The following is a 72,089-nucleotide window of genomic DNA, read 5'->3' on the forward strand; positions in this document are numbered from 1 at the left end:
TGAAATATATTAATATATTATAAATAATATAAACTATAATCATAAATGTATTTATAATAATAATAATCATCATCATCATCACCGTGTGTGTGTGTGTGTGTGTGTGTGTGTGTGTGTGAACAACTATATTATTAATAATGATAATAATAATAATAACAACAACAACACATGTATTATTATTACTAGGGCTGTCAAATCAATTAATTGCAAAAAGTTTGTTTACATAATACATTTGTCTATACTGTATATATTAATATGTATATATAAATACACACACATGCATACATTTAAGAAATATATGTAATATATATTTATATTTATGTATAATATAAATCATACATAAATATGAATTATATATATATATATATATATATATATATATAATATATATGCAAATAAATGCAAAGAAAATCATATATGAAAATAAACATCATATATACAAAATATATGATATATAATTATCACATTGTCACACACACATATATATTAAATTGTATTAATACACACACATATATATTAAATTGTATTAATTGTTGACACAACAATCAAACACAAGCTCCTAATCTGTCTTCCCATTTCAAACAGCACAGGAAATCTGAGCTGTGTTGTGCGTTTAAAGTTGTGTAATTAACAGTGTTTTAAAACAAGATAACAGAAAAACAGAACCACCAAACTGTCTGCATCAGCAGGCGTTGTTCTAAGTCGTCTGATATTGACACTGGCACACTAATTCTGTATCATGTGTCCCTAATCAAAAAAACTCATGAATTCAGTGCAGCAACAGGCTGAAGTGATAAATTACTTGCTCTGCAGTGAACAGCGCAGCGATAATGAGAGGAGACGGTCAGCATGCGCAGATGTGTGTGAAGCCGTGATCTGAAGGATTTGGCAGGACTCCTCTGAGCATGGCCAGAATGAGTCGGGGGACAGGGGCCTGGCCAAGTGTAGCTATGTCTCATGAAACCACAGAGCCGCAGGGAAATGAATAAATAAATATTCCCTCCAACCATGCTGCCTGTTCCCATGTTCTGGCAGGGCAGGAAAAGCCAGGAGTCCAGTTGCTGCATGAACATTAGTAAGACGAACAGCAGCAGACCTGCGCCTTTCCTCTCCACGCAGGCCTCGTCTCTACACGGCACCCTGCGACCCAGCCCAACCTGACCGGCAGCTCTGCACAACTCCAAACACGCTCAATTATTCAGACTCCGAAAATGAGACCAGACTAACAAAGTGGGGGATTTTAATCTTGATGCATTGTGACATACTTAAACGCTATTGCTGTCACCAGATAAATAAGTATTCTATGAGACATTAATCTGTCATTATAGCAGCTTTGCTTTTGGCCGAGCCGTGCATTCCAGCACATAAAAAAAAAAAAAAGCCATCCGAACGAGGAAAGACGCCACCTCTAAATTCCCAGCATTCTCTAACAAGGTGGAGAATAACAGCGTGCATTCTGGGAAATAGCATTTTCTTCTTTTTTTTTATTATTATTTATTATTTTTTTTTTAATTATGCTTACTCACCAGATTTATTGTATGATGTATATTAGCACAGAATTAAAAAACTTCATCTTCAACTCGGTTACAAGAGTCACTTCAGGAGCATTTCATTATTTGATTTTATAATGTCAGATACACACAGAAACTCAAAAGATCTTCACTACACCCCACCAAAATAAAAGTTTGGTTTAACATGAAGAAATTATAACAGAAATATATTACTATTGTATAGTAGAATGTATTTCATAAAGTAGTAGTAGTAGTGGTAGTGGTAATAATAATAATAAAATTTAATTGAAAAATTTTAACAGTTTATCATAATTAAAGAATATCACACTTTTAATTGAAACAGTAAATCTCTGTTGTACAGCACTTGCCAAAAAAATAAATAAATAACTGTTCAAATTTAATATGATTATATTTAAATGATTAATTTAATTTTAAAAGTTGCATCAATTCATTTGATTACCATATTTTATAATAAATTTGTATTTAATCAAAGTAAATAAATCAATCATTCAATCAATCAATCAATATTCATATGCCATATTACAGTTAAAAGTTAAAATTGTTAAATAAAGTTTATGAATGTTATAACTCAGACATCCTTTATTATATATATATATATATATATATATATATATATATATATATATATATATATAGATATATATATATATATATATATATATAGATATATATATTATTAAACCATTAAAGCAAAATCCAGAAAAAATAAATAAAACACTACACTGTAAAATATTTCAACTTAAAAACTTAAGGCAGCAACTGAAATGAAGTTTTAAGTATAATTTGTTGTGCAAGTCCTTTCAACTTAAATGACATTAAACTGAAGAAAATATAACAAGAAAGCTAAAGTTGCTCAATTTGATAAGTTGGTAATGTAAATAAAAATATACATCATTAAAGGTAAAAACATAAGTTGCCATAACGTACTTATCATATCATGTTTTCTGGTTTGCCCAAGTCAAGTCAGTCCACACTGATAACTCTAGACATGGCTCTGTTCCCTTCTCCAACTCAAATCTATGGGATTTTTCATACAAATCATAATTTTGAATAAAAAAATTAATTAAAAAAAATAAAAATAAAAAACCAATTTAGTTCTCATCAACGAGCTTAATGGTGCTCATGCAGAACATATGAACATATTACACACTGGAGCTGGATACTAAAGTATATTCAAAATGACAAACCCTAAACAAGAACTGTGGTGAAGCTACTGGGACATACAGTAGAGTAAGAGCCGACAAATGCACCGATCACATTCAGAACAGAAGATCCAAAGCTCTCTGGATAACCATCAAATGCAAGTGACCTGACAGAAGCTTCATACCTCGACAATCTCTTGACATTGCTTCATAAATCAAAGTTCAATCATTTTTTTCCAAACACACTTAATTGGCTCTCAAAACCACTGTTTTCTCCTCGTGAGATTAAAGGTGTTCCGATGACAACATAAAGCCTAGTCTGGCATGAAGCTGATGCTGCTCATGGAGATGATAATGACCCTTAAGCTGTAAGCACAGAGACATTCATATTTTATTCATGCAGTTATGCCTCATGGTACACACCTTGCCTTTTTCTAATCTCAAGCAACTGTAGCGATCTTTTTTAAGGGTCTTGGTGAAGCGTGCACACACACACAGTGCTCCAGGGACCCATCTGCCACCCTTTTATTAATTCATCAGACTTAAGCATCATTTGGTCTGAACTGGAATCAAATATATCTGGGATTCCTTTATTTGAGGGTCTAATATCTCTTTATTCTCCGCTCTCGGTCTGCACATCTATACAAGCTGCCGTGGGCATTTAACGCGCCTAAATCATTGTGTAATAAAAATAAATCTGTCTTCTTTGAAATGTGTAACATTGATTTTTTTACACTGGTCAATACTACATTTGAAGGTGCAAATTCAAAGCATTCTTAAACAAACATATGATGCTATTTGGGAAATTACTCAACAAATCATTTAGAGCTAATTAGATATTCCCAAGTTATTGATCACTGTCTACTTTAACGTGCATTTATTTTCCTCCGCTTTTCTTATCTGTGTGAATCTCACAAATACGTGTCCTAATCACATCTCACCTCAAAATCCAAAGAAATAAATTATATTTTGCATAAAGAAAGTGAAGCAGCCTACTTGCACAACCATTACATTTGTACAGTATAAAAACCATTATGCTTTTGGAGAGTCCCCGTAAACCACAAATTTGAGTATGTGTGTGTGTGTGCGTGTGAAAATAACAAAAAATGTTTTGTTTTGTTTTTTTGCTTTTGATTTGGGGTTGAAATATAACCTTTCATCATAACATCAGAATAGCTCTTGCTTTTAAAAGAAATGGTCACACAACGGGTTCCTATGTCATTTCCCACCTTCTTTATAGGTGTCGGCCCCTCTTACAGGACGTCCTTTTCCCCAAATCAGCCTATTCAGACACATTCAGTGACAGAAAGACTCTGTATCTCTGTACTGGACAGACCAGACTGCACTACAGCACATGGAGTTCCCTGCACACAGGGCCATTAACTCCTGCCTTACCATAAGGTTGATACTGCCCTCCAGTGGCCAAAGCAGCACCATTCATAAATAGCAGAACATGAGCACAACACTCCAGGATTGAGGGAATGTCCATGTGCACATTAGGTGTAATAGCTGTTTGAACTAACCTCTCTAATAACTTTTAACCAACTGATCATGATGTCAGTTTTCATCAAGTTCACACAGGTGTCCATCAGAATAACCAGTCATAGAGAATCACATTAACATGATCCACTAACATTTGTGTCACAATGCTCTTTTGAACAGCATATCTACTCATTTTTTTTTTTTTTTTTTTTTTTTCAAGTTTAAAACTTAAAATGCGTGTTGTTTCCATAAAATAAATGCCATTGGTTCAATATTTTGTTATCTAATGCAATCACATTCAGATATTTTGAAAGTGTGTCTAAAGTGTCCAAAGTTTTTGGAGCCACTGTAGGGCTCTTTCCTTTGCTGTGGGTTCTGGCTGCTGGTGGTTGTAAATTTAGCTGTTGGTAGGACACAGCTCCACCTCTGTAAATTCACCCTCCGGGGCCCAACACAGAAACATTCCATTCATGCCCCTGAACCCTGTTCAACCCCTGCACCAGCAGGGAACAATGAATTCCCCAGCGTCATCCATGTGTGCAGGTAAAACTCCCTTGGCTTTATGGTGGTAACCCATAAAATAAGGCAGGCTTTGAAGTTCCTAGTTGAACCAAAGGTGAATACAGTCATGACATCTACCCTAAAATATTAATGACACAACTCATTCTTTAGAAACAATCTGGTTTATTTCAAGAGGTTCACCTGACACCTGCTCATGATAAAAAGCTTGAGTGGCAGCAAGGTTAATAACAAAAAAGGTGTCAGTGAAGTGACATGGAGATTAAAATATATATATATACATATATATAACTATTACATCAAGTTCCTGTAATATTGCATTTCATGTTGGTTTCACATATGTACAAATAAATTAATAAATATTTCATGTTGGATTAAAAAAAAATACACCTTTAATGTAATGATTTTAAAATGTTACAAAATATCAAATATTTTCTTTACACTTTTAATAAACAATTTTTTTTTTCTACATACTATATTCAAGTCATTTTAAATATCACAAATATCATTGTTTCACGTATTCATGTATCACGAATATTAGATTATACCATTTGGTTTGGTTTATAACGGTTGTTATAGTTAACTAAAACCATTAAAAAACACTGTCACATCAAATAAAATAAATTTTAACTTAATATTAAAAAATTATGTTTTTCCAGTCGTCTCTCATTTCTCATTTTTAAAACCTAAAAAATGTAAAAAAAAAAAATGAAATAAAACAATAAAAACTACAGACGTATTTAAAAATGCAAAAACACACAAATACTTTTAATTAAAGCTTTCATTAAAATGAAAAGACAATGTATGCAAATAAAAACTAATTCAAAATATGAAAAACACTATAGTATCTTGATACTAAAATAACACTGCTGCCACGCCATATTTACTTTTTATATAAATATTTGTATACTGTTTTACAGTGTTCTTGCCACATGATTAAAAAATAAATAAAAAAATTAAAAACTGTAAAATGTAAAATAATTAAATATAACAATGAATTCTTAATTCATTACAGCTCACATGTTCATCATAGAGGTTCTCATCTGTATAAACTGCATATGTAATGTATTTCTGACGTATTAGCAGTTAAGAGGAAAAACCACAGAGAAACATGTTGCACCGTAGGTTCATAACAAAGACATTAAAACAACACGGCAGAGAGAAATTCTTTGTAAAACCTGTAACACAACTTGTTTCTCAACTGTGAGCCCAGCACTGACATGCACAAAGATTACAAAAACACCCACATACATACATTCAAACAAAAAAAACAACAGTAACCATTTCACACACTTAACACATACCAACATTCAAGAGCTTCCACACACAGCAGCTGAGCAGGAAGCCTCAGGCAACGAGTGTTCCTCCAAAATACAAGAACTTAATTAGACTGCATGCCAATTTTTACAGTATGCAAATACACGTTTTCCTTGTGCAAACGCTGGGCATCATCAGAGAACCACACCGAGAGTAACCCATGCCTACCCATGCAGTGACAGGAAACAGCAGAGAGCTAGGCCCGGGCCTCTATTTACCCACAGGACCGTAACTCTGAGTGAGGGTCACAACCTCCAATGGGGACATGTCGCTGCAGCAACTGCCTCTTTAAGCCACTTGTCTCCTCGAGCAAATGATTGTGTCATCGTGATCACACCACGGGGAGACAGATATGTTTTGACATGCTGGCTGCAGCACTTTAGACAGTGTGACAGGGATGGAAAGTGACATGGGCTGATAAATCATGCCAGGCAAGGCATGATATCATGAGAATCTGTGCCAGTGATTGTTGGCTAGGGAACACCAAGGAAAACAAGTGAGAGGAAACAGGAATCTTTTGAGGAGTGCTAGACTGCTATAGGTTGCAAAGGCAGGACTGACAGCCGAGAGCCAAACTGGGTGATATGAAATACATTTTAAGACTGTAGCACATTATGTATATAAGAAATACATCAGGTCAGATTTTTGCTTGTCTGTGCAAAACACTACAGTGTTGAGATGTGGTGGACCATTGCCAGGGCTGGTTAGGTCACTGTTACAAGTCAAAACAGCCCACTTCTCTATTCTGGTCTCTAGATATGTCACGGCTTGCTGCTACAGTGTAAGTCGAAGGGATTTTTTGTTCACCAGTTAATTTGACAAAATTATCAACAGAGACTTTAATACTACTGAAGATGAAAAATACCAAGTAAGCTTGCCTCAGCAAGCACTACTAATAAAACTAATAAAACAAAAATATGACTGATGATGTTGACATGCACTTTATAAAAGATTGATATGAAGGCTGATATTTGGCATTTCTGAAATTATCCATTTAAATTTACAAATTAAGTATATATAATGTTTACTTTTGATCACTTTGATCAAGGTATACTAATAAAGGTATATTAAGGTATACTAATACTTTTAATATACTGCTAAGTATATACTAAATATAAAATTATTTTTTGCTCAGAAAAGCTTTACTCTATCTTGAGTAATATGTTTTATATGCATGTATTTTGAGTGAATAATGTGTCAAATAAGCATTCATTAATTTTAAGTCATATTAATAATAAAAAAGCAATTGTATTCAAGTAATTTCCCATCATTAAATGTATTTTTCATAACACTTCAGCATTAAATCAGTCATCTGCCACTGACAAGCCCATTTTTAACTTAATTCATTTGTAATATTTTGGTTAATTTTCTACAAATATTGCAAAATAAGTATTATAATATGGTATTTAAATATAGTATTTATACTGTAAGTAACATTTGCCATCCTGAAATTAAAGTATCAGTTAAATTGGCCATTTCAAATCAAAAATCTGCACTAAAAAGTCAAATAGTAAGGATTCTGTACATTTAAAGTTTAACAAAACAATCCCAGGAAAGGATGCTAATGGAAAACGTTTCAGTTACGTAATGGTAAACCTCGTTACCTGATGGAGGGAATGTAGACATTGTGTCGAGTGAATGACACTAGGGGTTGCTCTTGGGAGCCCAAACACCACTGACATCTTTGAGAAAAGGCAAATGAAATTGGGTGTGCAGAATTTGCATAGCTGGCCATGCACAATAACAGCCCTAGTAGTGAGCCTTGAGGTACTCCATAATGCACTTGTGAACAATATGATACCTCTTCATTCACTGCTACAAATTGATGGCGGTCATATAGGTACGATTTAAACCATGCTAATGCACTTCCATTTATGCCAACAAAGTTTTCTAATCTATGCAAAAGAATGTTGTGGTCAATAGTGTCGAACGCAGTGCTAAGATACAATAGCACTAATAGAGAGATACAACCACGATCAGATAATAAGAGCAGGTCATTTGTAACTCTATAACTCTAAGGAGATCAGTCTCAGTACTATGATACAGTCTAAATCCTGACTGGAAATCCTCACAATTACCATTTTTTTCTAAGAAGGAATATAATTGTGAGTATCTTGGACAGAAAAGGGAGATTCGAGATCGGTCTGTAATTAAATAGTTCTTTGGGGTCAAGCTGTGGTTTTTTGATGAGAAGCTTAATAACAGCCAATTTGAAGGTTTTGGGGACATATCCTAATGACAATGATGAATTAATAATATGGAATGGCTTCTGGAAGCACCTCTTTTAGGAGCTTAGATGGAATAGGGTCTAACATACATGTTGTTGGTTTAGACTATTTAACAAGTTTATACAATTGCACTCTATGCTAAAATTCCACTACTATCCAAACTGCGTCACGAGTACCCGGGGGCGCAGATGTTGACAAGCCAACGTGTCACATCCAAATGCATTTCTCCTGCTCATAACCTTCCAACACCCAAGATTTAAGACCTCATTCTCCAACATCCGGGAGAGCCGTCATAGAGGCAGAGGTCCCCTCACCTGGATACTCACTAGTAATACTCACCATAATATAACAGCTGAAAAGTCTTGGTAGTAGGAGCCACTACATATGGAGCAATCCCAATACAAGAGTTCACTCAAGGGAACCTACCTCGTAATGAGTTCTAAAAGCAAGTTCCTCCATCGAACTTCGTTAAGAAAAAGTTCTTCTGTGATGGAAGGGTAGTCCGGAGTTCATGTCAGGAACCTGAGCTGGACTGAATAAGCACATAATTACCCTGGGGGAGTAGTGCTGGTAGCAAGCACTACACCCTGCCAGTCTCCTGAGTCAATTCAGTGGGAGATCCTTTGTCTGGAGACAGCATTCCCCTTCTGCTGTCCTCCAAAGTAGATAAAGAGCTATTCAGAACATTTGAAACTCTGAGTGTGATCTAGGTATGTGTGCAGGGCTTGCACTGGGCACAACAGGGACAGGTTGGGGTCCCCTTCTTGGAAGGGGATAGGTTGCAATGTTACCACCTGGTCCCTGAAAGAAGTGGTGGGAACCTTGGGCTTGAAGATCCCCCACCCTCTTGACAGAAGTGAGCACAGTCAGGAGGGCTGTCTTCATAGAGAGGGCACTGAACTCAGCTGACTTAAGGGGCTCAAACGTATCTCTCTGTAAAGCCTGCAAGACCACAGTGAGATCCCAAGAGAGAATGAGACATGGGCTGTGGGGGTTCAACCTCCAGGCGCCTCTGAGGAACCTAATTACCAGATCATGCTTCCCCACCAATCTGCCTCGCTGGGTGTTGTGGTTAGCCACAATCGTCGCCACGTACACCTTAAGTGTAAAACCAGACAGGTGCCTGTCCAGGCCTCCATGGAGGAAGGATATAACTGGCAAGAACATCAATTCATGAAAATGCGCCACTTCTGGTCGTACAGCCTCCTCGTTGAGGGGGCTCTGGCCTGAGTAATGATATTCACCACTGCTGGTGAAAGGTCTCTGAGTTCCTCCTGGTCATGTCCAGGGACCAAACATGAAGGTTACAGAGATCTGGGCGTGGATGCCAAATTATGCCCTTCCCCTAAGAAAGGAGGTCCTTCCTCAGGGGAATTAGCCAAGGAGGAACTGATGCCATGAGCCTGAGCTCTGAGAACCAGACACTGTTGGGCCAATAATGGGCCACAAGCAGGTGCTGCTCTCCATCTTTCCTGATTTTGATGATGGCTCACCGGGGGAAATGCATACTTAAGTAAGCCCCTGGGCCAGCTGTGAGCCAGTGCATCTGTGCCGAGGGGAGACTCGGTCAACAAGTAATCCTTCCATAACCAAAAACAAAAAAGATCAACCATTTCCTGGCCAAACTGACTCCAAATCAGTTGAACCATTTGGGGGTGAAGCCTCCACTCACCCCTGACCAAGACCTGTCGCAAGAGTAGATCCGCTACACATTGAGGTTGTACGGGATATGAGTGGCATTCAGAGACCTGAGTCTGTGCTGGTTCCAAAGTAAGAGATGACAGGCGAGTTGTGACATGCAATGGGAGCGAACACCACCCTAGTGGTTGATGTATGCAACAGTTGCTGTGTTGTCTGTGCGGACCAACACGTGCTTGCCTTGGATCAAGGGTTGAAACCTCCTCAAGGCCAAAAGCACTGTCAACAACTCCAGGCAATTGATATGCCAATGCAGCTGAGGGCCTGTCCAGACCCCTGATGCTGCATGCCCATTGCACACGGTGCCCCAGCCTGTCTTCGAAGCATCTGTTGTAACAACAATGCATCTGGACAAATGTTATAAGGGCACTCCTGCCCATAGAAAAAATATGTCTTCCCAAGGACTGAAGGTATGGCGACACAACGGTGTGATGTTTACATGGTGTGAGCCGTGATGCCATGCCCATCTCGGGACTCGGGTACGAAGCCAGTGCTGAAGTGGTCTCATATGTATCAGTTCCAGCGGCGCGACTGTGGCTGAGGACGGCATATGCCCCAGGAGCCTCTGAAAGTTTTTGAGAGGGACCGCTGTTCTCTGCTTAAGAGACCTCAAGCATTTTTAGCACCGACTGAGCACGATCCTGAGAGAGGTGTGCAGTCATCGTAACTGAGTCCAATTCTACACTGAGAAAAGAGATACTCTGCACAGGGGAGAGTTTGCTCTTTTCCCAGTTGACCCGAAGTCCCAATCGGGCAAGGTGGTCGAGGACCATGTCCCTGTGTGTGCAAACCAATTCTTGTGAGTGAGCTAGGATCATCCAGTTGTTGAGGTAATTGAGAATGCCTATGCCCACTTCCCTGAGAGGGGCAGGGGCAGCCTCCGCGACCTTCGTAAAGACGCCAGGAGACATGGACAGCCCGAAGGGAAGAACTGTTTACTGATATGCCCGTCCTTCAAAGACAAACCAAAAAAAACGGCCTGTGCCTTGGTAGGATTGAGACATGAAAGTACGCATCCTTCAGGTATATTGTCACAAACCAATCCTGATCTCTGACATGTTCATTTGTGCTCGAAGGTTAATATTCTGAACGGAAGCTTGTGAAGGGCTCAGTTCAGAGTCCTTAATTCCAGGATTGGTCTGAGCCCCCCACCCTTCTTGGGTGCAATGAAGTACGGGCTGTAAAACCCCTTCTTCATTTTGGCCAGGGGGAAAGGCTCTATTACACCCTTCTCAAGAAGGGTTGCAACCTCCGCATGAAAAACAGCCGCATTCTCGCCTCGTACTGAGGTAAACAGAATGCCCCTGAAATTGGGCGGGGACCTGGTGAATTGAATCGCATAGCTGAGCCAAATAGTTCTAAGTAGCCATCGGGAGGGATTGGAGAGGCTTAACCAGCATCCAGATACCCTGCAAACGGTCTCAAAGGAACAATGTTCAACGTACCTTGGGCAGGGTTCCTGTGGCTGAGCGGAGTGGTCTGTCACATGTGCCACCGATGGATGAGGGAACATAAGTTCACCAGCATATGTTGTGTTGGCTGAGTGATAGACCATTTGCATCTGAACGTGAGGAGACAGAGTGTCTGTGTCCAAACAGGTTCTGATACATGGTTTCGCCGTCTGGCTGTCGCAATTGGGAGGGCCAAAAGTGCTGTGTGTGTGCCCCCGAGAACATGTAAATTGCTCTTTTATTGACCAGGTGGTGGCTATCTACCAGGTGGCAGACAGCCGTGGTGGAGCTGAATCCACCTCCTATCCCCCTGTCGGAAGTGGATCCTGACTAGCCAGATGGTCCCTCCTCCCTTGGTCACCCTGTCTCAGGAATGCTTTGAAGCCTTGCGATGGTTCCTGGTGCCCTGATGACAAGCTTACAGTGCCACCTTCCTGCAAGTGGTGGGCCATTGGTCAGGCTTGACTGAAGGACCAGGCTGTTGCGGGGCCTCAGCAGTCCTCGAATGGGCAGCGATGAGCAGATGGGGGCTGCTGACTCTGGGGTGCGGGAGCAGGACCTGACCCACGCAGAGGCAGGATGTGTTCATCGTGGAGAACTGCTGGGAAATTCTTCCACAGTGACACCAAAGAGACCAAACTTGTGAAGTGGGGGTGTCAAGAAAGCATACTTTCTTGGCTTTCTGCATCTCAGCCACGTTGTGCCACAGGTGGAATTCCTGGAGCACTAAAGACATCATCATCATCATCATCATCCAGCCGCGAGTCCTCGGGGCAGAGTGGGGGAGACCACTCAAGCCCAATGCTCTTGACTGCCTGGGCAAGCATGGCTTATCTCAGTGTCAGCCTCGGACTGAGGATCAGCACCCATAGGTGCTTGCTTAGCCGAGTCATCTGCTTCCGATGGCTCAAGCCCACCCTACGATGCTGCGAACGACAGCTCTTGCTGCTCGCGAGACCTGAATGAGAGATTGAGCCAGCTCAGGGATGGGCTCTCAAATTCATCTGGAAACTTAACCGGTAAGCACGAAACAAGGGAAGAACGGGAAGCTCACGGGGATTGCCCTGGCAAAAAATAATCCCTCCTCCCAATGCTCTTCCATGGCGCACATCGCTGCGGCCTCATACGCATATGTCGAAGAACCAGAGCAGCAAACAGCTGCAAGCGGGGCACGGCCCAAACACTGAATACCCACTCGTGCCAGTCGTCTTTGGAGAAACGTGCCAACCGCAACCAAAAACATACGGACAAAAAGGCATGTTGAAACACACAATTCCACCTATGTAGCTCTTTCAGAGAAAATGTACTCTTTTAGAGGAACACAACACTTATCTATGTATGAGTAGGGAGAGACCGCTGACTCTGCCTTAGATCCAAGGACGAGGACTCGAGAGGTGAATAATCGCAACTTCTACGTGAGAGACGCTGCATTCAGCTCCGAAAAACAGAATGAGTGAGCAGATGCCATTTATACCCGGATGTCCAGGGCGTGGCCAGTTAAGCAAATTCTGCAAACCCAATTTCATTGGCCTTTTCTCAAAGATGTCAGAGGTGTTTGGGCTCTCAAGAGCGACCCCTAGTGTTGTGAACAGTGTTGGGCAAGTTAATTTGAAAATGTAATCAAATTACTGATTACTGATTACTGATTACTCCTTTTAAAAGTAATCATGTTACTGTTCTGATTACTTTTTTTCTCCATTAAATTTATGAAAACCCAACATACACACTCCCGATAAATATTTGTTATTAAAACATCAACATTCACAGAAAACTGTTATTTTTAACTAAAGCAAGCAGCTGCTGCATGAATGGTTTGGCATGGCAGAATGCCAGCAAAGAGCGCTGCATTTATAATCTCTAAAAGACATCTCAGTTCATCGCAATCTCACAAATCTCTGTTATATCAGAATAAATATATGCATCATGAATCTTTCAAAATGTCTACAATTCGTGTGTTATAATGAGAGGATTCGTGAGTACGCAAATTTCAGCACAGCATATTGCTCAACACTGTTATAGCCTAAATAGAAACTCTGCATATGATTCCACTTGTTCATCGTTTATATTTTATTTGAGTTCATGTTGCTTATGTGCAATAGATGAATAGCAATTTATTTGTTTTAGATATTTTATGTTTAGATATTTCTATTTTGTGGGAGTCCTACAGGTACACGAGTGTCAATCCGCTTGCACCAGCATCTTGTCCTGCGCCGCACTCTGTTGCGTCGGGTCTCGCGGGAGCAGGTCTCTAATCCACTAGTACTTGATTCTACAGTGCATGTGCTACATCATTTTTACAATCTCTAGATTATAAAACAGTGCATTCTGTCAGCAAAAAAGTGTAGAGACCTCGGCTTGTAACTATACTCTAATTACTATTTTGAAAATTATAACGCATTAGATTACTCCAAAAAAAAAAGTAATCAAATTACTATAACACGTTACAAAGTAATGCGTTACAGCCTAACACTGGTTGTACACTCAACACAACATCGGAGTGAACAACAGAAAGGGAACTATGGACAATGACAACAGAGCAGTAAGTTGTGTAGAAGCAGACAGGGATGGTTTCCTCTCTCTCATCCAGCAGTGTGCAGTCTGAGCAGGAAGTGCTGACCTGCCAGATAGAAGTGCATCACTGCCAGAGAGAAATCTCATTAGTATGTGCTATGCCAATAAAGCGTAAACTATTCAGATATGTGAATATAATGTGAGTGACTGTCCAAAAGAGGAAAATCTGCGTGACGCGGATTCAGCCACGCTGAGCGCTGCTCGAAGGAGGGGGGCGGATGGGGGGACAAAACCTGTGCCATTTTTGGGGGAGATACTAAGGATGTGTTTGGCAGTAATGAAAGAATGGAATGTAGTCTGTCTAGGGTCTGAGAGATTAGCAGTTTTTTTCTTCTTTCCCTGGCTACGGATGTCTTGTTTTTCATGTGAAGGATTTTGTTGAAGAATACTGTTTTTGGTTAAGACTGGCAGGTCTTTACAAGACAGCTGATTTTCCTACAGTCCAAGCAGGCTATGTCAGTGTGTGCTTGTTTGACAGGATCCGTCTAAAAGTACTAATGAAAGGACAGTGTGTGTTTGTTTGTATATGTTTGTGTGTGTTTAAATGATAATTTCCTGTTGTCCCTCCAAACATTTTAATTTTGTCTCATTAGAGTTGAGGTGCTTGGGACTGATTTCATATTCCAGCATGAAACCCTTTGATGGTTTTGGACAAGGCCATACTCATATTTTGAACAATGGAACATTTTTTACATAAGAAATGCAACGGTGAAGGAAATTCTTGGTCCAGTTCTAGTTAAGAAGAAAACAGTGCATGTCTCCTCCCATTCAGTTTGAAATTACATGAATCATGGAAATTCTATCATATTCTTAATTAAAAACTGTGAAATTTAAAGCGAAAACGAGTCAATAGTATCACTGCATCACTGGATATTACATTGGATAGTCACATTTCAGTTGTCAAATATAAAATGTTTCGCTACTTTCATCTAACCTCACTTTTTTTCAACATTAAAACTGACACTTTGTACTAGAATTCAAGCTCTGCTTTTGTGAAAAGCAAACTCTGCCTACTTTAATTTAATTGGTCATCTCAATAATTTTGACATTGTGGAATGCTGTTAGACATCTTTACCAAGCTTAAAATGTAACTTTTAAACCTTTTTGTCATCCGAACACAGTGCTGTATAATGGAGTGCAGCAGAAATATTGGAGGGGACAATTAGGCCTTTTCTAATTATTGTGGGCCGTGTCCCCCTCAATGTCTATGAAGGTTACTGTCCTGGATTGGGGTAATACTGGGGAGATCTATCCTGTAGCATTACCATTCATCTCAACAGCATGTATGCTACTGTAACTGTATAATGCAATCTCATTAGCACTCAGCCTTGCATACTATTTTTTGCAGCCATAAATGTCATGTGACAGTTTTTTTTTTTTTTTTTTTTATCTTTGCATAATTAAATACAACTGATTGATTGATTCATTCATTCATTCATTGACTGATTTGTTTAACACATTTTAACACTTTTAATAGCTATATCACTGTAACAAACGGTCCACTGAAGGCGAGTTGATGAACCTAAGTGCAGCTTTTATTCAAAGTAATCCAAAAGAACTAAGAAAGACTTGACATAAACAGACTTGATCTGGCATGAACAGACTTGAACAGAATTGATTTGGCATTTGGCATCAATACTCGAGAAGAGACAATGGCAACATGAGGGCTATTTTTTATCAAACAATACAGGTCACATGACAAGAACCAACCAATGAGAGACAGAAAATATGACTAAGACAACCAATGAGAACACGACACATGAACCAATGAACCAATAGCAGTATAATATGAGGGTAAGGGTATCACATGACTAGACAGGAACCATGACGAGGCAAAAATATCAAAATAAGACAAGAAAACAATGAACAAGGAACAAAACCCCAAAAACCCATGTTACATATCCTGCTCTCTAAGGGCAGATCCAGACACCAAAAAAAAAAAAAAAAAAAAAACGTCCAGGAGGCTGGTAGAGCAGAGGCTGAACTGGGGGGAGGGAGGTAGGGCCAGGCCCATGCAGGGAAACAGGATCAGAATCACAGAACAGTGGTGGGCCTGGGCCGTGGAGCAGAGGACAAGACCATGGGCCTTAGAGCTATGGAGGACCAGGGCCATGGAACAGTGGCAGACAGTGAAACAATGGAAGCCATATTGGAGCAGGCAAAGCAGGAAGCCATGGTGGAGCAGAGAACCACCAGGCCAGCAGATCATACAGGAGCAAAGATCCCCATAGTGGAACAGATGACCACCACAGCAAAGCAGGTATTCACCAAGGCGGATCAGGCGGGACTGGAACAGAAAGCACAAAGAGGTTAACAGCGGTCATAACAGGACAGGCAGAGAGTTCATGGACAGCCTCCTTGGCCATAACAGGACAGGCAGAGAGTTCATGGATGGCCTCCATGGTCGTGACAGGGTAGACTGTGAGTTCATAAACAGCCTCCATGGCTGTGACAGGACTGGCAAAGGGGACGCCACTGCCTCGGGAGGTTCTGCAGTGGATTCCGCCACCTCTGGAGGTTCTGTAGCAGACACCGCCACCTCTGGGGCAAACTTGTTTACAGGAGAGGGTTCTGGGGCAGACTTGTGGACAGGAGACCCCTCTGGGGCACAGTGTGCAGCCCAAACACTCAGGATAGCTACCGCCATAACAGGAAGCACTGAGGATAGGGGAACAGTCTCTGTGATAGCCCGTGCTGAGGCCCTGAGGATGCCAGCTGCTCACACTGACATCAGAAGTGGGACCATCACACTGGCAATCAGTCCTGGCCCAAGCTCTGCATCTGCAGAAGCTTGGATATTATTAAAGTGCAGCTCATGCAAAGAATGCAATGACTGTGGCAACTTTAACATTTGAAAGGATACTACAGAATGAAAGCTACTGTATATCATACACTTGGAAAATTATGAGCTTTATCACGCTCATAGACACTAGGGATGTGACAATACACATCACATGTGCACAAGGTGAGACAAAATACAGATACTTGGTTCACTAGAATAACACAATGTTTTAATACTTTCAAATGACAATGTTTGTCTTTTAATCACAAAAAGTAAAACAGTTGCATTTCAAAATGTTTTAACTTATCTAGTGCTTAAAGGATTAGTTTACTTCTAAATTAAAATTTCCTCATAATTTACTCACCCCCATGTCATCCAAGATGTTCATGTCTTTCTTCCTTCAGTTGAAAATAAATTAAGGTTTTTGAGGAAAACATTCCAGGGTTTTTCTCTATACAGTGGGGTTCACTGGGTGGAAGGTCCAAATTGCAGCTTCAGTGCAGCTTCAAAGCATTCTAATCTCAAATGCTCGTCTTGTGTAGCTCTGCAATGCGCATGTGTACTCTGTGCAGTTCCGTTCGAAACAGTTAGGGTAGGTCGAAAAACTCCCATCTCATTTTCTCCTCCAACTTCAAAATCGTCCTACATCGCTGCAAAAGTACCGACCCAGTGTTTACAAAGTGAACATGCAAAGAAAGTCAAATGCCCTTTACAAAAAATGGTAAAACAGGGATGTAGGATAATTTAGAATGATTTTGAAGTTGGAAAAGAAAATGAGATGGGAGATTTTCGACATACCCTAACTGTCATGAACCGGAATGCACAGAGCTAGACAAGACAAGCATTTGAGGTTAAAAAGTATATAAATTTTATTTATTTATTTTTAGAAAATGACCGATCGTTTCATTAGATAAGACCCTTCTTCCTCGTCTGAGATTGAGTAGAGCCCTTTGAAGCTGCACTGAAGCTGCAATTTGGACCTTCCACCCAGTGAACCCCACTGAAGTCCACTATATAGAGAAACACCCTGGAATGTTTTTCTCAAAAACCTAAATTTCTTTTCGACTGAAAGAAAGACATGAACATCTTGGATGACATGGGGGTGAGAAAACTATGAGGAAATTCTAATTCAGAAGTGAACTAATCCTTTATCTAATGATTAGGGCCTTTCACACTGCTTTCGTTCCAGAACAAAATGTACAATACTAGAGTTCTGGGAGGATTTTGCGCGAACTATTTCCCAGTACCATTTAAATGGTTGCATTTGCACCGACAGTGTGTACTAGGAAGTGACGTAAGCCGGTCGACAGCAACGTCATTTGTGCATGGCGTTCAACAATGGGAACAAAGAAGAAAAACGCTGACAACAGGATGATGGAGGACGCTGTGATCGGAGCTGTGTTTTTGTTGTGTCTGGCGGGTTTCACAATAATGGACATGGAATGTTGACGTATATGTAAAGCGATGGAAAGAACGGAAAGGAGGACTAAGAATCTCCAATGTGCTACATTGGCTACAAGTGCTGCACTTCAGCATCTGTCCATCTATTGCTGTTCTCTATACTTGTGAAATCAGTTGACACAATGTTTACAGTATGTTTACACAGCGTTTTAAATCATGGAGGGTGATGGCATTTTCGCGTCTGGCCAATCAATGTCTACTTACGTCACGTGTCATACCAGTTGTGCTGGTTAGACCCTGCTATAGAGTGGGAGCTAATTTGGTTCTCAAAAAAGGCAGTCCGGTACTAAAATCGCACCCAGTTCCAGCTGTGCGAAAACACCAAAAAGTGGGTAGTTCCACAATTACTTCTGGTACTATGAAAAGGTTCCTGCGGTGCGAAAGGTCCTATTATTTTGCTAATCAAATCATCTACTGATTATTTTGACAAGTGAGTAATCTGATATTTTTTAGAAATACAAATAGAACTAAGTCGAAAAACAGGCTTTAATATGACTATAATTTATATATAAAGTAACAATGAGGCAATAATAATTGGCCTCAAATAAAGTATCAATACCAAGTACATGGTTTTATTGAACAACACTGTTAAATACATAATGTAATATGCCTATATTATAACAAATACCGGCAGAGGGCCCCATTGGCCTGGCGATGTTTCATGTGATTCAACAACGTTTAAACCCATTTAATTGTAATGTTTGGCCACATGCAAAGTAAGAAACTTTTATTTTGAAATCGCGATGTACAATAAATCACATATTTAGACATTTGTTGATGTATTCTCCTGTGTTGGCATAGGTTTAAATGATTTAAGTTACAAATCAAGTGTGTTTCCCCAGATGAACGTTAAGCAACCCAAACTCACTGCATATGCAAAGGAAGAGTTCAGCCCCTTTCACACATACAGTCTTTACTGGTAAATTACCATTAAGAGATCATGTGTGAACAGGAACTTTTCAAAAACCCCAGTAAATTCATTCTGGCAATCAAAACTTTCTTATGGAGATGAAGTGGTCACTTTTTCAATGTGTTGAGCTCGAGATCCAGGCTTCTTTTCCATTCATCAGCTGTGACTCTGCAGTTGGATACTATTATGCACGTCTCATGTTCTGATTGGCTAGTAATGTTAGTTTGGTTGAGAGTAAAAGCTGTTCCTCTCATACATTGGTATGTGAACTCATGAACTCGAACGTGATATCAACAAGTGTTTTTAAATGTAGGACGGCTATCTTTTTTTTCCCTGCAGCCAAACGCCACATGCCGTAGGTCTGGCATGGTGCCGGAGAACTTAAAGCCCTGATTCTGTAACGAATGGTCCACTGAAGGTGAGTTGTGATGAACCCAAGTGCAGCTTTTATTCAAAATAATCCAAACAAAGAAGAAAGACTTGACTTGGCATGAACAGACTAGTGATTAGTTCTTGAACGAATCATTCTTTTGAGCCGGTTCGCAGGAAGTAACCGATCGAGTCGGTTCACAAATCAATCTAAATCGGACTTTAGTTCTGGGTTGATGACGCAGGACGCACAGCCGAAGTAGCACGTCCAACTCAAAAAGAACCGATTGAGCTGGTTCAACCAACTGTCGAAGTTTGCCAAGGATTACCGAGGACCCAACAAGAGCCGAATGAGCCATGCCGAAGTTTGCCGAGTATTACCGAAGATTCTGATGAGTGAGTTGACGATACTGTGCAATCCTGAGCCGTGCACTGGAAATATGCTTATTATGACTGTTATTCATTTACATTTTATTAAAACCTGCAAAAACCTTTCTGTCGAGTGATGTAAATGAATTTTACAATAGTTTATTTTGCATGTATATTATATTTAAAGTTGCTTAAGTGAAATTAAGGAGTTTATAAGACTGGTTTATTCATTCTTTATACTGTAGACATGTAGAACATATCCACATTTGTGCATCAATGTCTGTAATGTGTGCTGTAGGTGTGAAACTTTTAGGAATCTTATCCAAATTGTAGTCTAGTCAATATTGGTCATTCAGTCGTATCTGACATTAAGGAACCGCGAATGAAACTGTGACCACAAACATCATTAAATTAAAGAAATTGTATGGTAATAATCAGCAATATACTTTTTTAATGTTTCAATATTTGTTGAATCGGAATTGAATCGGACTTTGCATTACTAGAACAGACTTGACTTGGCATTAACAGACTTGAACAGACTTGACTTGGCACGAACAAACTTTAACTCATGACAGCAGGTTACAACTTCAATACTCGACAGGAGACAATGGAAACATGAGGACTATTTATATCAGACAATACAGGTCAAATGATTAAGAAAACCAATGAGAACATGATACATGAACCAAAGAACCAATAGCAGGATAACATGAGGGTAAGGGAATCACATGACTAGGCAGGAACCATGACAAGGCAAAATTATCAGAATAAGACAAGAAAACAAGGAACAAGGAACAAAACCCCAAAAACCCACGTTACAATCTATTGTATTTTGATCATGATTCTTTTCGCTGAAATCTTATCACAACATGTCATGGTGCCATTGTTATTTCTCCTTAGAAACTTTAGGGGGAAAAAACAAGACCAAGCTGATATACCTGTTTACCTAAACACAACTAAGTACTCCATTAAGTCTCCTGAGCTATGAAAGAGCAACCTCTAAGCAATAACACAGTCCTCCAGCTACCTAAGCCCTATTGATTTGAGCTTTCTTTCTCTCCTGAAAGTTGCCAGGAGATCTACTCTTGATTCACCTCCAAGTTAATGTGCTGATATTTCGAATTTCCTGAGCTAATTTGCCCTCTTTCCTCACTTCTCTGGGGAAATATTGTCTTGGCAAACATGGCTGTTTATTTCACTTAAATGGGGCACTAATTCACCCAGTTTGTATAATTAAAATGGTGCACAAAACAGAGAGTGGCATTTTATTTAGCAGCTAATTGTGCTGACACCAGGGACCAGGATGTTTTATGTATTCAGCTTACAGAAGCTCGGGGCAGGGCATAGAAAAAAAGACAAAAAACAGCATATCTGCTCCTCCTTAATCTGTTGCTTGAATATCAAACAGGCGAGTGTTTGTGTTAATCACACTGAACTCTTTGGGGAAATATCAAGTTGCTTTTTAACACCACAGATATGCTATAATTACTGTACACTACAGGCTCACCAGACATTATAAAGGCCTTCTTTGCCAACAGGTATATATATATTTTGATACAGTTCAATAAACTCTCTGATATGCAGCACTGAAGATAGTGCTCTATGACAGCAGTCAGTTTCTCACTTACAGTTTTTCTTATAGGTGAGAAAACATTAAATATCTCTGCTTAATTTATTATATTATATTATTATTATTTATTGTTTCAAGAATTTAAAGCCAACATAAAGCAGCATTCGTAATCATTTTTATTTCAATGAAACTGAATATTTTTAATGCAGAAAGCATCAGAAAGCATCAGAAATTTACTGGATTGTTAAAAGTGGCTGTTCAATTCAGAATGAATTCGAACATGAATATGAGTTTCCAGTTGACAGTGGAAAGGCTTGGGTTGCTTTTCCTGAGATGCTCACCAATTATTCCCAGGTGTGCTTCACCTCTCACTGCCTGCGGCCTACAAACGGCAGAAAGTCTAACATCATGCTGACACCTGGGTAATGTGTTTGTGCTCTCTGTTATTCCAGTGACCTTGTGACATTTCGCCTTAACTACATGTCCTATTACATTTTATTTTGAGAAAAGGCTGTTTTTGTGGCACTGAGAGAGACATCTCAGAAAACAGCTGTAATAAAATTATTTCTTGAAGTTGTGGAAAAAAAAACAATAATTGGAGTGTTTTACAACACTGTTTCAGACTTTCACATTTAATTCAATGTGTTACTTGCCATTTCTAAAACCTACATCATATTTTTCTGGCTTTTTTCATGCTTTTTAGTGGACAGGGAAGTAGAGAATGACAGGAAAGAGTGGGGTTGAGAGTTGGGAATGGGACTGGCAAAATACCATGAGTCAGGACTCAAACTCAGGTCACCAGAGGAGAAATTGCACTATATGTCATTGTGCTAACCACTAGACTATCAGCACTGACAAACCTGCACTGATTTTAATTGGTGTTAATTGTTAATTGTGAGATATATACCTACAAATCAGACTTGTTTTCTTAGAATTGTGAATTTGTATCAAGCAATTCTGAGTTTATAACATGCAACTGCAAGTTATAAAGTCAGAATAGCAAGATATAAACTCGCAATTGTAAGAAAATGTCAGAATTGTGAGCTGACTTTTTTTCTTCAGAATTCCACTTCGTGAAATTCGTGATTTTCATGATATAAAGTCAAAATTGTGAGGGAATTTTTTTTTAGAAAATAGTAACTCTGTGTAGGACCTCGGTGAACAGTCACACCAATAACTGCAGAATCGGCTACTTCTGCCAAAGGAATTAAAAGAGCCTATTTCCTCCCATCTGCACATTCTGAACTCCATTGATTATTAACTGAAAAGTAACAATGCTCAGTTGTATGTCTGCATTTAATAAAAGTGACAACGTGATTCCGCAACAGAGGACTTTTGTTGCAAAATACCCCCGCAAATCAGAAAACTAATCAGGAGCTAATCATGTGACGTCAACATCATGTGTAAGCTTCCTGTCAGCCTTGTTGTTTTCCGATTAAAAGAGTTGACAACATTAACTCTTTTCACAAGATACAAGGACCCTGTGTATCAAGAAGCATCTCATGATCACAACGTATGGAAACCCCCGCGGCCCCACAGGAATCATTAATAATTAATGGACCTCAACACAAAGGATCCATATAGGATCCATCCCATGACTCTGCTTCCTGCTTGGTTGGGAAGTTTTCTACAAACTGAACTTTTCAATAAATGATCTCAAAAGGACAACCATTGAGAAATCTGAAGGTTTAATTATATTCACAAATAATATGTTTTATGTCTTATATATGTTTGATGTGTTCAAATGTAATCGGTGCAAGTTTAATCAATGTTTTACTGGTTTTAGCAGATAGTGCTATTAAATGTGTGTAAGATATGGAAAGTTTAGTGTTGAACGAAAGCTCACGTTATTTGCTTAAACTTGGAGCTAATGAAATGTCCAAATTCTGTATTGGGTGCATATTATGACACTTTATAAGGTATTCACCAAAGTTCCACAATGGAGTTCATCTCACATGACGATCCCACAGGATGCTTAATCAATGCACAAAGAGAAACAGTACGGGGCATGTCTAAGTTCTGCAACAGCATCCCATTGGAAGATCGCGTCATGGGATGGACCAAATCCTCTTGGATAAAACCCCAATGCCTGAACTAATTCAGCGCACGCTTCCTTCTTCGCCATGGCTTGAACTACCTACTCCGACGCTGCTAGCGTTCTTGTCATCCAGAACTCAAAACACTCTGACTGCCAAGAATCTTCCGAAGTCTTGTAAACCGCGAAACTATCCGAAGGAATTCCGAAGTTCTACGTAACCAGGCAACCAACCAATCACCAGGAGGGTTTTCCCCAAAAGACGTCATCCAAACGACAGATCTGCAACCAACCCGAGGCGTGGGGATTCCCTGAGACGAGGCAACAAGCGAATCTCCAACTCCGCTTTTCAGCGCAAATGCAAGTAAAAAAAACAAACTTCATTCCTTGCTGAAATAAGTGCAGATTGATCTTAAGCAGTAAAGATAAGACACATCTCTGCTTTTATGATTTTCTTGGTGCGATCTAACGAATAACTTACTCCTGGGACTTCACTCAAATTCCGTTATCATCCTCTTCAGTAACTGTGTGTGTGTATGTACGTGTGTGTGTATGTATGTGTATGTCCATTAGGTTTTAGATCCATGTAATAGAGTAGCTCAATAAATTCTTGTTTCATTTATAAAGAAGTATTGTCTTGTGTGGTGTATTTTAAGATTAAACTTTGCCCAGATCCTATGCTACCTAGCTAGTAGTTTATAAATTATCATTCTGTTTGGTATTCTCATTAAGCCATGAAGTAATATAAACAGAATGGAAAGGATATACTGAATTTTACGTTCGCTGGACGAACAGTTGATGAAGTATAAACTAATTAAATTTGGAATCAGTTCAATTAAAGCAATTCGAATCTTTAGACTCTCTCCTTCTCAAAATAAATGAGCTAATATTTCCTTACATAAATGGTGGAGAATTAAAGCGGGCAAATTTGACCTAAAAATACATAATACCAAGACATTTTGTTTTGTATTTGTTCTATTTTATCCGGAAGGAATAGATCCAAGACAGAGAAACAGTTTGTTGTGCTACTGGATACTTTTATTATGGCATGCCAGTGTGTGAATGAATGAAGCGAACTCGAGTTGTTGTTTGTTGTTTGAACTGCAGTTAAGTATTTGATTGTCCGCAGAGACAAAATAAGTCGCGTAAAGCGCACAAGAAAGAAGCGAGCGTGTTCCTCGTTTACCTTTCTTTTAAAATAAAGGCCTTCATAGTTCGATTTGTTTGTGCGAGTTCCACATCAAATTCGTCTATGTATCTCCCCGGTTTGAGACATTAATCTAGCTAATTAATGTTCTTTTGCCAGTTAATTCACTAAAAACTAGTGAACTTTGGAACGCGGTGCTCAGAGAGAGAGTGTCCGGAACGTTGTATTATGGGAGAATTGTGAAATCTTGATCAAGTAGAATTGTGGTTAAATCCATGTGTGTTTTTGTCTGTAGACTAAAACAAGTGCTGAGATCCGCCGAGATCTCAATAACGTATTTTATTAACTACAGTAAATCTGTAGATTAATCTACCACACTCTAACGAGCTGAGATAGTTCAGCGCTAAAAGATAAAAATCCAAATAGTGCTTTGTGGTTGTTAAGTGTGAGATGCGCCGTCATTTCACGTAAAGCACATAAGCCGTGCATAACACCTGCCAGCTTAGGGCAGTATACATCGCCATAGTAACAGCCATAACCCGGAAGTTCCAAGAGACCTTTTCTGGGGTAATTTGAGCTATTTGTAAACAAATAGCCTAGCATGAGCTAAGCTAACTGAAGCTAACACCTTTGCATTGAAGCATATGCAAAGCTAGTAGCCTTGAAGGCTAGTGGTTAGCATAGAGCATTTTTGTGGGCTTAAATACAGTGTGTTTTGCAGTGGTTAAAGTGTCGAAGTGACTTTACATCTGTTACATCTGAACTTTAACTCACTCTCACCTCATTCTTTCTCTCTTTTACATTTATTAATCTCTCTCTTCTCCTCTCCTCCCATTGAAAAGAACGTTGACAGATGCAAACGTAATAAACATTACCTTGTTTACTCTTATCAGCTGAAACACTGTTGTTCTGTTAATAATTAATGATGGTTCTCATCCTCATTACTTTAATGACACATTGTGATTAGTTCACCTATAACTGCTCTTATGATTTTAATGATATCAGCAGATATTATTAAGCTAAGTAATTATGGTTTTGAAGTTTTGATTTCATTTCATAATTAATCACAGATTTGGAATTTTTATTTAATTTCATAAATTAAGTTCAGTTCCTGCTTTCACGTAGCAACAATACTTGCTGATAATTGAATTATAATTGCTCTTATAATCTAATGACAACAACATTAGAGATGTTAATCCTTGAACTGTCAATACTGCTCTGAAATTTTAACTTCTTCTGCAGTTAAGTAGGCTTTGGGCTACCATGTTTCAAGATACTTATTGATTAATTAACCTGAATTGCTCTTAGCAATTTTAAGGATAACATAATTACATTTTAAACAGGAAATACTTTTTCTAAGTTCAAATTTGAATTTCATTTGCAATTGAAAGTTTTGGTTCTACCTGTTAGGCCTTCTTTTCTCTCGCCGTCAGTTATTTAATTAACTCAACCCAAATTTTCCTAGGTTTTCCCATTTGGCTGAAGCCTGTTAGTGGCAAACCCCCAAAAGAAAATTTAGGGTTTTCCTCAATACCTAGGTTAGTTAGTGTTACCCTGCTAACGCCGCAACACCAACCCCTATGTGTATTGTTTCAACAGTGCCACCACCCTGTCATTTTTCCTAACATTGGGAGCAAAACTTCTCTTCTTCTTCTCTCTCTCTCTCTCAACTGCCTTCTTCTGATTTGACTACTGTTGCCATTTTGGGTTTGTACCTGTGAGAATCATAAAAGCAGAGAACTTTAGAAACATTTAACAAAAGTTTGTGGAACTTGAACACTTCGTTTCAAAATTGTCTGACTCTCACCCTACCTTCCCTTCTCACCCTGGGATCCTACCCAGCTAAGGCTAAAGTAGGTCAACAAAGGAACCGATAGGCGTCCGCCAAATATTGAACACGCAGCTAGAAACGCTCTGATTGGTGTTTGGTTGTCAATCCTACCAGCTGAGAAACCAATACTGGCATTGCTATTGTTTTTCTTCCACCCCGGAGAAATTTTAATAGCAATCACAGTCCTGGTATTTAGAAATCCCAATTTCCAAAGCCTTGTCTAGAAGCATCCTTCTAAATCAAACTTAACATTTATAATTGTACTCATTCTGTAACCAGAAAAGGTTATTTTGTGTTGTCTTTCTCTCACATCTTACCAGTGGCTCTAATCTTTCCTTACAAAAAAAGAAAACCCTTTCTTTTATAGGAAAAGTGGAAGCAGCCAAATATTATTCTGTTCCTTGTTCTGTTTGTTACTCCTCTTTTCTCCCTCTGTTCTCTAGCTGTGCTACCTGTGTGTGCTTATTAATTTTCCCCACAGAGACTACAAATTAGAAGCACGCCCACCAGAGATTCACAGTCGATGAGAACTACACTCACCTGCCCATTACACACTCAACATCAACCCACATTACACACTTACACCTCTGTTTTGCCTTGTTTTGGTTTTGTTTTGTTTTCTCCTCTTCAAGGTCTGTGTCAGTCTAGGTTCTAGATCTCCCTCACCACGTCCAAACATGTCTCGCACAACAGACCCTGTTGGCCACTGGGAGGACCTGGAGACATGGCTAAGTGTTGCAACAGACAGCCTCCTACCTAAGGCTGCTGAAACACTGAAGCATCAGACACAGGACCAGCTGGATGAAAACATAACAAGCCTCACGAGACAAGACCCAAGTCAGAGCTACAGTCACAAAGAACTAGCCAAGATCACCAGCTCCTTAAGCCACACACTCATCGCCACCCTTAAGCTGAGCGACAGGCACGCCGCCCATCTCCAGCAGGAGCTAACACGCGCACAACGACGCATCGAACAGCTAGAACTGGAGGCTCAGGCACGACGGGAAAGACCTGATGAAGTGGAACAAGGCGCAGAGGAGGAGATCACCAGGCTAAGAGAGACACTAGTAGCTACTACACAACACATGGAACAAGTCAAGACAGACTACGCTGATCTCTCCAACAAGCTACAGTATGCGGAACATCTCCTTGAAAAGGCCAAGGCCGACTTCAGAGACAAGAATGGCAGAATTAAAGCCCTTGAATCTCACCTGGATGAGTCAAGAAACGAGATCAGCCGCCTAACACGACAGCTGGACTACATCAAAGAGGAGTCAGACAGCTTCAGAGAGGAACTCAGACATGCCTACGAGCTGCGCTCTGAGCCTCCTAGGACACGACGGGCACCAGTCTCACCCCTGCCAAGCAGGCCCGGGTCCCCTGTGCCTGGACTGACCCGTGATCAAAAGGGGGAGGGGGCAGTGCTGAAACACCCACCTGATCCCCTCGAAGAATTTTACATCACGACGAAGCTAAAAGAAACTGCTCCAGCCAGCCACAGATCATCGCGTGGCTTGGACCTCAAGGACCTCAACAAGCTCGCTAGGAACATTGGCAAATTTACCCCAAATGTGCCAGGCAGTCAAGAGATCAAAGGATATCCGCAAGATGTCGACTTTCATCTGGAAATGAGACCCAGTGCCACCGACAAAGATAGACTTTATTTGATCCGAGCGACATCCAGCTCAGAGGTTCGCAGTTTCCTGGACCGACAGCCGGCCCACACAAAGACTGATTACCACCTGCTCAGAGAAGCCCTCATCAAAGAGTTTGCTGACCCTGAGTCGGAACAAGGACTATTGGCTGCCCTGGAGACGAAACAAGGTCGTCAGGAATCTTCCCAATTGTTCTACAGCCGACTCAGACAAGCGTACTTCGGGACTCACAACGAACAGAATATGGAGGAAGACGTAAATTTTAAAACTCTCTTCCTGAGGAATCTTCACCCTGGGGTAAGCCACCATCTTGGCGTCCTTGCATGTCCACGCACCATGAGTGCTCAACAACTGCGAGACTTGGCACACAAGGCCTACTGCAAACAGAAGATGACTTCAGAAAAGAGCATCAAAACCATGGCAGTTCTCGACTTCAACAGTCAGGGGCTGGCCCTAGAAGGCGCCCAACGTCAAGATCATGCCAAGCCAACACCCAAAGAGTGGAATGCATCCTCGTCCAACAGAGAACGGGACTCCCACGCTGGTACCCGACCTAAACGAAGGAACAATCGCTGGGATGGACCACATGGACGACAATGCTCACCTGGACATCACTGGGAAAACTCATGGGACCAATCAAGACCTCATGAGAGACATTGGGAAAGATCGTGGAACCAGCCAAGCTCATTTGGAAACTCAAGAGAAAAAAAAACTCATGGGAATTCAACGGAACCTCCAAGGGAAAACGACAAATGCCCCCTGGATCAACCAGCCCAAGGAATCGACGAAAAAACTCACAAAGATTCCAAGCTGATCGAGCTCAAACTGAATCCACGCAAGAACAAAAGACTTCACCGTGCGTTGACTTACAAGAACTGATAAAATTGATGATGAAAGATTTCTTCCAACGAAAGGAGGAGGACCGGAAGTGGGAAAAGAAAGAGAAACCAGATTCAGCCTGACTAGCAGCCGGACGAGAAGACAGCGACCACCTGACCCAACAAACCACAGAGAACAGCGCTCCTTCACCTCACTCTCAGAGAACCGTAACTACCCTAATTTCAGATGGACTAGAAATCCTACCTGAAAATCCAGCAACAGAGTTAGTCCCTAACTCAACACCTGATGCCCCAGATCACAACAGCGTCCAGCAAACCCCTGCTGACGAAACCTCTCAAGTCCCTGAAAGTGCTGTCTTGGTCGTCTGCCACTCCTCCGAAGAACACCAGATCAGTCCTGACATCCTACCTGTTTCCTCCCAGACTCCGGTCCCTCAACTCCTGGGTGACCTCATTGAGAAAGGTATAGCAAGAAAGTTTTACCTCTCCATCATCATCGAACCCCACATCAAAGTCGAAGCCCTTCTTGACACAGGAGCCGACATCACCCTAATGTCGACCGAACTCCTTGAAGAAATCCAAGAAAGAACAAAGAGGTCTAATAGCACCCTCAAACTTCAAAGGTGTGAGCTGAACCTCCACGCATATTCCCATACAGGCCTACAACTAAAACATGTGGCCCCAATTCACCTAACTGTGGGACCAATGAATCTCATCCACCCAGTATACGTTTCACCACTCAACACCTATCAACTCCTTATTGGGAAAGACCTGCTCAATCGCTTTGAACCTTTAATAGACTTCAAGCACCTGAAGATATGGACCCAAGTCCGCAAACCTCTCCCTTTCCAGTCAGTGAACCCCCATGAGTTGCAGTGTCAAGTCACAGACACCGCCCCCCCTTCACTGACTGACGATGCAGGGTCAAAGCCAAGAGCAAGATCAACTCCGAGCAGCAAGAACCAAGACCCTTTCCTCTGCTCATTGCAAGCGTCCGACTCAGACTCAGGTTCTCTTCGAATCATGACTGCCATAAACGTCCAAGACACACCAGTGGCTGATGCAGCACTAGCCCTGTGGACTGAAAACTCCGCTATCAGCTTAAAGCTCTTCAAAACATTGAAGCAGAGATGTCAGAGCCTACCACACGTCTCAAAGCACATCCGCTTCCCTATCAGTCCGTGGTCAACAACCATGGCTACCTCCAAGATGGTTTGCGCTGTAGACCTACGATGGAACAACAGACTTCTAAGTCACTACTTCCTCATTGGCCCTAACCTACCTCATGACATCTACATAGGAGCAGACATCATGGTTCGTCTCAATGCTTGCATTGAAACTGTGAACAACGTCATATGGGCTCCTCCGTCACACCAACTGACCACTGCAGTCAATCTCAAGAATCTTCGATCTGGTCAAACAATTCCAGATGCATGCGCAATGATCGTTGAACAAAGAAGCTACAATACCTGCCTACAGCAAGAGTGTCAGCGTCCGCCTCAACATGTGACCTGGACACACTCTCAACAGTAAGCTAGGTTTTCTTCCAACCTTCCAGGACCCGCCTAAAACTAGGACTGACCTTGGAAGCCACACCTCTCATGGAAGTGTCATCTCGTGCTGTGTATGTGTTGCTCAACAACTGTACGGCCAAAACATCACATCACATTCCCAAAGCCAGTCACCTGGGACGGCTCATCAACCAGGCGTTCCATGACTTTGAGCTAACAGTACCTGTCATCGGCCCCATACCAGCCGAACTAATGTCAGATGAATGCGACGACACTGTAACATTCCCAAAGCACCATGAAGTCATTGCCATCACTTCTATCCTGCCAGTGTCCAAAGAAAGCGTCTGCCGGTCAGAACTAACAGACGACACTCATCTCGCTGTCTATGCTGTCTCAACACAGCCTGCGACAGAATCACCTGCACATGTGACCATCAAGGCCCAGAGCCCCTCAAATGACTCAACAGAGGTACCCTACGCAGGGTTCAATGCACAAGTCCAACAAATCCTAAGCGAGGCGGATGCCCTCCACAGCGAAATGGATCGCCAAGGACTTAAAGAGGTTCTGTGCAAATACAATGACTCCTTGGCAAAGGATTCCCTGGACTGTGGCCTCACTGATATCCACACAGTGTGCATCCCAACACATCCAAATGCGCCACCCACATTCGTGAGGGCAGTACAAAATTCCGATAGCGTCATACGAATCGTTTCAAGAGATCATTGACTCCATGCTGGAAAAGGGGGTCATCCGGCCCTGTAACAGCACCTACTCTGCACCAATATGGCCAGTCCTAAAGCCCAACGGCAAATGGCGGCCCACCATCGACTCGCATGTTGAACCAACAAGTTCCCTTATCGCGATAGCCTATGACTCAGTTGGACCAAGAGATTCCCAAAATCAAAGGCTCAACGATCCTTTCCACATTGGACATCGCCTCAGGATTTTGGACCATCCCTGTCCACCCTGATGACCAACACAAACTGGCATTCACCTTTGGCAATCGACAGTACATCTTCACACTGTGCCCTTTCGGCTATGCCAACTCACCAGCGGAATTCAACATCTTTCCAAACAAAGCATGCCCTGATGCCAGAGCCAGAGGCAACCTTGTTTCCGTGGATGTCCTTATGAAAAGCTCAAATGTGGCAGACCACCTCATGTACGTTTCACCACTCAACACCTATCACTCCCTTATTGGGAAAGACCATGCTCAATCACTTTGAACCTTTAATAGACTTCAAGCACCTGAAGATATGGACCCAAGTCCGCAAACCTCTGCCCTTCCAGTCAGTGAACCCCAACGAGTCACAGTGTCAAGCCACAGACATTGCCACCCCTTCACTGACTGACGATGCAAGGTCAAAGCCAAGAGCAAGCTCAACTCCGAGCAGCAAGAAACAAGACCCGTTTCCTCTGCTCATTGCAAGCGTCTGACTCATACTCAGGTTTCTCTTCGAATCATGACGCCATACACGTCCAAGACACACCAGTGGTTGATGCAGCACTAGCTCTGTGGACTGAAAACTCCGCTATCAGCCTAAAGCTCTTCAAAACATTGAAGCAGAGATATCGGAGCCTACCACACATATCAAAGCACAGCCGCTTCCCTCTCAGTCCATGGTCAACAACCATGGCTACCTCCAAGAGGGTTTGGCGCTGTAGACCTACGATGGAACAACAGACTCACTACTTCTCAGTCACTACCCCTCCTGAAAACATCCTCATTGTCCCTAACCTACCTCATGACATCATAGGCGCAGACATCATGGTTCGTCTCAATGCTTGCATTGAAACTGTGAACAACGTCATATGGGCTCCTCCGTCACACCAACTGACCACTGCAGTCAATCTCAAGAACCTTCGATCTGGTCAAACAATTCCAGAGGCATGCGCAATGAGCATTGAACAAGAAGCTACAATACCTGCCTACAGCAAGAGTGTCAGCGTCCGCCTCAACATGCGACCTGGCCACACTCTCAACAGTAAGCTAGGTTTCTTCCAACCTTCCAGACCTGCCTAAAACTAGGACTGACCTTGGAAGCCACACCTCTCATGGAAGTGTCATCTCGTGCTGTGTATGTGTTGATCAACAACTGTACGGCCAAAGACAGCAACATTCCCAAAGTCAGTCACCTGGGATGGCTCATCAACCAGGCGTTCCATGACTTTGAGCTAACAGTACCTGTCATCGGCCCCATACCAGCCGAACTAATGTCAGATGAATGCAAAGACACTGTAACCTTCACAAAGCCCCATGAAGTAATCGCCATCACTTCTATCCTGGCCAGTGTCCAAAGAAAATAACTGTTGGTCAGAACTAACAGACGGCACTCACCTCGTTGTCTGTGCTGTCTCAACACAGCCTGCGACAGAATCACCTGCACAGGTAACCGTCAAGGTCCAGAGTCCCTCAAATGACTCAACAGAGGAACCCTACGCCAAGTTCAATGCACAAGTCCCAACAAATCCTGAGCGAGGCGGATGCCCTCCACCGCGAAATGGATCGCCAAGGACTTAAAGAGGTTCTGTGCAAATACAATGACTCCTTCGCAAAGGATTCCCTGGACTGTGGCCTCACTGATATCCACACAGTGTGCATCCCAACACATCCAAATGCGCCACCCACATTCGTGAGGCAGTACAAAATTCCGATAGCGTCATACGAATCGGTTCAAGAGATCATTGACTCCATGCTGGAAAAGGGGGTCATCCGGCCCTGTAACAGCACCTACTCTGCACCAATATGGCCAGTCCTAAAGCCCAACGGCAAATGGCGGCCCACAATCGACTATCGCAAGTTGAACCAACAAGTTCCCTTATCGCGATGGCCTATGACTCAGTTGGACCAAGAGATTCCCAAAATCAAAGGCTCAACGATCCTTTCCACATTGGACGTCGCCTCAGGATTTTGGACCATCCCTGTCCACCCTGATGACCAACACAAACTGGCATTCACCTTTGGCAATCGACAGTACACCCTTCACACTGTGCCCTTTCGGCTATGTCAATTCACCAGCAAAATTCAACATCTTTCTAAACAAAGCATGCCCTGATGCCAGAGTCAGAGGCAACCTTGTTTCCGTGGATGTCCTTATAAAAAGCTCAAATGTGGCAGACCACCTCAAAGAAATTGACCATGTCCTGAACCAGCTGACAACAGCAGGAGCAAAAATTGCCCTTCACAAAGGACAGTGGTGTAAAACCAAGGTAAACTACGTTGGCTTGCTCATCGGACATGGTGGCATCGAACCACAGTCCAGCTGTAGGCAAGCAATTCAAAACATAAAGACACCCACTAACATCTCTGAGCTACAAAGCTTTCTGGGAGTGTGCAATTACTCACGACAGTTCATCGAGAACTAAGCTGACATAACCAGACCCACTAACTTCCCTCCTGAAAAAGGACGAACCCTTTGTTTGGTCAGAAGCTCAGGACACAGCTATGAGCAAGCTCAAAGAATGCCTATGCTCCGCCCCATGCCTGGCCTACCCCGACCCAGAAAAGCAATTCTATCTGGAAGCTGGATTCTCCAATCATTGCCTCAGTGCAGGCCTCTACCAGCTCCATGACAAAGACAAACGAGTGGTCGCTTATGCCAGCAAAACATTGCTTCCCCCAGAATGAAAATACTCAGACTGTGAAAAAGTGTTGCTTTGCACTGTATGGGCCATTCAGCGTTTCTCCAACTACATTGGAGCGCAAAAGGTCATCATAGAAACGTGTCACCAGCCAGTGACCTTCCTCAACAGTCAACGAATCAGGGATGGCTTGGTAACCAACGCACACATAGCTACATGGCAGCCTGAGGCAAGATATGCCCGATAAAATCAATGGCTAAAAACTCGTTATGTAACGGGCTAGCAGCCTGCCAAAACTTAACGGACATGCTGTACACATCAGCAGAACCAAAAGAACCAGCACAACTGCAGCGGACAAACTACAGGTACTTTGAGGAGAATGTGTGTGAAGGCATGTCCACAGCATATGTCGATGGCTGTTCCTACAATCAACAGGGCAACTTGAAAGCGGGAGCTAATGTGGTCTGGCTCGACAATGACCCTTGCCCACCACAACAATTCAAATTAGGCCCTCACTCATCACAATATGCAGAAATAGCAGCCATCCTCATCACCCTACAACTTGCTGCATCCCACAACATCAAAGAACTCCTCATCTGTACCGACGCCAACTATGTCCGTCTAAGCTTCACATGCCATCTAGCTGGATGGAAACAGAATGGATTCAAGACAGCTAACAACAAGCCTGTCAAATATCAGGAACTCTTCCAAGCATGCGATACCATTGTCACCGAACATGACATGATCGTTTATTGGAAAAAGGTCCAAGATCACTCATGTCAACCAGGACAAGACAAAGATCTCAATGACCAAACTGATGCCCTCGCCAAAGCAGGTGCATTACACAGAGAGTCCTGGACTTTCCTGCCCTCCCACCCAACCCATCAGTGGCAGCCATAACCCACCGCCAACACGCCACTGGCGCGCAAACCCCCACCTCCTCCCACATTGAACTCTCACCTCAATTCACCGCTGATGATCTCCTCACCCTCCAAGCATCGAATCCAGTGCTACAAACCATTGCCACTGACATTTCCAACCCACTCACTCATACTATTTCCATCGCCGACCTATCCAATTTATCTGATCTCCGCCAACTTCACTCAATCAAGCACATGCTGCATCTTAAAGACAGCGTTCTCACATATGTCCCTGAGCCCCTAACTGCGCCAAAGCTCGAAGTTCCTCAGGGCCAAAGGGGGATGATGCTGACACATGCCCACGATGAACCATTCGCTGGAAACCATGGTGCCAAGGCCACCTACGAAACGCTCAAGCAAGTGGCGTAATGGCCTGGCATGCAGCAAGACGTGGCAGAATACGTAAATGGATGCCTGGTGTGTTGCCAGTTCCAACCGGCAAACCCAAACCACAGAGCGTCACTACAACAGAAAGGAATGACCTTCCCATGGTCGGACCTCCAAATAGATTGGGTAGGACCCCTGCCACGGTCGACACGGGGATACAAATACTTCCTCACCATGGTTTGCGAATTCACTAAGTAGGTAGAGTGTCTCCCAGCTCCCAACGATACAGCAGAAACGACAGCCTGCCTGTTAATGAACCACATCTTCTCAAGATTTGGACGGCCTTTAAGAGTCAACTCTGACCGAGGAACCCACTTCACTGCCGAAGTCATGCAGGAAGTATGGAAACTCCTAGGCATACAGGCCAAGCTTCATATATGCCATCACCCAGTTTCCTCAGGTCAGGTCAAACGAGTCAACAGGACAGTGGCAAGCATGTTGAAGAAGTATGTGTCCACCAATCAAAAGGATTGGGATGTCAAGCTTCCTCTGGTACTGATGGCCATCAGGGCCACCCCTCACCGGTCTACCAGAGTACCCCCATTCGAAGTGATGACGGGATGGCAAATGACACTACCATTACACCTGCAGTACCAACCTATTGACCTGAACCTCATCACCGCCTACACCACTCACCAGCACCTGGAAGAGTTGCATCAGCACCTAGGATCGACTTTCGCCTTCGCGCAACAAAACCTCCAAAGAAGCGCGGAAGGTAGAAAAGTCTACTACGACCAAAAGGCCTCTCACCAGGAACTCAGTGTCAGAGACCAAGTGTGGTCCTACAGCTTCGCCCAACAAAGGCAGAATGCTCCCCATCGCCTGTCAAAGTAATTCCTTCCTCACTGGACAGGACCCCACGAGAGTGTAGACAAGCTCTCACCTGTTGCCCATCGGATCAAAATCAGACAAGGGCACAGCGAGCCAGTCCTTCGATGGGTCCATCGAAACCAGACAAAGAGGCACCAGGGCTCCAACCGACAGGGAAAGGGGGAGGATCAAACTGACTGACACAGACCAACAATTCCATGCTATACACCACACTAATTATAACTATCCTTTTAAGGCAACATATAGTTTGGTTTTACACAACACCTACACACGCTCCTCCACAGCACTGCTAGGACCAACCCCTAGTGGAGAGGAGTCCTCCACACATGTGACACTCGGTTTACATTCTTAACCTCAGTCAGTGTCCTTGTGTCTCTTTGTGTTTATCTTTTCTCTTTCTCTTTGTGTTTTTCCTTTTCTTCACTGACTATAATTTCCTTTCCCTTCTAGTCCTCATCAGGAAACTCCCCTAACTCAACTCTAAATCCAGGTCTAGAAATTAGGATTGACTCCTGTTACCCAAAATTTTTTTTTTTGTAAATCATTGTCATCAAAAGCCATCATCATCCAAATTAAGGCAATCCAAGCCAATATTGTCGGAAAACGATGGCTAGTCAACACCTAAGTGCGTACAGCTACCGCCATCTACGATCAACACGACAAGGTCATGCGCATTATCCTGCCTAGCCAAACTTTATGGATCAATGTCCCTAAGGGCTCGATCCTCCATATCGACGATCTAGCATTGTATCACCTCACCGACGATGAGTAACAGGCTGAACTCGAAATCTCACCGTTCTTCAAACAGCATTCTTTCGTCCTTGATCCAGAATTGGAAGAAAGGATCAGGGAGGAAGGAACGCAACTTATTGATTTGACTCCTGTGAATACAGCCTTAGAAGCTATAGCTCGCCTTCTGCCCACTGGTGAGCCAATCATTTGGTCTTGGTCTGTCGCTGACACAGCGCTTCACATCTCTACTATCGTAGGATGTATTGTGACCTTGATACTAGCCTTCCTCCTGCACAAGCGAGTGTGAACGCCGTACAAGAGTCTTTCAGTAAATGCACGTCTGGCGTCCTGCGCATTTACCGACGTGATAAAACTGACCAAGAACCCGAATTGGAGAATCCAATCAACTTCAGTGAGATTACGCCCATACCGCTTCGTTGAACCACTGACAGTTAGATCGATCAAAAACCCAATTACAACTAATCCTAAACAACGCACCCCTATGTCACCCATCTATCCCAAGTTACCCAAGTCCTGCACCAGAATTCAGCAAGTCATGGAGATGTTGTTTGTGTCTTGTGTGTGCCTGTTCTCTCTGTCTCTTGTTCCAGTGCCCGTCGATGTTCGCACCAGGAACATCACCGCGCAAAAGGGGGACTGTAGGACCTCAGTGAACAGTCACACCAATAACTGCAGAATCGGCTACTTCTCCCAAAGGAATTAAAAGAGCCTATTTCCTCCCATCTGCACATTCTGAGCTCCATTAATTATTAACTAAAGAGTAACAATGCTCAGTTGTATGTCTGCATTTAATAGAAGTGACAACGTGATTCCGCAACAGAGGACTTTTTGTTGGAAAATACCCCCGCAAATCAGAAAACTAATCAGGAACTGATTATGTGACGTCGACATCATGTGTAAGCTTCCTGTCAGCCTTGTTGTTTTCCGATTAAAAGAGTTGACGACATTAACTCTTTTCACAAGATACAAGGACCCTGTGTATCAAGAAGCATCTCATGATCACAACGTATGGAAACCCCCGCGGCCCCACAGGAATCATTAATAATTAATGGACCTCAACACAAAGGATCCATATAGGATCCATCCCATGACTCTGCTTCCTGCTTGGTTGGGAAGTTTTCTACAAACTGAACCTTTCAATAAATGATCTCAAAAGGACAACCATTGAGAAATCTGAAGGTTTAATTATATTCACAAATAATATGTTTTATGTCTTATATATGTTTGATGTGTTCAAATGTAATCGGTGCAACTTTAATCAATGTTTTACTGGTTTTAGCAGATAGTGCTATCAAATGTGTGTAAGATATGGAAAGTTTAGTGTTGAACGAAAGCTCACGTTATTTGCTTAAACTTGGAGCTAATGAAATGTCCAAATTCTGTATTGGGTGCATATTATGACACTTTATAAGGTATTCACCAAAGTTCCACAATGGAGTTCATCTCACATGACGATGCCACAGGATGCTTAATCAATGCACAAAGAGAAACCGTACAGGGCATGTCTAAGTGCTGCAACAGCATCCCATTGGAAGATCGCGTCGTGGGATGGACCAAATCCTCTTGGATAAAACCTCAATGCCTGAACTAATTCAGCGCACGCTTCCTTCTTCGCCATGGCTTGAACTACCTACTCCAACGCTGCTAGCGTTCTTGTCATCCAGAACTCAAAACACTCCGTTGAAACTTCGTGACTGCCAAGAATCTTCGAAGTCTTGCAAACCGCGAAACTATCCGAAGGAATTCCGAAGCTCTACGTAACCAGGCAACCAACCAATCACCAGGAGGGTTTTCCCAAAAGACGTCATCCAAACGACAGATCTGCAACCAACCCGAGGCGTGGGGATTCCCTGAGACGAGGCAACAAGCGAATCTCCAACTCCGCTTTTCAGCGCAAATGCAAGTAAAACAAACAAACTTCATTCCTTGCTGAAATAAGTGCAGATTGATCTTAAGCAGTAAAGATAAGACACATCTCTGTTTTTGTGATTTTCTTGGTGCGATCTAACGAATAACTTACTCCTGGGACTTCATTCAAATTCCGTTATCATCCTCTTCAGTAACTGTGTGTGCGTGTGTATGTATGTGTATGTGTGTGTATGTATGTGTATGTCCATTAGGTTTTAGATCCATGTAATAGAGTAGCTCAATAAATTCTTGTTTCATTTATAAAGAAGTATTGTCTTGTGTGGTGTATTTTAAGATTAAACTTTGCCCAGATCCTATGCTACCTAGCTAGTAGTTTATAAATTATCATTCTGTTTGTATTCTCATTAAGCCATGAAGTAATATAAACAGAATGGAAAGGATATACTGAATTCTGTGTTCGCTGGACGAACCGTTGATGAAGTATAAACTAATTAAATTTGGAATCAGTTCAATTAAAGCAATTCGAATCTTTAGATTCGATTCTTCTCAAAATTAATCTTGGGTTGTAGACTAACACCTCTTAAGCCTACGAGTGCACTAGAGATAAGTTTCATCTGATGAGAAGACAAGCGGGATAGCAAAGGCCCTGATGCAATCCATAAATCCAACAGTCTCCGTACTACCCCAAGACAGACAAGGTGCATGTAATCATGAGAAATACCTACATCAGTTAATGGTGACTTTGTCACGTGATGGTCTTCATCGTACATCATTTTGAAAGACAGATCTGTCCGGAGTGCGCTGTTGACTTCTGGAAAAGTCATTCTGTGTTTAAGATAAACACCTGTTTGGACACACTTGTCACAACCTGAGTAACCAGTATGACTTTTTGTTCCTTTAATGAAAGCTCTTGCTGGCGCATCACAGATGACAGAATTGACCTTCAAGAAGCACTGTTTCCCTTTGATGAAGAATCCTTTGCTTAGTTCTTGCAACTCACTGACAAGATCTTGTAAATATGAACCAGACAACTTGGCTTTGAGACACCACAAAAACAGAGCAATGACAACTGGCTTTTTCACAACACCCTGTAGCAAGCCAAGGATTGGCCAGAACTGTACTGAGGAACTCTTAAACAGAGGTAGTCCATCTACGTTCAGCTGCAATTTAAATTCATGCCTGTTTGGAATGTGAGACCAGATGCGATCCATGCTTTTTGCAAAAGCTTTCAAAATGCCGACATAGTGGTAAGTACCACCAGCAACAACTTGGATACTGTAGGAGGTAGTGGTATGTAGAAGAGTTCTGGCATCCTTTGGTAGGAAAGGATGATGAACTCTCAAGATGGCCAGAAGTGCAGTCAAAGCTACTAAAGACACCTTGAAATGAACTGCCCAGTCGCACAAAGACTCAGTTAGTGATGTACTGACATTTACTATGTCATCATCACTCTGCGAATCATCTTCACTGTCAAATATATGTGATGCCTGACCCTGATCACCCTGATTCTGGTCCTCCTCTGTGATATTCACAGTGGCATTCTCTGCAGCTCCAGTGATCTGCATCTCATCAGGAAAGGAAGAAAATAAAGAACTCACCCTTTTCACTGCTCGTTTTCTAAGACTACGTCTATCCATGTTTTTACCTTTTTTTTCTCCAACCTAAGGAAAAATACAAGTGAGAAATTAATCAACAATCAACATTGACATTAACTAAATCATGCACTTGTTTTAAAAAACACTTATTCATTCACTGTGTATTGTAAATATATTAAACCAGTGGTGCAACCAGTGTAAAGGTATATGCAAGCTCCATTATACTCAAATATTATGTGGAAGCTGATTACATCAGCATATTTACATTTATGCCTACATTTAATCATAACAGACACTTTTATCCAAACCAAGTTACAAATGAGCACAACAGAACCACAACATGAACAATATGTTAAGTAATTGCTATGATATTTAAGTCAGGTAGCCTAGTTAATATTTAATGAAAAAAAAAAGAAAAAAAAAAAAAAAAAAACAAAAAATATATATATATATATATATATATATATATATATATATATATATATAAATTGCAAAGGTAAAATGTAAAATTGTACTTTTACTGTAGCCTGCTGTAATATCATTTTCAACACATTTATGTTACTCTATGCAGTGAATAAAGATACTATTTATATTCTGAACAATGGACGGTATCAACTAACATATTCATAAAATAATATTCATAAACATTCTTAAAATCATCTATCATTCACGTGATTATGCACACTTATTTGAATGTCCACCTGGAGAGAAGGTGCCTTCAATGACACAGTTACATTAAAAGACCAAATTCAGTATACACCTCATTGCTAATGTGTATTATGGGTATGCTGTGAAAAGCTTTAAAATAACGTGAACAGATCATCTTTTTCATATTTACTTAAAGAACATCAGAAAGTGATTTTTTTACAACCTTGGAAAGGCTTCAGTACACACCATTTTTCAAGTTCAATTCCACCCATGTTAACTTTCCTGTCTGGTTTGTACGTAATTTAAGTAATTTGTACGTAACATAATTTACGATTGGTCAGCCCGCCTATTAATCATACTCCCTGAGAAGGGTCAACAGCACATTACGCACATTACGCATAACAGTTCCTAATGGTTTAATGCATTAAGATATTTAGGGCTCATCTGCTTGCATGCATAACCAATGGAAATATAGCTACAACATTTGGTCTTTTAATATCACTGTCTTTAATGCGTTCAGATCAAGTGCTGTTGTTTTTTAGTTATTAAAATACTGTGACGGGTGCTGTAAACTTGCAGTTTGTTCACATAATTTTCGTTTAACGTTCGTGCTGCAGTTCTATGCCCTCGCACCAGTTAGCGTTGAAAACTATATCATGTACACTTATGCAGTCAAAGTTCATTAAACCAATCAAGTAAGTTAATATTAAACCATAAATACTTCTAAGGCAACACATATGTTTTTTTTGTTGGCTTAAATCTGGTCGCTAAGTTAAATTATGCCTATATCTGGGCCTATCTATTTTTTTTTTTTTTTTTTTACATCCAACGTAGCTAGGCTAACGTTAATAACTGTACTAGATGTAGTACAAAATACAGAAAAAATATACTTACCAAAGTGTGTATTCTTTTCCTCTTAATATTTTATTTCTATGTCAAAGATATTTAAGAATTCCTGCGACGCTAAAATGTGTTGACTTATTAACCTTACCTTACCTAGTATAACAAATTGGAGAGTTCCGGTTTAGCTAACAATTCGTTGACAAATTTATTAACCGTTTTGATTGTGCTATGTATATTCAAAGACTATAGAATACCCTTAATAGTCTTAAAGAGACTTTTGTATATTTCACAAATTACAAAATTAAATAATGCTCCACTCACCAGTTTATGGCGTCGAAAGTGAGGTCCCTTTTCCCGCTCTGTGGGATTAGAATTGATGACGAAAGTCGTCTTGTGGCCGTTTCAAAGCAAGTGGGCCGACTGCCGCTCCACAGAATCGGGCCATGTGCTTGATAGATATCCGTCTGCCGCATAATATTTAGAAATGGCGCCAAACAGCGTGACGGCTGGTCTGTGTCAGTTCCAATCAGGCAGCGTATATGTCCGTCCACAAAGACAATGTGCATGTTTATGTACCATTTATTAATCGTTTTTGTTGTTTCTGTTATATTAATTTTATTAGGTTATGTTATTATAATATTTAATAATAATAATAATATTTATTTTATCATGATTTTATCATTATCATCATGAAAAATCAACTGGGTAAAAATGGACATTACAAGTATTATAGGCCAGTTTTTGTTGTTGTTATCATCATCATCATTAATTACCGAGTCATTGCACCAACACACTTAAGCCGCAATAGGGCCAGATACAATGCAATGTACTTAATACGACTACAAGATGCCAGACTTGGTGCGACGACGTGAGACAGTACTTCAGCCGACCCGGACTCCAGCCGATTGTGGCGACACTCAGCCAGAATCGGGCCGACTATGCTTGCTATCTGGGTGTATAGCCACGGTTCGCCATATCTGAAATGGTGGCGAAATCCGCAGCCGCAGCGTTCGTGATGCGCGCCGAGTAGGGCTGCTTCCAGGACCTCGAAACCTCCTGGTGGAGGTCCGGGAAAAAAGGCAGGGGCCTACGGGGCTGCGCGGGAGCACGACTAGTCAAAAAAACGGTCGTCCAGCTTAGATGAAGGTTGGGCCTCGGCCTTCTCAACCTCCCAGTCCAGTCCCAGCTTACCCACCGCACGAGAGACCACATCCAACAGCTCGCTGTAGGAGGGAGAGACGCGCTTCTCCTGTCCGCTAGGAGGGAGAGGGCTGTCCGTATCTGCCACGAAGTCCTCAGACTCCGAAGCCGCGGGTGGATAAGACGTCGTCGTCGAACTGCCCACAACCGAAGGAGATAGCATCGTATGCCTCCGGGGTGGGCTGTAAACCCCCGTCCGAGAACACAACGGGTTTCGACGAAGGTGGCATCCTGCACTCGGGTAGGGAGAGCGAGCGATGTGGAGAAAACTCCAGCGCCGCTCTGTCGTCGTAAGTGAGGTCGCACATGTCTCCCCAAGCCATCGCCTCGTGCGGTGCCTCGGCAGCCGCAGAAGCGACACGGCGGGGGTTAGACGCGGGGGCGACCTTGGAAAACACTTCTACCCTCGAGCGCAGTAACTTTAAGTCGCAGGCCATCACAGTGGGGACAAGAGGAAAAGGCCACTAAGCGCAGACTGCGCGTGATGTAATCCCAAACAGACTACGCACCTTTCGTGAGTGTCTCCCTTAGTGATGAACCTGGTACACGGTTCCTTGCACTTTCGAAAGCTCATCGCGTCCGCGAAGAGGAGTTAACACTGCTCGAGAAAACCGCTATGAACGCGAGATGATTCCAGGGCACAGATGATTCTCTTTCCTGAAGGAAATGAAATCTGAGCGAAATAGCGCGCGGCGCCCGGGTATACGATGCGTACGCATGCGTAGGGCGGTGCCAAGCGCTATTTGCGCCAATAGGATTGGCGAGATGGTATAGGGCTTCAGACATTCGTCACACCGAAGGTGTTCCCATACGGTGACGTCACCGCAGCATCGAAGTGACCTATGAAAGGGAACTTCCAGCTTTCACTCATCTCTGCTATTATTAGCGCCACCTAGCGTCAGTGAACCGTTACAACATACAAACATACAAATATTAATAGCAATTTTGAAAGTAGCTTCTTATATTCCCTTAATAATTATGATATGTTAATGTGATCTAATGAAAACTCGAGGTTGTAATTTTCTGTTGTGTCATAAAGCTTATGACATGTTTTGACAGGTCTCTAGTCTAAGGCCATGAACAAATCATAAGTTGTTTTGTGTGTTTCATTCGAACTTGTTTCATTGTGTGTTACAAATTCTTAATGGGATAGTTCACCCAAAAACTAAAATTTTATTTTATCTGCTTACCCCCAGGGCATCCAAGATGTAGGTGACTTTGTTTCTTCAGTAGAACACAAATGAAGATTTTTAACTCAAACTGTTACAGTCTGTCAATCATACAATGTAAGTGAATGGGAATCACGGCTAAGAGAGTCAAAAAACATATACAAACAAAACCAAATTCAAAACGATTGGTCTGTGCAAGAAACTATACAGTATTTATATTGTTTTTTACCTTTGATTCACTGCAGTGTCTGAAGTGTCCTGAGCACGTTCTCAACAGCCGGCGCGTGACGCGCTGTCTTCTTCTTGCTTTACGGCGGATCGCAGACTTATAAGTGCATTACCACTACCTATCTCTCAAATGGACTATTGACACTCTGTCTACAATCTCAGTTAGGAGTGTCAATGGTCCATTTGAGAGATAGATGGCGGTAATGCACTTATAAGTCTGCGATCCGCCATAAAGCAAGAAGAAAAAAGGTCATAAAAAAAAAGGTCTTAAATCCAGGGGGCAAGGAAGTCGACCGGAAGTTGAAGTCGGCCGCGTGCCGCCATCTTGTAGCAGAACTTCACTTGCGTTAGCATCCCATTGACTCCCATTCATTTTGGCATCACTTTGACAGCGAATAACTTTACATCTAAGGCGTTTAAAGACTCCATTTGTCCATTATTTATTTCAAAAGATACACGACAATGTATAAAGGGCTCCATTACCTTCTATGTTACATTATGGCCCCGTAGAAACAAACAGTTTTTGTAAAAAATAGGCTAACGATTGCGTCATAACCACTCGACTCTCTGTCGCACAGTAGAGAAATTACCGTACAGACAGGAGGAGAAGCTCGCAGGCAATCGGGGAGACGTCAAGAGATATGGCGTACTGGCGTTACATTTTAAAAATACTATAACAAAATAATTAATCAGAGTACTTACTCCTGCCTAGAAGATCAGGCCAAAGAACTCCCCGCGCAAGCTCGCCGTCTCTGCAAGATTAACGATGGCAGTTTGTATGCACAGCTACTAGAAGATTTACATCTGTCAGACAGGTTGCTGACGTCATCAAGCTTAGTTTGAGTCTGCGCGTCAGAAACGGAAGTTCTAAAAATCGCTAAAAATGGGCTTCACTTGTCTCAATTGAGTTCCAATCAGGGGGCAAGGAAGTCGACCGGAAGTTGAAGTCGGCCGCGTGCCGCCATCTTGTAGCAGAACTTCACTTGCGTTAGCATCCCATTGACTCCCATTCATTTTTGCGTCACTTTGACAGCGAATAACTTTACATCGGAGGCGTTTAAAGACTCCATTTATCCATTATTTATTTCTAAAGATACACGACAATGTATAAAGGGCTCCATTACCTTCTATGTTACATTATGGCCCCGTAGAAACAGTTTTTGTAAAAATAGGCTAACAATTGCGTCATAACCACTCGACTCTCTGTCGCACAGTAGAGAAATTACCGTACAGACAGGAGGAGAAAGCTCGCAGGCAATCGGGGAGACGTCAAGAGATATGGCGTACTGGCGTTACATTTTAAAATACTATACAAAATAATTAATCAGAATACTTACTCCTGCTCACTCACGCCAAAGAACCCCCGCTCAAGCTCGCCGTCTCTGCAAGATTAACGATGGCAGTTTGCACGCACAGCTACTAGAAGGTTTACATCTGTCAGACAGGTTGCTGACGTCATCAAGCTTAGTTTAAGTCTGCGCGTCAGAAACGGAAGTTCTAAAAATCGCTAAAAACGGGCTTCACTTGTCTCAATTGAGTTCCAATGGGGTCGCTGTGTCCATTTCTTTTACTGTCTATGGTTCCAATGGGGTCGCTGTGTCCATTTCTTTTACTGTCTATGCTTAAATCTGAACAGAAAGTCGTGACATTAAATAATGCATGCATTGCTTAAAAAATATCCTCCAGTCATTTTTTTTTTCCCATATAAATATCTAAACATCCTTAAATCAAGATACATTTACTTTATATTCAAATGTAAAATGAAGTCTTGAGAAAATGAGCAAAATTGTGAGTTTATGTTTTAAACAAGAATAAACATCTGTCAATAGGATATAAAACTGGTGTCCCTTTTATATTAGTTCTCGTTTTTAAGCATGAACTTGCTTCATTTTGATCAACTTTACAGAAAACAAAGATGGTTCAAGGATGTTTAGTTACACATATCTAAACATCCTTAAATCGAGATACATAGAGATGCAAATGTAAAATGAAATCTTGAGAAACTGTGTTATTATTTTATGTCATTGTGAAGCTCTGGTGAAAGTAGTAAGAATCTTTTTATTTGCATTGGAAAACAAGACAACAATGGAAGAGCATCACCTTTTTGCAGTCTGATCATGGAGGTATTTTATTATTATTATTTTATTTTTTACTTGGTCTTAAATTTACCATAATAAATCCTACAAACCCTGTAAATATGAATATTTAACTTACAAAAAGAAACATGATTTCTATGGTTTTGGACGTGTCTTAGCAACACCTGAAGTATGATGGTATACCATGCAAATACTAGGAACATGAATATGTATAGGGATTTGATTGTGGTTATGATTTTCATATTCATGTATGGTTTTCAAAGAATGTGATAGTCCTACCATAATAAATGTGCAAACAAACATTGGGATTACTGGCTAAAAATAAGGTAGTGTCATGGTACCATCATGTACCACTATATCTTTTTGGTATTAGTACTGTACATTAATGCAATACTATGCTTATTATGGTATAAAGTCCAGTTTTGCAGCAAATGGTGTGATCTATATTATTTATTTTTGCATTTATTCACAGTCAAATGCAATGCAAAAAGAACAAGGCAAATATGAGGCATTGTTGTACAGTTCAGAATATGTGAAATAAAAACAAAGTAAAAAGTGAACATATATGTAAAAATTTAATAAGAAAATAACACTTCACACAAATTTGAAAAGCTTTAGAATAGTTTTTATAAGTTCCTTGTTTTGTGTTCTCATATTTGAAAGCGTTAAACATTGTGAGATCAGTACTAATATACGTTATTAACGTTTTAAAGTTAATCTTGAATTGCGAATATAATACTTTGCCAAAATAATTAATAAAGATAAATAATGTCATTTTGTTAAATAAAGTAAAATGTCAGGTTATCTTCTAAAATGAAGGGCATAAAATAAAGGTTGTATATAAATATTTATTTTTTTATTTTTTTACTTTTATTTTTACTAAGATCTATGAATGCGTCTTGATCAATGTTTGTGATTGATCGATCACTCGCGGGCTTTAGGACCCGGATGCGCAGTGAGTCTCAGACACCGGTTGATGATCCGCTCTCGAGACTCATTCAGTGTCTGCTATCAAAGAACATTAAAACGCACGTCTCAACCGGACACGTTACACACGTTTATGCTCTTTTATTATCACTAGTCCTCGTACTCCCCAACCAGAGACCGGGCTGATCACCGCGGACCGGCGCACATCTGCATCAGCTGGAGCCGGTGAAGAGAGCGAAGCCGCGCTCATTCGTTCCCCGTCAGTCCGCTTCAGGCCACCGGCGACAGCATGAGCCAGAGGTTCACGGTGACCGCCGGTGACATCCAGGGCGAAGTGAACCAGCTGTTCGAGGGCGACGAGGAGACGCCGAGCGCGTCCGACGCCACGGGAGCGGAGGGATGCGGGCAAGGTGAGAGAGATTTCTGACGTTTTGACACCTGTGAAGGATAAACTCATCCAACTGCTGGGAATGTGAGACTGAAATATTAATATTCAACACTCCACCCTCTGATATAACAGTCAAATGAGACTAAATGACTGTTTCATGGAAGATATTCAGTCTATGTCATATTGGTCATATAAATAACTCATTTTTTAATGTGCATATGCATATATTAATTATATTTAAATTATTATATTTAAAAAAAATCAAGAAAAAATGTCCAGTACATAATAAAGTTAATAAACTAAAGGTATTATTATTATTTCATATCAATTCATGTACTGTTTCACATATACTAGGCCTATATGAATATATTATTATATTAATAAAAGATTAATATTTCATATAGAAGATACAAATCCACATAAAAGCTTATAATTTTCTGGGCATGTAAATTTACATGTATATAAATATAATTTCCCTCGATTTGTATTATTATTATTATTTTAAATCTGCAAGACATAAAATGCATGCATTATTTTTTATGACTATAAATGGACTCAGGGTTTTATTTGTCTTGTTTTGCATAATATATATATATTTTTAATAATTTTCAGTGTATATAAATATAGTCTATGCAGATGACAGATTATATTCATATTCTGATATATTCAAATAATATTTCATATAGAGAATACTGATTCATATTTCAAAAGTTATCAGGGAAACCTTGTTTTAAATAAGATATTTTTCATCAAATTTCATATTATAACATATTCATGCAATATTTCATATAGACTGTATTGATTCTATTTGGATTTCATAAGGTCTAAGAAAATCCATATGCCATTGCTGAAACTGTGCTTTATTATATATGTCATTAAATGCACTGAATATTGGGTTTTATTTATCTATTGCATACTTGAAGTGTTTTTTATGTCCAGCGCAAGTGTATGATTTCATTCCTCAAGCTGTCATATATTGCGTTCATAATCTACATCTTGTGTAACCTTTGAGATGTAATGCTTCTTTGTGTCAGGAAAGAGAATCTGCTTGTTTTTATTTGTTCATCAGTATTGCAGTGGCAACTCTGACAGAGCGGGATGTTTTGTGCAACATTCCGTATAGTGCTGGATGAACGAATGGATGCAGTATGACGATGCATGTAGATGCACTTCAGTAGCTGGTTGAAATGGTTACAATGTCTTGCCTTGTCTGTTAGCCTTAATTGGGCATGGTTGTCTTCACATAATCACACTTCTGACAATATTTGATGAAGCCTTTGAATATTTAATGAGGCGAAATGTGTTTTAGACACACTGCGCTGTGTGACATACAGGAAGTCTATTAAATACAAGTCAGGCGGTATTATTCGGCTGTAATCATTAGCCTCTTGATGTTTTCTGTGATGAGGCTTGTTATTTTTCACTCTGAGATTTGCTAAGTATGAAACAATTATGTGATTTGATGGGCATAGAGAAACAAAGCAGTCTGGCTTTATTATTATGACAGGTAATTTGTCTATGCATACAGAAAGTGAAAACGCAGTGCGATGCATTAGAACATGTTTAATATTAGTTATGTGGAGCAGGATTTTGGAGCAGTGAGATGGAACTGTGGATGGGAATATTTAAAATAACTTGACTGAAATAGATACTAAGTGACCCACTAAATACTAAAATACTAGTATGGGTCTAGTGTTGGTGTTTTTTTGCCATAGTTGGCTTGTTATTAAGTGTTATGAGGTATTATTTTAATAAAAACCTGCTCTGGAGCATTACGCCTTGCAACAGTTTGAATTGCACCATTCAGTTGTACTACAAATGCTGTAGTTCTTGTACACATGACAGGTCTCAGAGAGAAGTTTTATGAATACCTTTCTGTGTGTCCTAGATTTCTCTGAATAGCAGCATGATAGGATGCTCTGCTCCAAAACCTAGTGAGCTGCCTACCTAGGGCGCATTTTCACATATAATTTTATATATAATTTCACATATATTTCACATATCACATATATTTAAAAAAATTATTTTTTGTAAATATAGGGGTGTAAATCTTTAGGCACCTCACGATCCTATCCTATCCTATTCTAAAAGTCACAATTCAATTCTAAAACAATTCTTGGTCTACATTTTTTCTTTTCTTTTTGTTAATTTTTGGAATAATATATGTACTAATATAGAATGGCGCTGTGCAAAGTTTTAGATTGACTTTTCTAATCTTGTAAAAAAGGACTTTATCCCAAAACTTCTGCATTTGCATTTATATATATTATACACTTATACACTTTTCGTATATAAATCATTTATTTAAAAAACAATCCCTTGCAAAATTTTAAATACATAAATATTATATAAAAAAATTATACTTGATTAAGTGATTGAATATTTAATAAGGCAAAATGCCTTTTTCCTATTTATTGAGTTTACAGATTTTTTGAAAATCAATTTGTGCAGTTTTATTCAATTACCTACAGTAGTTCTTTTTAAAATTTATTACAAATTAATAATAAATCAAAACAATTGTACTTTAAGAATTTTTAACCAACTAAATATTGCTTTTGATGCATGTTCCAAAAAAGAGTTATGTTATTATATATCATTTTAAAATGCCATCTTTAAGACAAATATAAGCTATCCCAGAATGCATTGCTCAGTGAAAATCAGTGTGATCTTAATAAATATTTTATTCAGTTCTGAAACAAATTGATTAAAAAAATAGCTAAATATAATAAATTTTGGGGATTCCTGTGGAGCCCTATTTGTGCAGCATTTGTAGTTGCTCCCTATCTAGAATGTTCAGCAACTTACAAGGAACAATTTGGTTAGGTTACTTCCTTAGAAGATGCAAGGCGGCTCACAAGATTGTGGAAGAGAGCTTGAGACATCTTTTCTGATGAGTTCACTGCCAAACATTGATGTTTTTGCCGTGTGAACTCCATTGAAGTCACAAATTGAAGACAGTGTCCAAGAAGGTGTAGAACGTCCATCTTTGGTGTCGCCCAGAGACGGTACAGCCTTGGAGCTCTCGTCTCCGGTTCAAGTCGCCACAACGTTTCCATGACAACTGCATCCTCTTTGTGCCGTGATTGGTGTGTCCAGGGAGTGCTGAATGCGATGATAATAGTAAAACCAAAGTGACTGCTCCCATTATGCACACACTAGCAAATAATGCTGCTCTATCACCCCCTGTGTCCATACACAAAGAATGAATTAGCTGAAACCCACTCTGAGTGTTTTTTTTAGATGTGCATGACTGATATTTCTGTGAGTGTCTGTATGCATGCATGCATAAACAATAAAATAGCAGAGTATTGGTTTTGTAGTCAGTCCACGTATGTGAGTATCACAGGTGCGTTCCTGTTTGGTGAGAAAGGCCTCGACAAGGATGATGCATTGCTGCTATTTTTCATGCTGTCGCTGATGTTGTTTTTATCGGTCTGAGGAGACGCTGAGATGCCACCCATGTAGATGTTCATCGGACCTTGAATGTCTCCAGACAGAAAGATCTAGCCAGACTCTACACGCTGTATGAAGCTAATAGGATCATTAAAACGTCCTGGATTCGGTTTAAATTATTCAGTACCTTATTCAATGTGACCCTCTCTTGTAGTAGCCTCTTTTTAGTGGCAGATATTACTATAATAGTCTGAATATTTGCCGTAAACTGGAAGAGTAGTCATATTTATACATTTTCTGAGGTCATTGGTAAAGTCAGTAGTGCAAACGTCGCAGTGCTAGTTTGGATGTTAAGTCTAATCTCTTCATTGGCCGATTTCTTTTTATGTTTATATTCTTTTCTAATTATATTCTTAATATAACTCAGGTATCTCTATCTGCCTGTGAATAATAAATTCAGTAACATAAATTAAAAAGCAAGAATTAATAACAAGAATTGTTTTCTGTCTTTTTTTTAATTATTCATAATAGTTACCCAATAAGATATGAAACAGTATTTCACCCTGTCATTTTATGCACTAGTTTTGGAGATATTTATTGTAAAGTGTTTGTTTGTTTATTGATTTAATCCATTTAGTAAAAGGAATTTATTCCCAAACTTTATTCATAAATGTAAATTTTCAAAGAACATACCTTCTTTTCTATTTTCAAGATAGGTGTTTGTTATATATTATAATTCTATAAAAACTCCAACAATTCAGTTGCTTGTAAGACTGCTATGTTGTAATACTTAATTCATTTAATTAATTTCTAAAATATCAATTTGAAAGAATGTATTTATTTATTTTTTTATTTTTGTTTATTTATTTTTTTATTTTTAATGACATTTTTAATTTGGTTTGGTTGTATAAAATTCATTGAAGTATTGTTATTAATACTATTTTCAATTGTATTCTTGAGTTCGCCATAAATATAGCCTTTGATACTGAAATGGTGTAAAATGATAAATATATAGTTAATTTCTGAATTTTCATCTATTGTAGCCCTCTTAGACTATTTGTTTATGCTTGTAAATGTTTAAAAAATAATACATTTGCTAGTTTGGTTGCTAGAGTGTTCTGAGTGGTTGCTAGGGTATTCTAGGAGGTGGTTGTTAGGGCTTAGGTTAGATGGTTGCTTAGGTCTTCTGAAGTTTCCAGCACGTTGCTATGCAGTTGCTAAGGTGTTTTGGGTGGTTGGTTGCTAGGGAGTTGCTACATTACATGTTTGCTAGATTGTCTTGTATGGTTCTGGTCTGTTTTATCATTCAGCAGGTGAAAATCTGATGTCTAGTGACTTATGAATGAACAGCATAACCTTTCCTAAACAGTGCACATGATTACACTTTTCTATCAAGCAGCCAGAAATAGTAGCCAGAGTGCCAAATACAGTATGTCGTCATTGCAATAATTGGCATATTTCACACACCAGACAGAACTATGGCCATAAGCTGTTTTTAACCATGTCAGTAATAACTCATACATATTACACTGCTGCACAATAGCTGTGTTCTCCATCACAGACGTGCAGCGTGGGAGTTTTGGATGCTTCGCAATGAGGGTATACTGGAACCACCATGATGGACAAATTCATCTCGATTTAGTGATCGTTTGCACAAAGACAAAGAGTGCTCTGTCGAGAAGAACGTCCCGCACACAGTGCTGGAAAAGCTGTTTGGGAAAGTGTCTCACTTCGTCCCACGCTGGAGTTTTGGCAGAAGTACAGGAGGACTTTGTATGTTGTGCATGGGAACCAAAGCTTTGACAACAGAACTTGTGTTTTGTGTGCTAAAAACACAACAGGAAAATGCCATTACTGTATGCATAAGTAGTATTAATTTGCACAATAAATATTCAGGCCTAAATTTAAGATTTCAGTATGTGTTTATGTTCATTAATAAAAATGCTTTTTATTAATTATTTACTATTTTATTAAATAATAGAAAATAATTTTGTAAGGCTTTTTATTTTAACAAAATAATTTTAAAGGTATTGAATTAAAAAATTTCAAGCCAATAAAATAGCCACACTTTTATTGAAAGTAAAACAATAAAATTGGACTGAAAGTATATTAAGATTAAATATAAATATATTATTTTTATTCAGATCTATGCCGATTCCCTAGAATTTTCTAAATATGATTATTTAAATTTAATCAAATTGATGCAAACAGTTAATAAACTATCCTGCGATTTTATGCTATTGAATTACATAAACCTTCAATTCAGGCCAAATATATATATATTACAATTTTTTCCCACAGAGATCTTCATGACATGTAATTTTTGGTGGGTTTTGTCCTGTTGGGACAATTTTCATATCAAGCTGGTCCTCATTTTCCATGTTAAACATTATATAGTGGCAAAATATCCGTCCAGTGCAGTAAATGCGGCCAGTGCAGCTTCTGTTGTTTTAGCTGATTGTGTTTGTCTCCATTGTTGTCATTGGCTGCTCAGCCTGGTTTCATTTGCATAATGCTTCAGAGTCAATTGCTGTCCAAATACGGTGGAGGCCATTAGCGTATTGGGATATGCAGATTGTTTAGCTCTCAATGAGCAGTCCATTCTTTCTTCATGATAGCACGTCGAGCCATTCTGCGAGACAGACTTGGAAGCATTCGCGCTATTTTAGCATAATGCTGGACTGGTGGCACAGTTTTTGTGTCTATTAGTCTAATCTGTCTCTCAGTCCCACCTGCTGCTGTCAGGTAATAATGTGGTGATCACGAGCTCTGTGGGGTTTACAGAAGGTCAGGATTCATTCGATGTGGAATGTCATCCATCACTCTCTTCTTCTGTGTCTTAAGATCCAGTTTTTCTCTGTTAATGATTTAACATTGTGTGTGTGTGCATATGTATATATATATATATATATATATATATATATATATATATATATATATATATATATATATATATATATATATATAAATATAAATATATATATATATATATATATATATATATATATATATATATATATATATATATATATATATATGCATATATGATATATTTATAATATTAAAATATTAAATTGCCAAATATAAAGTTAAAACAATCATTTTCAGCCTAAATTAAACTGAAATACACATCCTTCATGCATGTAATATTATAAAAATGTAATATGTCATATGTAAAATGTGTGTATGTCTCAGTCTTGCTGAAGTCTTGCTTTCTATAATTATTTGGTTTGATTGTTGTTGGTTTTTTTACATGAATCTTTTTTGTTTTACTGTAAAGTCATAAAATGATAACTGAATTAGCCTTTTCCTGAAAGGACAGGTCAGAGATTCGGATTGGATCTGCCGTTACACACATGCAGAAACACAGACAGGGGTTTGCACCGGCACATGAACACCATACATCTGATAGATATTGATATTACTGTCAGATCACTCATCTGTGCTGTAATGTTATTATATCAGTGCATCTCTTCACATTGATTTTAATCTCATCTAGTCTTGAGATAAATGTTGCTTATAAACATCAACGACAGGCCTTTCCTCGTGGTCATGGTTAGATATGAGTGCTGGCCGAATTATATTCCTCATATCAAATGTCTGCTACTGTAAATAAACCTGCCGTGCTAGAGATCAATTTTAAAAGAGATGCAATAACATTTCTGCACCACTAGATTGCACACCAGTAATAAAATAACACATTTTTTGTCATGTCTGCTTCAACCTGATTTGTAGTGTTTATTTCTAAATGATTTTTAAGCTAATGTTATGCATCACTTCTCATGCTGCACATGCAATGAGATTGTAGCTTTCACAAAATTACTGGTGACTGTATTTAAAAATATATTCCAAAAGAAATATATTCGGAGAGAATATTTTGCATAAAAAAATTAAAGCTGTTTTTATGACAGCTTTTTTTTTGTATTCTGAATTTAGTGCATTTTAACTTCCAAATTTTCATTACCATAATGCAAAAAAAAAAAAATTCTCATTATTTTAATGTGAATTTTTTTAATATTTATTACATTTTTAGAAATATATGTATTATTTATATTTATTTAAACATATGTATTTATTTCATTTGTAAAGTATCTGTGCATTATGAAAGCATTTTTGTACATTTGTATAACAAGAGATTAGAAATAATTGTGCAAAAATAAATTTCCAAATGCATTATTTTAACACAGTATTTATGCAAATCATTATTATTATTATTATTTTTATTTTATTTTTAGTTTATGGTTTATTTTATTTGTGAGATTCACTTTCAGATATAATGTAGAAAATTATTTTGAAGCTGTCGGAGGAGAAGTTTTGTGACTGTTTTACAATTTACCCTAAAAAAAAAAGATACAAAAAAAGAAAGAAGGAAATATTTTGCACAAAGAAAATTAAGGCTCTTTTTACAACAATTAAGATTTTTCCATTCTGATTTTATTTTACATTTTAGCACCTAAATTCTCATTGCCATAATGCAAAACATTTAATTCTCATTATTTTAATGTGAATTTTTTTTAATATACACTCATTATTTGTATTTATTTATAAGTGTTTGTGCATCATTTATTTTAATTTATTTTAATTTAAAATACATTTTATATAGCTGTATAAATGAGAATCACATCAAGAATAATGGGAATTACAAAAACAAATGCTCAAAAAATAGAAGCCTGGATGCATTACTTTAATACAGGAAAATTTGAGTGGCAAATTGCTCATGCAAATATATATATTATTTTGTTTCATTTTATATTTTAATGTATTTTATGTTATTTATTTTTAGCACATTAGGATGCAGCACCTGTATTCTTATTCCTGTATTCCTATATTCAGAAGCGCACATGTTGATGAGTGTAATGTATGTGAACTGTAGAGGGCAGCTGTGTTCTGCAGGAGCATCAGTTCACGATCCTCTTCTAGTGTTGGGTTGTAGCGGGGTAGAAGCAGACATGAGGTGGGGGTCGTAGCTGTGTAGATGCTGCTAGCGTCATCATGCAAAGCCTTCATAGGCTTGTTATGTAACGCAGTGTCTACACAAAGAAAGGATGAGCAGAAATAACCGCTTGAATCTCAAGGAAAAGCGGAGAGGATTCACGGTTCAGCTACATCAAAGAAAAGACACGCTGTAATGATGTTATGATTCACATGCAGGATCTTACCATATTGTTATGGTCCAAATGGCAGCAGCAATCGTTCTTGCACTGATCTTACCGCCTTGAGCCATTTTTGAGCCTCCCTGCAGAAACAATGATGTATAGTTTGAATTATTAATCATGACCGGCACTAAATATGAACCTAGATTTAATCATAATAACTTACTTATGTGGCCGTAATATTCTGAGCTCAGTTCGATTGGTTTAAATGAGAGCACTGAGAGAAATGTGCAATCACAATCACTCACTCTCAGTGGATCTCTTTAGCTAATAATTGGGTATTTATATGCAAAATTTGTTCTAATGTTGATCTGGATTGGCTTAAATGATGGAGCATGAGTCTACAGTTAGTAGTTAGCAGAAAACGTGCTCAAATCATCTCCATATATAGCTTTTCTGCACAATTCCTCTCCTTCACCATTCATCATTCTGTTAACAGAGAGCATGAGCAGGAAGATCTTCCTCCATTATGGCTGATTCAGTTTGAAATGCATTTAAGCATGTGTGATAATTGCACATCTTAACACTGATAAGCACAAATGTTCACGCTCTTCATATTAGGATGGTTGTTTCAAATGCAGGATATTGGAAATTTCTTTGCTTTGTTAAATAACTTTACTGCAGTGGCATGGAGAGCCGTGTCTTTAGATGACATGCTGGGGTGATCTGGATTTTCTCGTATGCTAAAGCAAGCTTCTGTATCATGAGCTGTTGCCTATGGTTTCATCATTGTCTCTGGGGCTGCTGAAGGGTTGTGGTGGCAGGCAGGTGCTGTGAGCTGCTGTGTGTCTCTGAGTTTCTCCACACACCTTCATTTACCATTAAACACCAGAAATGAAGCTGCAGTCCTCAACCACAGACCACAGCGTTCATGAGCGTCAGATGAATGTACGCTATCTATCTATCTATCTATCTGTCTATCTGTCTATCTATCTGTCTATCTGTCTATCTATCTATCTGTCTATCTGTCTATCTACCAACCAATATCTATATATCTATATATCTATCTATATATATATATATATATATCAAACCACATATCAACATATCTAACTATCAAACAAATCAAATATCTATCTATCTATCTATCTATCTATCTATCTATCTGTCTGTCTGTCTGTCTGTCTATCTATCTATCTATCCGTTTTTCCTCCATTATGGCTGATTCAGTTTTTCTGTCCTTCTTCTATCTATCTATCTATCTATCTATCTATCTATCTATCTATCTATCTATCTATCTATCTATCTATCTATCTGTCTGTCTGTCTGTCTGTCTGTCTGTCTGTCTGTCTGTCTGTCTGTCTGTCTGTCTGTCTATCTATCTGTCTGTCTGTCTTCCTAACTTCAAATTCTAAAATCTATCTATCTATCTATCTATCTATCTATCTGTCTGTCTGTCTGTCTGTCTGTCTGTCTGTCTGTCTGTCTGTCTGTCTGACTGTCTGACTGTCTGTCTGTCTGTCTATCTATCTATCTATCTATCTATCTGACTATCTGTATGTCTGTCTGTCTTTCTATCTATCTATCTATCTATCTATCTATCTATCTATCTATCTATCTATCTGTCTGTCTGTCTGTCTGTCTATCTATCTATCTATCTATCTGTTTTTCTGTCCTTCTATCTATCTATCTATCTATCTATCTATCTATCTATCTATCTATCTATCTATCTATCTATCTACCATCTATCTATCTATCTATCTATCTATCTATCTGTCTGTCTGTCTGTCTGTCTATCTGTCTGTCTATCTATCTATCTATCTATCTATCTATCTATCTGTCTATCTGTCATCTATCTATCTATCTATCTATCTATCTATCTATCTATTGTTTTGTCTATCCTTCTTTGTTCTATCTATCGTTCTTTCCATCCATCATTCTATCATTCTACATAACATTCTGTATCATTTCATCTATTGTTCTGACATTCTGTATATCGTTTTATCTATCATTCTATCGTTATATCATTCTTTCAGTCTGTCTATTGTTCTGTCGTTCATTCTTTTTATCTTTGTCATCTATCATTCTGTGGTTCTTTCTATCATTCTTTCTACCTGTCTTTCTCTCATTCTATCTATTGTTCTGTCGTTTGTTCTGTCTGTCTTCTATATCATACACCCGGTGCAATGCGGTGGAAGTGTTTTTGCTAGTTTCAGTTCGACGCAGTTCTCATTTTCCCATTCTGTGCCGCGTTGTTTAAATAGCAAATGCATCTGCACCCATTTGTGCGCCCATGGGCGTGCCGGTCTGAAAAAGAGGTGTGTTCAGGCACATTGTTGGCACATTGCTATTTTGAGGAACTGAAAATAGACTGCGCCATAGACCAACTCAAACCTGGTCTAAAGTCTGGCACAATATTCTTTCTTTGTTATTTAAAGAGCAAGTTAGTAATATGCGCATATAGGCCGGTGCACAACGCATGTACACTTTGCTTATTACACACATAGGGACACGCAGCAGCACACAAACATTTTTAAAAATGAAAAATTACATTCCGCCATGTAAATAGCGAATCTGCCATGGCGCGAGTGCAACGGGCTTTTAAAGAGGATGAGAGATGAGTCTCTGATCAGTTTATTGCATGTTATGCCCAAAAAACACCCTTTACTCATTAAGAGAATAGGGACAACCCCTTTAGACCATTGGTCATGGTGCATTTTATATAACTAGTCAAAGACTCAGAATCACATGTGAAGGGTGATTTAACCGGGTAGAGAGTAAGTACTGCTGTACCACCAAACAGTGACTGTGAAGTCCTTGGTCTGGCTCTGTGTGTGTGTGTGTGTGTGTGTGTGTGTGTGTGTGTGTGTGTGTGTGTGTGTGTGTGTGTGTGTGTGTTTGAATGGACCTTGAGCTGTCAGCACTGACCTTTAAGCTTGTGGGTGTGCGGCAGATAACAGCAGACTGATTAAAAACCTGCAGCAGAGACTCAACCACCACAACTATATCAACACTCTCGCTCAACCATCTCAGCACACATACCGAACTTCTGCAGCGATAGCCTGATAACTCCAGCTCCAGATGTGATGATACCACACAGACCTGATGTTCTGTAAGCGCAAGTTACTACTGCAGTTGAGCTTGACAAACTATAATTGGGTTAAAGTGTTTCAAACTGTTTACCACCCATAATGTTAACAGTGTTTCAGATTAATTGCTTAGACTGTGCTTTTCCAGCCGGTTTCATAATAAGCAAAAATATTTGTACACTTCTCATAATAACATAAAAGATCACTAATGTTGTGTTTTATGCCATTGCTTTGGTAAAGCATCTGTCAATCGAACTAAAATTTAAATAATGATTTAGTGCACTTATCAAATGCACTTATCAAATCAAAAGGCTGTGCTTAATTAAATAAGGTGTACAGCTCATGATCTGCTTGATTTTGGCATCTCCGAACTCCATCTGGACTTGTCCTGTGAGTTTACCTTGCATTTGGGAAAGCAACATGCAACCAGGTGAAAACATGCGAATGTGAAAAGGCATTTGTAAACCTGTCGCCACAGAAACTCCCTGCAGTTCACCACCTAAATAAAAGCTTGTGGGTTTAACACTTGCAAGTAAAGAAATTAATACATATTCTTAATTCACGACTGTAGTGCAAAGTAAATTAATGTAAAAAATTATTTTACAGTGCTAATTTATTACAATAGTAACATTTCTGTCTTAAAAGTAATTAAAAATACTATAATTTGTATTATTATTAACAATTGAATATTACTATGATATCCAAATTGTTTTTCTGAAAATCCCCTAACAACGGGATTTTTACAGTTAACTAAAACTAAAATTAATACTAATACTATAAAGTTTATTTACTTGAACAAAATAAACTTTACAAAAATAAAAAAATATATTTTTTTTATTATAATAATATACTTATAGTTATTATAATATTCTAATTGTTTGTTACAAGTCAATGCAAATAATTTTATTTTATTTTTTTAAGAACTGTTCAGCTTTCCTGTGGCTCAAATAGTAACACATGGTCAAAAAACACCAAGGTCATGGGTTCAGTTTCCAGGCAAAGCAAGAACTGACAGTGTACCTTGACTGCAATGTAAGTTGCTTTGGATAAAAACATCTGCAAAATGCATAATTTTTTTTATTTGGTCACTGAAATGGGCTTGGAGCCCTTAATTTTGCACCAAATTGATGCATTTAAGATTAAAATGCAGATGCTTACTGGTCTAATGAAACTTTAACCTTTAATTCTCTAGATACGGCTCGGGTCCCACCTTTAGTGTATGTCTGATAAAAATCGTTAGATCGATCACTTGATCAATGCTTAACAAGACACATGATCGGAGGAATCAGTCATAGAGCAAATACTGCAGGAAGACTTACATGCTGAGGTTTGTTCAAATCACTAACCCTAAACATGAGCAAAAACAGTGCAAACACTCTTAAATAATAATTCATGTTGTTGAAATAATGCATTTTTTTACACACGACAGCTTTGATGAATTAGTCCAGGAGTGAATCAAAGAGTGAATTAGAGTTGCTGTGGCTTTTCCGCATGTATAAAATACTAAACGCAGCTTCTTGAACCCTAAGCTCTTTGAACCCCTGCCAACAGACTCATTCACGTCTCAGTCTATAAGAGCCAAGACCCATTCATCACTGTAACTTTTTCCACAGCTCGATGTGTACTTTCAGTCTCATTCTTTATCATTAAAGTCCTCCTCCCAGGCTAATAATGTACTGCGGTGATAAACAAATCACTTTGGTGATGGGGAACTACAGAGGTCCGTTAGTGTGAGGAAAAAAAAACGCTGTTCACCTTTTTGACTTTGTGCATCTGGTTCATATTGCAGCGTTTGGTTCCCTTGGTCTGAAATAATCCGAGGCTCTTGAGGGGCCGCGATTAGTCTTGATAACTGCTGGACATGAGCTGAGATCAGTGGGATAAATGGGATAGTCCTACAGGGCGGGTCGTGAACTGCGGTCGCTGGGGAGCCTGCGCCGCTATAGGGACTGATGGAGGGGCGAGATTTCAGAGCAACATGTTTATATCACAGTCCGTTTATAAAAGAGCCTAGAGCTATGGACGCTCACAGAGAGATAAAAAGAGAGAAATATAAAAGGAAGAGGCTTCCATTCAAGTCAGTCTAAATAAAATTGATAAACAATATATTTGAGCTATATTTCTGTCTATATTTACATCTGATCTATATTTGATCTCAAGTAACTATACATCATTAAAAACATCTAGGACTCATGCTTCAATATTTAATCAGTGTTTTACTAGTAACCACCTAGCGACTATTTATAATACCCTAGTAACCACATATTCCATTAAAACAATACCTTAGTAACCACCTAGCAACTACATATCTCAGAAATCTTTAGCAACCACTCACAATGCCCTAGTAACCACCTAGCAACACCAAGTAACAAATCAGAACACCCTAGTAACTTCATAACCCACTGAAACCCATCAGAACTCTTAGCAACCACCAGAGTGACCACCTAGCAACACTGTAGTAACAACTCAGAGTACCCTAGCAACCAAATAACACAGCAACCCCCCTCAGAACGCCTTAGCAAACATCCACAAGTTATGGTTAGCTTATTTATTTTTTAATTTTTTCTACTTAATACTTTTAAAATAAAATAAAATAAAATAAACATTAATTGAAATAAAATCAAATATATTAAAAAAGTATTTTATGTCTGCTAGTTGCCAAGGCAACTAGATACACAACGAAATACACAACGAAATTATTATTATTATTATTATTATTATTATTATTATTATTATTATTATTATTATTATTATTGTGTAAAAATACACAACGAAATTATTAAAACTTTACCTAACATTAAAATCAAACATGTAATATATTAAAACTCATTCAAAATATTAATAAAAACTATTAATAAAATAGTATTGTACTAGTGATCTTTTCATGCAAATATATATATATATATATATAGATATATATATATATATATATATATATATATATATATATTTTTTTTTTTTTTTTTTTTTTTTTTTTTTTTTTTTTTGGGCCAGGCCACCAAAATGAAATTCTGAAGATCAAAAAATTGATGGATCTCTTTGTTTGTTTGTTTGTGGTTTTAATATAGTTTTTAATTATTCACTAGCCTGTGTTCTGCACTAAAATATACTAGAGAAAAACAGCTAAATAATTCCTTTGTCACTGGAAGAAAAATGATATTGATGCAATCCAAAATACAGTTTTATGGCCAGAAAATATTCTCAGTTCACCCGTCACTGGCTGGAGTATCAACAAGTTAAAATGCGACCTGGATGGAGGGCATCTGACTGTGACATTTTGTTATTAAGCTGATGTTGATGTGGGTATTTTTCTTCTGTGTGTGTGTGTGTGTGTGTGTGTGTGTCTGCATACCCTTACGTCTGTGTGTGTGTGTGTGTGTGTGTGTGTGTGTGTTTGTTTGGGTGATATGACTCACCAAAAGCAATCACATACTTTTCACCATCAACTCACTGTTTAATAGCCTGCAATGTTTTGCCACAGGCACCTTTTATACCAACTTCGATAAAAAAAAAAAAAACTGAAGGCCAGTCTCCTTCACATTCTCCTTCACATAGAACAGAGGAAAATGGCTGCTTTGGAAGCTAATTGCAACCATAACATCGCTCTATCCATCATATCCCTCAGCTGCATGAGTCCTTGGAGACAGATTTCATATTTAAACAGCACAGCTCCTCCACAGAAAGATCATGACCTGAGTCTATATGACAACCTCTAAATACTGATCTAAAACCAGCCTAAACCACCACAAATGAATGCGTGTCACTGTTTCTAATTTACACGGAGTTTCCAGCAAGACTACTAACACTAGAGCATATGCTACGTTACGATTTCAGTCGAGTTTCAAGGACGCAGAGCAAAAACCAAGTGCCATGATTATTGTTTAATGATTTGATGCCAAAACCTTATGAAAAATACAGTGACTAGTTCTTGCTCAGAACAGAAGAGCTCAGTCTAGCAGATTCAGAATCAGACTCAGAGTTGTGCTCAATTCAGAATTCAAATGAGAATGCCTTTTTCAAAAATTCTACTGCAAACAAGATGCAGGATGCAATTTAAGTTTGAATGTAAGGAAGAAGCATTTAGTATTTTAAATAGTAAAGTTGTTCCTCAATCACAATAATTTTCTTGTTCACAGCAAATTTGATAGTTAGGACAGACATTTACATACACAGACAGACAGACTGACAGAAAGAATGACTAACATATAGGGGCCCTATTTTAATGATCTAAGCGCATGGTCTAAAGGGCATGTTCGATTTTCATTTAGAGTTTTTATCTAATATTTACGTAAACGATTTTTAGTTTTAGTTAATACCATCACTGATATGGGCTCAGACATTTCTCATCAAACACTCATTTTGTAGCTTTGTACTCTTACTTTATGACTTCTATTTCTCATTTTTGTCTCATCTCGACTCATTTGTGTCTATTGTTTTGGTGATTCAAGACAAAATTGATATCTATAAGAAACAAAACTGACATCTCCATTATGTCTCGTTGCATGTGAAAGAGCAACATATAAGCAATAAATAATTCCTTCGGGAAATATCGATTCCAGTTCATTCTGGTTCCCTCCGTGAATGAATGCGTAAGTTTAAGAAATGGTTTTGCTTTTCGAGCAGGAAATGATGTGTGCATGGCTTGAGCCAGTGATTTGTTTCTCTTTAAGTTGCTTTGATATAACTCTTAATAATTGCGTTCAAATACAATGAATTTTCCGCATGGGAACATTGTTTCCTGATGTTAATGGTTTATATAGGTGATGATTGTTTCTCAAAATGAAAGTTGACAAAATGTAGATACGTGCAAAGAGGAAAGTAATAGTAATGATTATGAAATAATGGGAATCAAATGAGCACTTAAACGCCCCCCAGACCTCCTCCCTCAGTTCAAAGTACAGAGGCCAGATGCATGGAGCGAGATGTGCATGGCTAATGTTCAGTGACAGCCTCCTTCCTTTCTCCTCATGCTATTTCTTCCATTTTCTCTTCAGTTGGCAATGACCGGTTGAGCAGTTAGTAAGAGAGCTGTGACGGCGAGCCTCTGTAACCAGCAGATTTACATATCAAAAAGTATTTACACGCTGCTAAGCGAGGAGAAATAGAAACAACTCCCATGCATTTGTTCTGTTGTGTATTTGCACACAAGCCACAGAGTTATCAGCACTCCCCGATGCCATTTATGGAAAAGCAGGCCGACCCCCTTCACATTTGCTGAGGGCTTGACTTCAATCATCGCCTCCGTGTAATAAATTTGGAACAGTCGCATGACAACATCACAACACTAAAATGCATATTTCCTTGCATTTCGAGAGAATTTGACTATTGCTTTCTCTGTCTTGAGCAGAACGGAGATGGGATGTTTAGGCAGCAGCCGCCTGATTTAGGCGTCTTGTATCTTTTGTCTTCTTCGGCCGCAAACCTGTTTATCTGAAAGGTGTTCAGATTCATTATGGAATCTGCTGCTTTAATGGGTCTCTTAGAGACCTTGAGCTGAATTACGGCCGGTTATAATGTTTACAGGCCGAATGATTGTAGGAAAGAGGGGGGAAATGATGGTGGGCAGTGCTGTCGATTTTTATTTCTGAACTCATGATGTTTCAGGTTCTTTCACTTTTCTGGTGATATTTTTATATGTTCTTTTTTTATATTTATATATTTATATTTATTGCAAAAAAAAAATATTATTATTATTATTATTATTATTATTATTATTATTATTATTATTCCATTTAATTATTTATTTAAACATTTGTCTTAATAATTCTCATTCTTATTCTTCCATTAAATTATATAATAAAAAATTATATCAATTATATTATATTATATTACATTATATTATATTATATTATATTATATTATATTATATTATATTATATTATATTATATTATATTATATTATATTATATTATATATGTGTATTATTATTATTCCTTTTAATAATTTATTGAACATTGGTGTCAATTCTATTATATTATATTACATTATATTATATTATATATTGTTATTATTCCATTTCATTATTTATTGAACATTTATTTCACCTATGTTTATGTGTTTATTTAAATCTAATATAAGACATTTTATTATGTTTATTTTATATTTATTTTATATGATGTTTTATTTTATTCTATAGTTATTTTAACCCCCCCCCCATTGTACATAGGTCCTATATTTACATATTTATATTTGCATTTATATTCATTGCCCTTATGAACAATAAAAGGCTAATAAACTTACATTTCGTAAGAATTATTGCAATAATAATAATAATCTACTTAATTATTTATTAAACTGTTTTTTTCATGCTTTTTTACAAACGTTCCTTCATCTTCACTCAGTGTTCTGGATCCTGTTGCACATTAATTAAATGAGTTAATCATCTTGTGGTAACAGTCAGTTTACAGGTGAGGATTTCCTCACGCAGTCATTGGGAAAAGAGGTCAAATGCATAAACGTCGGAGTCTGACTTTTTTAAGCACGCAAAGACTCGTTCCATTGTCAGGAGGAAGTCAAATGCTGTTTCAGTAGTGCTGCCACTAGTGCATAATCTGAGCTATTTTTGTGCAACCCTCCCACGCATGAAAAGTCCAAGGCATCCTCTCCCATTTAGTATTCCATGCATGCATTATGTAATGCTCTTTGCGGGAGGGGGATGGGGAGAAACAGAGGAAGAGGAAGGAAGACACTCGTCCCATCGCACGTGGACTGTTGTCACAGGGCTCACACATACGCACATCCGCCACCTCAGTGAGTCACTGACAGTGGCTGTGACAGCGATTGCCCTCGAGATAATACAACAGAGCTCCGCTCATCCCAGAGGAGCTGTGCTCAGCCTGTCCGTACACAGAGGTGTCAGAATATATGTAACATTTACAAATCCTGTAGGTACGAGCTCATGTGGGAAGACCGGCTGATGGTGATTGAATTTAGACATGTCTCTTTGTAGGAGGAAAGGTGCAACTGCACAAGTCAAAATCTTGTCTTCCCTTGGTGAGCTCTGTATTCATGCATGATTGAGCATTCATTAGTTACAACCTAATCAGAGCCTGTCACACTAAATGTGTGCATGCTTGTTCCCAGAGGAATGTTTTATTGCTCTGTAGTACTGTAGCACTTTGTATAGTTTTCATTTATGTATCATGTTGGTCTCAGATGTTTCTCCTAGAATGTGTTCCTGTTCCTGTGGCTCAGTGGTAGAGCATAGCGTTAGCAGCGAAACGGTTGTGGGTTCAATTCCCAGGGAACACATGTTAGGTAAAAAATGTTAGCCTGAATGCACTGTAAGTCGCTTTGGATAAAAGTGTCTGCTAAATGCATAAAAAAAATTTAAATCCTTTGGGAGGATTAAAAATAGACACAAATGAGACAAAAGTTCTCATAGGGTAAGAGTACAGAGCTATAAAATGAATATGAAGAGCAACTCAGATCAAAACAAACTCTAAAGTTTTCAAAAGTCTCAATTTGATCTCCTTTTGTTCTCGTTGTTTAGGAGAAACAGTTGAGGTAATAAAGAGATCTCATTTGTGTTTTTCTTTCACACTGACAAATAAAAATGTAATTGCTCAGATTTAGCTCTAGAGATTTGATGAAATTCTTAGTTATGTTACGTTGAAATATTAATTTTGTCTCAGATGTGTTTCTTAAAGTGCCTTTTAATAACATCTCAGTGCTGTCTAGGATGAAGAATTGAGATATAAAAGAGATCTCAGTTGTGTATCCTATGCACAGATGAAAATGTTATTCCTCAAGCATTGCTCTTTTGTTGCTCTAGAGATTTGTCGGAGGTCTCTGTTATGTTTCATTGAAGTATTAACTCCTAAAATTCTGAAGGAGCAATAAAACAGATGTGAATGAGTCCATAGTTGTCATACAGAGCTATAAAATGAATGTGGAGAGCAGCTCAGGTCATTTGAGAATGTATTGAAACATGTTTGAGTTCATACTGAGATCTTTATATCCGAGAAGAAATTGTTGAGATAGCCTCTGAAACATTAAAGTAGATACATTTGGGGTCTTTTTCCTCAGAAGTCTCAATTTGTCTCAGATTTGTCTCAGATGTTGTCTTTTTGTTTTGTTTTTTAAATAATATTAGTCTCAGTCTTAAGGAGGAACAATTAGGATATTAAAGAGATCATTCCATTGAATGGTTGGAGTTAAGAGTATAGAGTTATAAAAAAGAACATGCAGCTCATATCATTATTTTGAGACACTTTTGAGTTCGAATTAAGATCTGAGACAAGATTGTTGAGATTGCTTCTGGGGGATAATGGAGTCTTTTTTTTCAGAAGGATTCAGAAAAAAGTCTCCATTTGACCTCCATTTAATCTAAATGCTGTCTATGAGAAACAATTTATTGTATTAAAGTTTATAGGTATTAAAGAGATCTCATTTGTGTTTTTCTTTCATACTGCCATATAAATTGTAATTGCGCAGATGTTGCTCTTTTTGTGGCTCTAGAGGTTGCTTCATTGAAATATAAATTTTGGCTCAGATGTTTCTCCTAAAATACAGACACAAACGAGTTGCTAGTCAGCATCCAGTAAGAGTATAGAGCTACAGTATGAGATGAATGTAAAGAGAAGCTCAGATCACTTGATGAGAAATGTTTGAGTTCATATTGAGATCTCTGACTCTTCAGACTTTAGATTGAGCTCTACTTGAAACTCTAAAGGAGACACATGAGAGTCCAGTCATCTTGAACATAATCTGAGAAGCTTGCAAAGGTCAGCAAAAATCTCCAATTGTGCTGTTTAGAAGAAACAAGTCAGATACTAACAAGATCTCATTTCCGTGCATGGAAATAAAAGAGCTATTGAGTAAGATCTGAAGAACTTAACTTCATTTTTCCCCTCTACTTTTTCTCTTTACTGCATCACGAGGGACTTTTTCAGCACAGTAGTCGTTTTAATTAAAATCGATTTTGTCTGTGACAAGGCAAAAAGCAGCGAGAATAAATAGCTCAGTGGCTGAGGTGAGAGCCCCAGATTTCTAATAGTGGCCCGTGTCTGGAGTCAGATTGAAAGCAGGCTGTGATATCCTACAGGGAACAAGGTTTAGATGAGACGGTTCGCTGAGACAACATGTCATGCACAAGTTTCCCATTCGCCTTGACATCCAACTCGGATGCTTCTACAAATCCACTAGTTGTCACATTTCACCTCTTCGTCTGTGAACATCTTCCCAGGTCTTTCCTCATATTAAACGCTTGCATGTCCTGTTTTCCTATTGTTTCGATTTCTTTTTTCCACACAGACAAGTGTGGGCATGCATTGTAGATTTCCTTTCTCATGTTGAGGATGTACAGTAACTTTTGTGTATAGGTGTGTGGGAAGACAAGTGCTTGCTCCGTTTCTCTCTATCTGTCTCTTTCCTGAAGCGGAAGCGGCAAATAGCAGCATAAAATGGTTGTTCGGCAGCATCGCTGTCAGTGTGTCATTGGGAATTGAATGGCCCGCGGTCGGCTTACCTATTAGTGCTCACCTCTAATTGAATTTGGCTGGGCCAATTGAAGCAACAGCTGCGCTTTATTGAGTTGCTTTTGCTGGTGAATGTATCGATCACATTTTCATCACATTCGAGGAAAGCTTGTCGCTATCTGTCTTTCTCTTGTGTATGATAGGGCTGTGCATTTTGGTTGGTATTCAACTGACAAATCAGCTTTTGCTGCTGTTTTTTTTATTTTCATTTGTTGCTCTTTGTATTAGATAGACATCTTTTCAACTTTAATACTACACTACAAACACCAAACAGAAAGCGTTGATTGTTTTTTCCAGGCTTTTACCAATTGCATGGAAAATAAATATGTTTCTTCCTCGCTTTTTCTTCCAGCATTGAGGCATTTGATTAGTTTTGTTGTGTCTACTTTTGCAATGTCTTTTTCAGTATTAAAATTGAGGGTAAATCAAATGCAGCAGAGGCGGGTATCATTTAGCTGTCTCCATCTCGTTTACTCATAGGGCACATTAGCATAATCCGTCCCTCTCTGCATTTATCTGGACACACTTTGGAAAAAATTATTTTATCAAGCCAAAGAGCAGGGGATCACACTGTGAGAGCTTGAAGGTGAAGTAATTGAGTCTTTTCATACTAAAAACTAAAATCAAAAAAAAAAAAAAAAAAAAAAAAATTGTTTCCAAACAGGTTCCCAACACTCGTCCTCACACTTAAGACTGTTCCTTGTCTGCCATTGGTCAGCAAATCAGGTAGCCCCGTCCCAAACTCATCTAGTACTACCCTGCTAGAAAATCCAGTTTTAACTAGTTTCTGATAAATAATTTGTTATTTTTTAGCCATTAATAATCATTAACTTTATAACAAGATTATTTAAAATTTAATTCAATTGGTTAATGGGCTTCCAGCTTATGTGTTGTTATTGTTAACTAAAGCTAAAACTATTAAAGGGGTCATATGATGCAATTTCAAGTTGTCCTTTCTCTTTGGAGTGTTACAAGCTCTTGGTGCATAAAGAAGATCTGATAAAAGTCTCAAATCCAAAGCAATATTCTTTATAAAAGTTAAGACTTGTCCACACCCCCCTAAAATGGCTCGTTTAAACACGCCCCCATATATCTACGTCACTGTGTGGGAAGATTTGCAAAACACCGCCCAAATGTTCACTCAAAGAAAGAAGAAGCTTTGTGTTTCATTGTGAAAGTGAAACTACTTTGTTTGGCCTTCCAAAAGAGCATGATATCCGCTTCTTCATGCCTAGAGCTGATCCGTGCTGGTCGCTGATGAAATACATCAACTTCGTGCTCACCGTGGACGAAGCTGAGTCCAGCCCGGGGTCGTCACATGTGGTTGCCGTAAGCCCCGGCCGTTCCTCATTATAGCCGCGAGAAACAATCATTTACATTATGTGGAAAATAATGTGTTTTGTGAACCTTAAACCGCATAAACACATTTCATTACACCAAATACACTAAATAATGTTATTTTTAGCAACATCATATGACCCCTTTAAAAATAGTTTTCTTTAATTGCAAAAAAACTGAAATAAATAATAATTCGATGAAAAATTGGAACTGAAACTTACAAATTAGAAAGATTGCCTTGAAATAAAATAAGTGTAAGTTGAAGTACTAAATCTGAAATAAAAATAAATGAAAGCAATTTATCACTTGTAAATTAAAGTAAATATATTAGAATGACAAACTTTAAAACAAAATTAAGAAAACAAACTAAAATTAAAAGTAAAAATGAAAATAAAATAAAAATGTAAAGCTAATTCAAAATATTAATAAATACTGAAATACAAGGTTAATCCTGTAGATCATATTGACCACCTTCAATGGGTAAAACCTGGTTTTTCCAAGAGCATGTTGGAACAATTTTTAATTTTAGGTATTTTGGTCCTAGTATGCAACATAAATTCCAATCTTGGTGAAAAGACCATTTGTGAAGTGTGACATCAGTCACATGTGTGGGATAAATCGTTCCTTCTGGACTCTGTAAGAGGCTTGCATTGGTGCTTCCATTGATTGGGCGTCTCGGGTGGTTCTTGTGCTGCTCTTGACAGTCTTGCTTCGTAATCCTGTTGAGAAAATATGCTTGGCTGTGAAATTAGATTAATACACTGGGTGTTTCTTATGGGCACGTCGAATGAGCTGTCGCCAACATCTGCCTGAGATTGTCTTGGCAAATGATTTCACAGAACTTTAGCTGTGCTGTGACATGAAGGGCAGAGGCAATTTAGCCTTCTTTGTGTAGCCTGAGTGCTAATGCATGTCATTAAAATGCAATATTTTCCTGAAAGCCAGAGCTTCGCTCAACAAGAACTTCTTGTCTGTTTTGTTATTTAAGACAGTCATGGCAGAATTAGTTGGTGTTTTAAATTATTATTATTATTATTATTATTATTATTATTTAGGTAGAGTTTTCCCAGTGCATCAATACTAGGCCATCTGGGTGGTCTCTAGGGTGTTGCTAAGGTATTTTGGAGTGATTTTCTTCCTGTTGCTAAGGGGTTTTCTTGTTGGTTGCTTGGTGGTAACATTTTTAAACAAATTACAGATATTACTGTAATGTATATATTACTTAAAATATATGAAATATTGTTTAGTTAACCACAAATAAGAAAATAAGTATGCACTAATAATGCAATTATGACCAGTACAGATATACCAATAATTATTTTAATGCAGTTTACCCCAAAATTAATTCACCATTTCTCAGGTGAACTGTCCCTTCAAAGGGATTTTTATGCACAAAGGGTAAAACTTTGCTATAATTAATCAATATCCCTTTAAGTTAGTGGTAGATAAATGGTCCTAAATATTTAAATAAGTTCAAAGAATTCTTTATTTATTAAGAAAAATGTCCATATTGGCTGATGTGGATTAAGTCCATGAACATACTTTTTTATTTTATTTTCTTTCCTTTTTTTTATTGTATTCACTTTATACTGTAATTAAGTTGAGGGCTAGGTGAGGTGAGCAATATACTGTCTGTTTGAGGGTATGTTCATATTGTTTTAAAATTCCTGCTGTATTTATTACATTGCTATTGTATTTATTAAATTTATAGTGTATTTTTATTGACTTTTATATTTTTAGGGTGCCTGTTAAGACCTGGCTAGGGACAACAGATGGAAACTAGCACTTTTAGCTAACTTTGGCTTGTTTCCAGCAAGTAACTTGTTTGTTGATCAATGAGCA

The 72,089-nt window shown here is 39.0% G+C and overlaps 3 protein-coding genes across 4 annotated transcripts in view; all 3 read left to right on the forward strand.

Annotated features, from left to right (window-relative positions):
* Positions 1-24,805: 24,805 nt before the first annotated feature.
* Positions 24,806-29,033, forward strand: LOC122145383. The gene is given in 2 exon segments (XM_042759091.1): positions 24,806-28,765; positions 28,768-29,033. Coding segments are annotated over 2 exon segments (1,938 nt in total). The 5' UTR covers positions 24,806-27,091; the 3' UTR covers positions 29,032-29,033.
* A 5,274-nt stretch (positions 29,034-34,307) lies between these two features.
* On the forward strand, positions 34,308-34,901 carry LOC122145432 (ribonuclease H-like). The gene has a single exon (XM_042759216.1). The coding sequence runs from the start codon at positions 34,308-34,310 to the stop codon at positions 34,899-34,901; it is 594 nt and encodes a 197-aa protein (XP_042615150.1).
* A 12,592-nt stretch (positions 34,902-47,493) lies between these two features.
* slc12a5a (solute carrier family 12 member 5a) overlaps positions 47,494-72,089 on the forward strand; it is a 137,981-nt gene continuing 113,385 nt past the window's right edge. For both annotated transcript variants that reach the window (XM_042759097.1, XM_042759098.1), the window contains exon 1: positions 47,494-47,877. In XM_042759097.1, the coding sequence (XP_042615031.1) occupies positions 47,757-47,877 (121 nt within the window). In that variant the 5' untranslated portion in view covers positions 47,494-47,756. The remainder of the gene's footprint in view (positions 47,878-72,089) is intronic.

Source organism: Cyprinus carpio, chromosome A6 (assembly GCF_018340385.1).
Source record: "Cyprinus carpio isolate SPL01 chromosome A6, ASM1834038v1, whole genome shotgun sequence".
In the NCBI taxonomy this organism is placed as follows: domain Eukaryota; kingdom Metazoa; phylum Chordata; class Actinopteri; order Cypriniformes; family Cyprinidae; genus Cyprinus; species Cyprinus carpio.

What these genes read in the sequence shown, in the direction of transcription:
- LOC122145432 (XM_042759216.1), top strand. Translation starts at nt 34,308, where the DNA reads ATGCTGTACACATCAGCAGAACCAAAAGAACCAGCACAACTGCAGCGG.